The following is a 69216-nucleotide window of genomic DNA, read 5'->3' as shown; positions in this document are numbered from 1 at the left end:
GTATGTATATATATATATATATATATATATATATATATATATATTGGTTGATTGATCTCAGAGAGGAAGGGAGAGAGAGAGAGAGAGAGAGAGAGAGAGAGAGAGAGGGAGAGAGAGAAACATCCATGATGAGAGAGAATCACGGATCGGCTGCCTCCTGCACGCCCCACACTGGGGATGCAGCCCACAACCCGGACCTGTGCCCTGACCGGGAATCGAACCCTGACCTCCTGGTTCCTAGGTCACCGCTCAGCCACTGAGTCACGCCGACCGGGCTGTTTATTTTTTTATGGAGGAAAATTATTGGGTGTTTTTTGTTGTTATTGCTCTTATTGTATTTATTTGTTTAATCTCTTAAAGTCTTTTTTACTGCTGATAGTATTACAGATATCTCCCACCCCCACCCCCCCAAGTATTAGCGCCACTCGCTATGGGAACCGGCAGAAAAAGCACCCAAAGCCGACGGCAGGGGCAGTTTCTCCGAGACGACGGCGACGCCTACAGGCACCACCCGCTCCCAAGAGTGGGGAGATCGGATGGGGAACCAGGCCTGTGTGAGTACGGAGCACGAGGGTCCCCAGGAGACCCCGGGCGGCCGTGGACAGCCCAGCCCGGACCAGGAACGTCCGTCCTGAGAGCGGGCGACATTCCCCCGACGCCCGCCTTCCGTGGCTGAGCCGTCCCCGCTCCCTGCGGTTAGCAGTGAAGGCCTGAGACAACAGGGGCTTGGGAGCTTTTGTTCAGCAGGAGCAGAGAGAAGGAAGTGGAGGGAGCCCAGCTGTCATTCAAAGCTGCCGGGACGTGTCCCGAGGGGATGGGGTGGTGTCCCCGCAGCAGGAAGGTCTCGGACCAGGAAGAACACGCTGGGCCACGGGCCACCTCCACCAGGTGAGCCCTTCGCCGCCTGGGCCCCCCTGTCCCGGGAGCTCGGTGAGGGTCACAGACCCTGTACAGACAGGTCTTCCTCTTGTGGGGAGAGGGGGGGCTCTGGGGGACCCCCAGCAGAACAGCTCCCTCCCAGGAGGCCCCTTCTCCCGGCCCACTGGCCAGAGCGTCGTCAACGGCGCGGCCGGGGGGAAAGCGGGGTCACCCAGCGCCGCGGACCAAAACGGCCGCCAAGAACGGGGCGCTGTGCTGGGCTTCTCCCCAAGACGTTTGAAAACTTACTTGCAGAGACACGCACCCCCACGCTCCCTGCGCCTTCTCCACGCGGCCGGACATGGAGACAGCCAACGTGCCCTTCGATGGGGTGGATGCAGAGGGGAACGTGAACGCTGGGAACACCCATCGCCCCACCGAGAGCACGGGGCGGGGGGACAGTGCCGCTCGTGACAACGTGGGTGGCGGTAGAGCGAACGTCAAGCAAAAGGCGTCCGACAGGAAAAGTCCAGGACCACGTGTTCACTCGCACGTGGGATACAAACCGAGACTCGGACAGACAGACCGCCGCGGGGTGGTTACCGGGACGGGCGGGGCGGTGGCAAAGGGGAAAGGCCATGCTTATGGTGACAGGGGCGTGGCGGTGCCGGTGGCACATGGTGCGTCTACAGACACGCGTCGTCGAGCTGCGCACGCGAAGCTGGTGTGACTTTATTAATCCGTGTCCCCCCAACACGTAACTGTCAACAAAGAGCAACAGGGAGAAGGGACTCACACAGGCTGCATAGTTTCCTTAGTGAAAATAAAAATAGCCCGGCCGCGTGGCTCCGTGGTTGAGCGTCGACCTAGGAACCAGGAGGTCAGGGTTCGATTCCCGGTCAGGGCACAGGCCCGGGCTGCGGGCTCCATCCCCAGGGTGGGGCGTGCAGGAGGCAGCCGGTCCACGATGCTCTCTCCTCATGGATGTTTCTCTCTCTCCCCCTCTCCCTTCCTCTCTGACATCAATACAAATATATTTTAAAAAGGGGTCACAGGTCGCGCCCCCCCCCCCGCCCGCCCCCCACGCTGAGGGCCGGCTGTGCTCCGAGCGCTCAGGTGGCAGGGGTGGCCGGGGACCGGGAAGCTGTCACCTGGGGCGCGGGCAGCCGTCAGACCCACCGCTGTTCCCCTGCGGCCCTGCCAGCCTCGCCGCGGCCGTGACGAGTGGTGTCGAAACCACAACAGGCACTGGAATCCCAGGAAGCGGGAACGAGGAGGGGCTCTGCGGACGCGGGCAGCGACGCGGCTCTCGGCCAAACCCGGGGAACAAAAGTGCGCGGGGTCAGCGAGCCCAGGGCCGCGGCCAGAATGGGCCCCTTGTGCGCGGCCGGAGGAGGAGGAAGCAGGCTGGCGGCCTTCGCTCAGGTCAGTTCCTTATGAGAAAGGTTCCTTCATATTTCCTTCTTCCTGCTTCAACACGAGGCCCCGGAGCCAGCGTGTGAGTGCGTGCACGCATGTACATGTGTGTGCGGTGCCTGTGTGCGCCCGTGTGTGTGAGTGCGTGCATGAGTTTGTGTGTGTGTGTGCACGTGTGTATGCATGAGTTTGTGTGTGTGAGTGCATGTGCATGCATGCACTGTGTATGTGTGTGCATGTATGTGTGGTGCCTGTTTGTGTGCGTGCACATGTACATGTGTGTATGTTGCCTGTGTGCATGTGTTTGTGTGTGCATGCATGAGTTTGTGCATGTGTGTGTGCGTGCATGAGTTTGTGCGTGTGCGTGTGTGTGTGCACACACATGCATTCCCCAGAAGACACATGACTGACCACTTCAGCGGGTGGAAAGGGGTGGAACTGGGTGAATGGCTTTTCCACCCCTTTGCGGGGGGCCTCTCCGCAGGCTCAGAGACGAGCAGCGGGGGGTCCAGCCAGGGGGAGGCCCCGCCGGGAGAGCCAGCCCTGGGGGAGCCGCTCTTACCCGAGGCTGGGGCAGCGGCCGTGCCCTCCACCACCCCTGGGTCACTCCCGAGACAGCGTGCTGGGCCCTGCGGGGCCCCCACCGGACGCCCGCCAGTGGCCGCTCCGTTCCTCCTGCAAAAGCGCCTCTGTGGCCTCAGGAACAGAACCGCGGGGGACAAACAAGATGGTGCAATCGGGGACCTTCACGCCCTTCTTTCGGGAACAGATAAGGGCAGATCGATGCCAGCGGGAGGTTTGTGAGACGGTGCCTGGCAGTGCCTACATGCTTACAGGTTCAAATCTTTTCTTTCAAACGGACTTTTATTGATCTCAGAGAGGAAGGGAGAGGGAGAGAGATGGTAGAAACACCCATGATGAGAGAGAATCCTGGATCGGCTGCCTCCTGCACGCCCCCCACTGGGGATGGAGCCCACAACCTGGGACTGTGCCCTTGACCGGAATTGAACCTGGGACCCTTCAGTCCGCAGGCTGACGCTCTATCCACGGAGCCAAACCAGCTAGGGCAGTTCAAATCTTTATTACACTACACAGCACTGTTTTGTTTTATTTTTTTAAATGTACTTTTACTGATTTCAAAGAGGGAGAGAAAGAAACATCAATGATGAGAGAGTCATGGATCGGCGGCCTCCTGCACGGCCCCCACTGAGCATGGGCCCTGACCGGGAATTTAGCTGTGACCTCCTGATTCACAGGTCGACGCTCAACCGCTGAGCCACGCCCATCATGTTTTAGAACTAGAACGTCACTGGCGGTTTTGAGTTATATTTGTATAAATATTTGTATTTAAGACGCAAACATGAAATCACTCCAGTACACGGGCTGCCCACGCCGGGCCTGGTGGGAGGCTGCTCTGGGGGACTCCCTGGTTCTGGGGGGCCTCGCAGAGGCTGTGAAGGGTCCTTGATATTTCTGGGTGTGAGGTCCCCAGATCTCGTAAGAGTCTGATCACACCCACGTTAGAAAAGTCTAGCGTTTGACAGAACAGCAGCCAGACCTCCAAGGCCCGCAGCCAACAGGCACAGCCTCGTCTTTCCTCTCCTTCCCCCCATTTCACAGATGAGAGCACCGAGCTTCAAGAAGTCAAACTGTAACCGGGCAACCAAGGGGTCCCGGCCGCCTGTCCCCACCGCAGCCAGCCAAGCAGAGACAGGGCTGAACCCCACACGAGCGTTTATTCCAGTCCTGTGCCAGCACGGGGAGCCGCGGGCCATCCACAGACATCTGCTCCGCACCCCCCCCCACCAGCCGCTGCTTATAGTGGGGAGGAGGACAGAGGTCACAGGGGGAGGAGGACAGAGGTCACATGGGGAGGAGGCAAAAGGCACGCCAGACGGGCAGTTCACAGGACATGTGGGCTGGGGATTTGCAAAGGCTTGTGGGTATGCAAGGGGCTGGGGATTTGCAAAGGCCTGTGGGTATGCAAGGGGCTGGGGATTTGCAAAGGCCTGTGGGTATGCAAGGGGCTGGGGATTTGCAAAGGCCTGTGGGTATGCAAAGGGCTGGGGATTTGCAAAGGCCTGTGGGTATGCAAGGGGCTGGGGATTTGCAAAGGCCTGTGGGTATGCAAGGGGCTGGGGATTTGCAAAGGCCTGTGGGTATACAAGGGCTGGGCTCTGGTCTCTGCAACGAGACAGGCAGCTCCCTGGTGGGGAGGACGGGCCGTGCCCAGCTGAGCCCCCAGGTCCCAGCTGAGCCCCCAGGTCCCTCGTGCGCCGCCCAGCCGGGTGAGCGTGTGCATCTCTCACCAGAACACCACGAGGCGAAGAGACCAGGACGAGCGTCTCACCACTAGAGCCGGTCCCCAGCACTCTGTGTCTGCCCCCGTCGGGCCACCCGCCCCGTTCAAAGGAGAGGGCCCAGCACCTCCTGCCTCTGCCCGCGGTCACGGCCTCCGAACGGCCTCGGGGGGGGAGGGCAGGGGGGCAGTGAGCCGCTGGGCCGCCCGCAGGTCCCGGAGGACGGCGATGGGACGGGAGGCACCTCAGGTTAGTTCCAGGGAAGGGCTGGGCAAACTCTCCATGAATGAGTACCCGCCCCCCACCCCCCCGCCCGAGGGCACAGGGGCACCTTCTCTTAGCCTCTTTGTGTGCCAGCCACTGGGGCCGAGGCCTCGAGGGGCCACTTCCTGTTCACGCTGCCAACACCGATTGCCCAAGAACCCCATCCCCGGGCCCGTCACCTGGCCGGCCCGGTGCCCACGCCTGCTCCTCCTTGCTGTGGGGCTCGGTCTTTTCTGGGGCGGCCTCCCTCTCTTTCTGGGGAGCCCCCTGGAGCCCGAGCGGGGGCTCCGAGCCTCCCGGCTGCCTGGCTGCCCCAGGCCGCCTTCCTCAGCTCCCGGGGAGCTCCTCGTCTGGGCCGCCCCGTCTTGAAGTCAGACGTGGTCCCGCCAGGGAGCCCCGGGCCTCCAGCCGGCCGCCCCCCTCAACACGCCCCTCCCCGCGTTGGTCCCTGCCCGCCTCCTCCCGAGGACTTGCAAGGTGGCAGGTGCGGGGTGGCCAGCTCCTCGTCCGGCATCGGGAGCTTGTGAATGAGCACCGAGGCCCCCGGTGAGCCCTCAGCGGCCCTCTGTTAGGGCGTCCGGCCGGGCCTGCTGGGCGCCGTGTCCATCACAGACACGTATGTGTCATACCTGCGGGTCCTGGACAAGAAGGGACTCGCCGAGAAGCCACCCGCCCCTCGGCGTCCGGGTCAGAATGTGTCTCCGAGCCGCCCCGAGGGTGAGGGCTACCAGGTCCCGGCGCTGAGGCACCGCTCGGGGGGGGGGGGGGGGGACGGGAAGCACAGGAGTCGGGGGACCCAGGTCGTTCGCCTCGGCCCCAAATAGGACAGAAAAGCACCGGCTCGCTCTGTCCCGCTGGGGGGCCGGCTCCCGCCGCTCCCCTCCGACCTGCGGGGCCAGGGCCTCCACCCCTCACCGCGGGACGCGCCCTCTGCCCGTGACAGTGAGCACGTGCGGGCACGGACACGCACGGGGATGAAAGCGATGCGGTGGGAGCGGATAGTAGCACGTGGAGGCGCCGTTCGGTATTTTTCCAAAACGTGTTCGGAACGGTCTCTCTCAGACCGCGCCGCCTCGGGGTTCACCTGCTGCGTGAACTCACCTCCTGCCGTCGGACCTGCCTCACGGCTCCTTCCCTTGTCCTAATCGGGGGTGGGAGCGTCCGGCCCGCGGGGGGTGAGGTCCAGGAAAGCATTGGGCCCGGCCCCGCCAAGGCATCGGGGTGAGTCCACCAGAGGTCTGGCCAAAGCGAGGCGCTCGTGCTCAGGGGGATCGTTTGGTGCGGCCTGAGGACGACGCCACCAACATCCGGGGCCTCGGCGGGAACCAGGTGCCCACCGGGACAGGGACCGGTCCCTGGGCGTGGACGGGTACTGTCCTCTCGTTTCGCCCTTCCCCATTTCGTCAGCGTCCCTCCCGCCTCCCCCTGGCTTCTCTCTCCATCCGTTCCTCCTGCCGTCTCTCTGCTCACGGGGCGCGTCTGTGTGAGGGACACCTTGTCCTGCCCACGCCCGTCCCCCTGAGAGGAGCGGACACCTTGTCCTGCCCACGCCCGACCCCTGAGAGGAGCGGACACCTTGTCCTGCCCACGCCCGACCCCCGAGAGGAGCGGACACCTTGTCCTGCCCACGCCCGACCCCTGAGAGGAGCGGACACCTTGTCCTGCCCACGCCCGACCCCTGAGAGGAGCGGACACCTTGTCCTGCCCACGCCCGACCCCTGAGAGGAGCGGACACCTTGTCCTGCCCACGCCCGACCCCCGAGAGGAGCGGACACCTTGTCCTGCCCACGCCCGTCCCCCGAGAGGAGCGGACACCTTGTCCTGCCCACGCCCGTCCCCCTGAGAGGAGCGGACACCTTGTCCTGCCCACGCCCGACCCCCGAGAGGAGCGGACACCTTGTCCTGCCCACGCCCGTCCCCCGAGAGGAGCGGACACCTTGTCCTGCCCACGCCCGTCCCCCCGAGAGGAGCGGACACCTTGTCCTGCCCACGCCCGTCCCCCCGAGAGGAGCGGACACCTTGTCCTGCCCACGCCCGTCCCCCCGAGAGGAGCTGAGCAGGAGCTGAGCAGGAGCGCTTCCCGCCTCGCCCCCAGCGCCCCCAGCTCCTGCTGCAAACCCTTCGCTCTCCCGTCACGGCTTACACGCTTGGTCTTCCGAGAGGCGTGTTCAACGTGGTAACCTTGGACGTCTAGTGTCATTTCCGATCCGGGCACCACGCCCTCGGGAGGTCAAGCTAAATGCTGACCTTCCTTTCCAAGCTCGAGGTCGGTGTTTGGACGCCCACCTTCACCGAGTTTCCTTCACTTTATCCTGAGCAGCTCACGCCTTCAGCCGCAAGCCCCAGGGGGGGCGGGGGGGTGCTCCTCGAGCCCCACCTCCCGGGAGCCGCCCGCACCCGCGGACCGAGCCGGTTTCCTTTGTAGGAAATGAACCTGCGGCCCGTCCCAGCCCCTGACACCGGCGGCCGGCCCATCACCCCGTATCCGTCTCCACCTGGTGGACCACTGACCAGTGGTCGGCAAACTCATCAGTCCACAGAGCCAAATACCAACAGGACAACGACGGACATTTCTTTGGAGAGCCACATTTTTTAAACTTAAACTTCTTCTAACGCCACTTCTTCAAACTAGACTCGCCCAGGCCGTGGTATTTTGTGGAAGAGCCACACTCAAGGGGCCAAAGAGCCGCACGTGGCTCGCGAGCCGCAGTTTGCCGACCACTGCCTTCGGGATTTCCCGCGGCCCCGGCAGTGCCTGGAACCGACAGCACCGCATGGTCACAGGAGGGTCAGCGCTCACTGCTCCGCGGCCATCCATCGCCCTAACCAGCCGTGGGCAAACGACGGCCCGCGGGCCGGATCCGGCTGTTCTATCCGGTTCTCTCGCTCTCCCCTCCGCTCCTTTACTCTGAATGTATATTAGTTCACACAAACACTCCATCCATGCTTTTGTTCCGGCCCTCCGGTCCAGTTGAAGAACCCATGGTGGCCCTCGAGTCAGAAAGTTTGCCCACCCCTGGCCCTAACGCTGGCATGTGGGTGACCCCACGCTCGGATGGCGGGAAACGGCCTTCCGAGTGGCTTTATCATCAGGGGTGACTCTGATTCCCGAAAGTCTCCAACGTCCACCAGCCCCTCCTTTGCCAACGCCGGGGGCTCCTGGGACCACGCCCGCACTATCAGGGGCACCCCGACCCGCGGAGACGTGCGGAACGGGGGGCCATAATAAACTTCCACTTAGCGAAGCCGGTGTTTGCTGGAGACGCCATAAACCACGGGCTGTGGCCCCTAATAATTGTTAATAGGGGGCAATTACGAGCTACCTTGTACCCAGGCCGTTCTGTCCTCCACCGAAATGGGAAAGAAAATCAATCTCGAGAAGCAGTTGGCCCAACCCCCGTGTTCTGAGGACCCACACTTCCTGCTCGTTCAGTTCATGAAGCCGCTCAGATGGTTAGTGTTTTGAGCAACGTTGGTTGCAATAAATAGAAAAGTCGCAGATGTTCTCAAATCTTAGGTCACAGCATCGGGGGGGGTTGGGAGGAGCTGGGAATCCGGCCAGGGGCTCTGGTCATTCTGAGGCAGCTGGTGGAGGAGGGTGGTCGACCTGTCTGGGTTCAGGGCCATCCCCGCCCATGGGCGATGCCACACCTGGTGTAGGGACACCTGGGGCCAGGCTTACCCGTTGCAGCCCCTCCTCCATGATCTTCCCAGGGGAGGGCAGAGATAAGGTGACTGTGACCTTGGGAGAGGTGCCTAATTGGATCAGTTAGGAATGCAAAGGCGGGGTACGCGGCTGTAAGCCACCCAGGCAGGTCTGATTAGAGCCCTTTCCCAGGCCCCTCCCGTTCCAGAACCTCCCGCCTGGGCCTCCACCGACATCCCCTCCCCCTCCCTCCAGCCCTTCACCCAGGTGCCCTCCTGCAGCCCCTGGACTCGACTGCTGCTGCCACTTCTCCTTCCTCATGTAGAGCTAAATTATTGAAAGAAATGTCCGTTTTTACTGTTGTTCACTTACAGATCAGAGGACCCCAATTTCTAGATTCATCCATGAAAGCTTACTAAAGTTATCTGATTTTCCTTGTAGGTAGGATCATATATATTTTTAAAAATACATTTTTATGGATGTCAGAGAGGAAGGGAGAGGGAGAGAGACAGAGAAACATCCATGAGGAGAGAGAATCATGGATCGGCTGCCTCCTGCACGCCCCCCACTGCGGATGGAGCCCGAAACCCGGGCGTGTGCCCTGACCGGGAATTGAACCCTGACCTCCTGGATCCTAAGTTGATGCTCAGCCCCGGAGCCACGCCGGCCGGGCCCTAGGATCATATTTTCCCTTTGTATGGCGGGGACCCTCGTTGCTCCCTAATTACTACTCATCGCTTCTGTGTGAGATTGTGAGTCGGAACCTCTGTGAACACAAAGGTGTTGGAGGTCGTGCCCCCGGGGACGGAGGGCGCTGCGGGGGAAGAGACCGCCAGGCCTGCGGGGCGGAAGTCCAAAAGGGTCTTAAAGACTGACGTCAAGGAGAGAAACAGAGAGAGGAGGAGAGACACAGGGAAACATCGAACTATCTCACACCGATATCCCGCGTGCACTGTGATACAGCCGGAAAATATGGCTCGGGAGACTAGCCAGACCCCAGGGCCCCTGCTTTGTAGCACAGGATGTGGCTTTTATGGGAATCCTAGGACAAATGGCATGTGTCCCGTTTGCTACAAAGAGCGTCTTCAGAGGCAGCAGAATAGCGGCAGAATGAGCCCAACGGGGACAGCTAGTGGTTCCCTCAGATTCTGCATCTGTGCAACGAGCAGGCGCTGGTTTACACAACGGTGAAGGGGCTGCCGGCAGCACATCTGAAAAAAATCAAGAAATGTGCCTGTGGCTGCCTTGCCTGTAAACTCAGCAAATGACAGAAATGAGCATTTCGAGAGAGGACAAAATACCCCGAAAACAGAGGTGTCAGAGCCAGTTCCAGTTGTCACTCAGCCCAGTTCATCCGTTTCTCAAAGGGAAGGAAAAGCTCCCGAGGTACCCAACCCAAAGAAGAAGAGATGTTTCACGTGCAGAAAGGACGTTGGCCTTACCAGGGTTTGACTGCCGACGTGGAAATTCGTTTTGTGGGCCTCCCCGTTCCTCTGACAAGCACAACTGTCCGTATGATTACAAAGCGGAAGCTGCAGAAAAAATCAGAAAAGAGGATCCGGTGGTGGTGGTGGTGGCTGAAAAAATCCGGAGAATATAAATTACCACTCGTGAAGAGACTGAAACTTTGTTTTTATTTCAATATGTCGTAGGAAAACATGAAAGAGCAGGTGCACGGCCGTTTTCCTTTGATGTTCTCCGGAGTTTTACTTTATACTACTTGTCTGTCTTATAATTGATCTTTTAGGATGTTTGGGTGTTTGTTACGGGCAGAATGGGACAGATACAGCCCTACGAAATGTATATGCCCTCCCTTGAATAAAACTGGATGAAAATCTGCATTAAAAAAAAAAAAAGACTGAAGTCAAGGCCGGCCGGCGTGGCTCAGTGATTGGGTGTCGACCTAGGAACCAGGAGGCCAGGGTTCCATCCCCGGTCAGGGCACCACCCCCACTGTGGGGCGCGCAGGAGGCAGCCGATCCACGGTTCTCTCTCATCATGGATGTTTCTCTCTCTCTCTCCCCCTCTCCCTTCTTCTCTGACATCAATAAAAATATATTTTTAAAAAAGAAAGAAAGAAAGTGTCCAGCACATGGTGAGCATGCCCGTGACCAATGTGTGGCAGACAGACAGACAGACAGACAGACGAGGACTTCAGGAACATCAGCGAGGACGTCCACCTTAATGGCCTCCAGGTGAGAGGACCCAGCGAGGGAGGCTGCCATGGAAACCGAGGCCTCCTGAGTGACAGGAAGGCAGCCCGCCCCCTCCTTCCCAGGAGGCACGGCTCCACGGCCAGCGGTCAGGTCTCCCGCCACATCGCTGGGTTAGATCCATCCGGACTGGGAAGGGAGGGGGGCTGCGGTCAAGCCAAAGGAAATGCCCTTGGCCGCCATCAGGAAGCCGTTTCCAAGGCAACCCAGCTCCCCGGCAGCGGGCGGAAGCGTAGGGCTGTGCCCGGTGCTGCCCATTGTCCTCGCCCGGGGCTGGTTTCCTCCGCCAGGCTCTCTGGGCCGGGCTGGGGAGCACAGGAGTCTGGCCGGATGCGGGCGGAGAGGCGGGCGGCGGCGGGGGCCTCTGCGGTGCTTGGCGGCTGAATGTACAGCGCCCTGAGCTCCGTGTGGGCGCCGACCGGCAGGGCACGGGGACCGGCCCCTCCCTCTGCGTGCAGGCCCGGCCCCGCAGGGAGGAGACCGCGGGGACCAGAGAGTCACGGAGGGTCCGGCCACGTGGCTCAGGGGCTGAGCGTCGACCTAGGAACCAGGAGGTCACGGCTCGATCCCCACTCAGGGCACAGGCCCAGGTTGCGGGCTCGAGCCCCAGGAGGGGGCGTGCAGGAGGCAGCCGGTCCATGATTCTCTCATTATTGATGTTTCTCTCTCCTTCTCCCTCTCCCTTCCTCTCTGACATCAATAAAAACATATTTTTTTTAAAAGAAGAAAGTCACAAATGGATGCCCGGGTCCTTGGATGTGCTGTGAAGGGGACACGGGAGCTGTGGGGGGGACACAGGAGCTGGGGGGGAGACATGGGAGCTGGGGGGGGGACACGGGAGCTGGGGGGGGACACAGGAGCTTGGGGGGGACACAGGAGCTGGGGGGGGTACATGGGAGCTGGGGGGGAACACAGGAGCTTGGGGGGGACACAGGAGCTGGGGGGACATGGGAGCTCGGGAGGGGACATGGGAGCTCGGGGGGGACACGGGAGCTGGGGGGGACACGGGAGCTGTGGGGGACACGGGAGCTGGGGGGGACACGGGAGCTGGGGGGACACGGGAGCTGGGGGGGACACGGGAGCTGGGGGGACACGGGAGCTGGGGGGGACACGGGAGCTGGGGGGGGACACGGGAGCTGGGGGGGGACACGGGAGCTGGGGGGGACACGGGAGCTGGGGGGACCCGGGAGCTGGGGGGGACCCGGGAGCTGGGAGGGACACGGGAGCTGGGGGGGACCCGGGAGCTGGGGGGGACCCGGGAGCTGGGGGGGACACGGGAGCTGGGGGGGGACACGGGAGCTGGGGGGGACACGGGAGCTGGGGGGGGACAGGGGAGCTGGGGGGACACGGGAACTGGGGGGGACACAGGAGCTGCGGGGGGGACACGGGAGCTGGGAGGAGAGGGGACACAGGAGCTCGGGGGGGGGACACGGAGCTGGGGGGGACAGGGGAGCTGGGGGGGACATGGGAGCTGCAGGGGGAGGAGACACGGGAGCTGGGGGGGTACACAGGAGCTGGGGGGGGACACTGGAGCTGGGGGGGACACGGGAGCTGGGGGGGACACGGGAGCTGGGGGGGACCCGGGAGCTGGGGGGGACACGGGAACTGGGGGGACACGGGAGCTGGGGGGGACACGGGAGCTGGGGAGGTTCTGGGAGCTGGGGGGGACACTGGAGCTGGGGGGGACACGGGAGCTGGGAGGGACCCGGGAGCTGTGGGGGGGACCCGGGAGCTGTGGGGACACGGGAGCTGTGGGGGGGACACGGGAACTGGGGGGACACGGGAGCTGGGGGGGACCCGGGAGCTGGGGGGGACACGGGAGCGCGGCGGGACTGGGGAGCAGAGGCGCCTCCCAGGGCTGAGAAACCGGGGGTCAGGGTGTGCGCCTCCTCCAGCTGGACCGTCGCCCTGGTCTCCATGTTTAAATATAAAGCCCCCCCACTCCCACGCCACCTCCAGGGCCGTCGCACAGCCCCCCGACTCTGTCACCCCCGCTTCCTCCGCCCACTGGGCGCGGGGCTCACGGGCCTGGCCGCCTCCGTTGGCTCCTCGCGGCCGAGCACAGACCTGACGTCTCCTCAGCGGCTCCCGACCCCTCCACACCCCGTCCCCCTCCCTCGGCTGCCCTGGGCCTGACCCCCTCCCTCGGGTGCGCCCCGGAAAAGGCCAGCTCCTCTCCTCTTCTTGGACTCAGCAGTCGGCCACCTCCTCCTCGTCCTCCTTGAGACCAGGATTCTCTGGAGCTGGGGCCTCCCCCTTTCCACCCCAGAGCCCCCCAGCCCAGCCCCACAGGCTGTACACAGAGACGCAAACGGGGCCACGTCAACGTGGAGCCAGAACGGCCACCGGAGGGGCGCCCGGCACGTCTCGGACTCACAGCCCAAGGCTCCGGAGGCCCCGGCTGCGCGCTCGCTCCGTGTCCCTGAAGGAGTGCCTCGCGCTGAGCCGAGAAGGCAGCTGGCGGCGAGAGTCGGGGGGCTTGGGGGGGGGGGGGTCCCGGAATTCCCTGCTGGGGGACAAGGGCCGGGCACGCAGGCCCTGGGCTCCGCTGGGGTGGCCTGTGGGGTCAGGAATCACAGCGAAGGGACCCCAGGCCGGTGTCCCGTGTTGTGTGTCCCGTGTTGTGTATCCCGTGTTGTGTGCCCTGTGCTGTGTGCCCCATGTTGTGTGCCCCGTGTTGTGTGCCCCGTGTTATATGTCCCGTGTTGTGTGTCCCGTGTTGTGTGCCCTGTATTGTCTCCCGTGTTGTGTGCCCCGTGTTGTGTGCCCCGTGTTGTATGTCCCGTGTTGTGTGCCCCGTGTTGTGTGTCCCGTGCTGTGTGCCCCGTGTTGTGTGCCCCGTGCTGTGTGTCCCGTGCTGTGTGTCCCGTGCTGTGTGCCCCGTGCTGTGTGCCCCGTGCTGTGTGTCCTGTGTTGTGTGTCCCGTGTTGTTAGCAAACACGCAGCAGGTCCAGCCCCGGGGACCGCGCCTCCTGATCGTCAGGAAATGGGGGAGGAAAGGGGAGACGCTGGCAGCGAAGAGGACTGACCAGCGAGCGAAGCCGCAGGGCAGCCACGGGCACCACACAGAGACCCGATGGGCTCCTGTCCTCAGTGGGGCTCCCGCCCCGGGGCCCTGGAATCGCCCCAAATGTCCGAGCGCAGGGAGCCAGGGCCGCGGGCTGCTTCCCGCACGGGCGGGCGGGCGGGCGGGCCACTCCGGAGGCCGAGGCTGCTGCAGACATCCCGACAGCCGCCCATATCCATTCATTTCCCCACGGCCACCTCCTGCAACGCACCCCCCATGGCCCCCGACCCCAGACCCCCGGCCCCCGTGGTAAAGGGCGCTGGACAGTCTGTGCCGAAGCCCCAGCAATCCTGGGCTTCTATTTCAGCAAAAGGAAGAAGCCACAGACAAGCAAATAGTGGAGGGGCTGGCGCCTAAGAGAAGGGCCGCGGAGGCCAGAGGGGAGAGGGGACGGGGAGGCGTGGCCAGCGGTCCCGTCCTCCTGTGCGGGGTGGCGGCAGCGGCAGCTGCCCCTCCGCCCGCCCGCGCTCCGCTCTCCCCGGTCTGGCTCTCACATCCAGGTCCCCTGACACCTCCTCAGTGTTCCCCGAGGTCAGCTCACCCCCTAGTGGCCACGCCTCCGCGTCCTCGCAGCCACAGGGTTTCCCGGAGCTCTGCTCTCCCAGCCCAGCCGGACAGCGGGGCTGCCTGGACACCGGGCCCAGGAGGGAGGTGGCGGCGGCTCGATGAGGAGAGGCAGCCCTGGCCCCCAAAAGCCCCTCGATCCGGTTGGGGCTCTGAGGGACCATCTCCAGGTCAGGGCACTGCCCCCGCCCACACCAAGGTGGGCCGCCTGGAGAGCCACACCGAGCCCCAGCCCATCACGCAGCGCCCCAGGCCTCGTTACTCCAGAACACATTCCCCGCCCGGCCGGTGTGGCTCAGCGGTTGAGGGCTGAGCGGTGACCTAGGCACCAGGAGGTCGGGGTTCAATTCCCGGTCGGGGCACAGGCCCGGGTTGTGGGCTCGGTCCCCAGTGTGGGGCGTGCAGGAGGCAGCCGATCGATGGTTCTCTCTCATCACTGATGTTTCTCTCTCTCTCTCTCTCTCTCCCTCTCCCTTCCTCTCTGAAAGCAATAAAAACATATTTAAAAAGAACAGATTTCCTTCCATGAGAACGTGCGTTTCTGTCGGTGGGAGGGGCGGGTCAGGAAGCTGGCGGGCGGGTCGCGGGAAGCAGGGCGGGAGCCACATGGGAGCCTCGAGGGGGCAGCGGCCATCCTCCCAGCGGCTGCGCCTGGGTTGTGTTTTCATCGCTGGGCGGGGGGGAGGGGGGACTCTGCACGCCGGGGCCCCCGGGGCGCCTCTCCTTGGAAAGTACTCTCTAGAGTCTAGACCACACTCCCGCTCCCCTCTGCCCAGGACGCGTGCCTCGGGGCCGCAGGCCGGGCCAGAGCAGCAGAAGGAGGCCATTCGGGGGAGCAGCAGAAGGAGGCCATTCGGGGAGCAGCAGAAGGAGGCCATTCGGGGGAGCAGCAGAAGGAGGCCGTTCGGGGGAGCAGCAGAAGGAGGCCATTCGGGGGAGCAGCAGAAGGAGGCCATTCGGGGGAGCAGCAGAAGGAGGCCGTTCGGGGGAGCAGCAGAAGGAGGCCATTCGGGGGAGCAGCAGAAGGAGGCCATTCGGGGGAGCAGCAGAAGGAGGCCATTCGGGGAGCAGCAGAAGGAGGCCATTCGGGGGAGCAGCAGAAGGAGGCCATTCGGGGGAGCAGCAGAAGGAGGCCATTCGGGGGAGCAGCAGAAGGAGGCCATTCGGGGAGCAGCAGAAGGAGGCCATTCGGGGGAGCAGCAGAAGGAGGCCGTTCGGGGGAGCAGCAGAAGGAGGCCATTCGGGGGAGCAGCAGAAGGAGGCCATTCGGGGGAGCAGCACCCAGAGTCCGTTCCTGGTGGGACAGGTGCTGCCTGGGGCTCTCGGCGTGTTTGTGAGCCTCCTTTGTTCAGAAATTTGTTTGTTTCTTATGTTAATTAACAGACTTTCGTTTTGGGGGCAGGTTTAGGTTCACAGCAAAACTGAGCAGAAAGTAGAATTCCCAGACTCCCCTAGGCCTGTCCACACAGCCCCCCCCTCACCAGCACCCCTGCAGCGCGCACATTCATCACAGCAGGGGTCCTCAAACTCTTTAAACAGGGGGCCAGTACACTGTCCCTCAGACCGTGGGAGGGCCGGACTATAGTTTAAAAAAAAAAAACTATGAACAAATTCCTATGCGCACTGCGGGCCCGGGACGCGTCGGCTGCTAAGCAGGACAGGCAGCGGCCCCCAGCGGGCCGGATCCATGTCCTCGGCGGGCCGCCTGTGGCCCGCGGGCCGTCGTTTGAGGACGCCTGCATCACAGCGATGAACCCCAACGTGTCATCACCACCAGAGCCGGGCTCATGAGGCCTCCTTCCTCCTGATGTGCGTTCCACGGGCTGGAGAAAATCCACCCTGCCTGAAGAACCCTCTGTGCCGGCGGCCGGGGGCGCAGGGGCTGAGCGTCCGACCCAGGAGCCAGGAGGTCACGGTTTGTTCCCAGTCGGGGCACCGGCCCGGGTGCAGCTCGATCCCCAGTGGGGGGCGTGCAGGAGGCAGCCGGTCCGTGGTCCTCCCTCACCGTGATGTGTCTCTCCCTCGCCCTTCCTCTCGGAGATCAATACAGAATATTTGTAAGAAAAGAATCGGAACCACTTTTCCTCTCACACAACATGTGTTCGCAGCGTTTCCTGCATTTGCTCTTTGCTGATCCTTGGCGGGCTCGACACTGAGGCCGCTGCTTTTTATTTATTTATTTTTATTTTTTTTAAAATATATTTTATTGCTTTTTCACAGAGAGGAAGGGAGAGGGACAGAGCGTTAGAAACATCGATGAGAGAGAAACATCAATCAGCTGCCTCCTGCACACCCCCCACTGGGGATGTGCCCGCAACCAAGGTACATGCCCTTGACCGGAATCGAACCTGGGACCCTTCAGTCTGCAGGCTGACGCTCTATCCACTGAGCCACACCGGTTAGGGCGAGGCCGCTGCTTTTAAACGTTCTGAACACAACAGCGCCTGGTGGCAGGCAGGCCTGCCCCACCCACGTGAGGAAGCCCCGGGTCCGCGTCTGAGTGGGAGCCAGCCCAGCGGGGCCCAGACACGGGACAGATGGGGTCGGAGGCCCCGCAGAACCAGGCCCCGCAGAACCAGGCCCCGCAGAACCGGGTCCAGCGGGGCCCAGACACAGGACAGATGGGGTCGGAGGCCCCGCAGGCTCCCACAGAACCAGGCCCAGCGAGGACCTTCCCGTGTGTGCTTCCAAGGTGCGGGCAGACTTTGATTCCGAGAACCGGCCTCCGGCCCGGCAGGACTCCCTGTGACACAGAACATGGGCCTCCACACAGCACCGGCCACGCGTGCTGCTGCTGCTGCTGCTGCTGCTGCCTTTGGTTTGTGCTGTTCATCCCCCCGCCCCGCCCCGGGGTATTTTCCCATCGATTTTGAGAGAGAGTGAAAGGGAGGGGGAGAGGCAGAGAGAGGAACATCCATGTGAGAAAGACACATGGATGGGTTGCCTCCTGCACACGCCCCAACCAGGGCCGGGGGTCAGACCTGCAACCAAGGTACATGCCCTTGACAGGAATCAAACCCGGGACCCTTCGGTCCGCAGGCCGACGCTCTATCCACTGAGCCACACCAGCCAGGACCAACACCACTGGTTTCAAAACAGGCACAGCTGTCCGAGCAAGCACCCAACCGTCCTCTCAGATGCCAGCGTCAGAGGGCAAGACGCCACGTGGAGGGGGAGACGCCACGTGGAGGGGGAGACGCCACGTGGAGGGGGAGACGCCACGCAGACCGGCTCTGTGGGGAAGGAGGGACCCTCAGCTCCAGCCTGCTGTCAAGGGCACCATCCAAGTGGCGGAGAGCGGGGTCCACAGCCTGCTCCCCAGTGCCCCGGGCAGTCCTGCCCGCTGACCGCCTGCCGGCCACAGGGCAGCCACCTGCTAAGCCACCTGATGCTGCCACACGTCTGCCTCGCCCATCACCACTTCCCGGGAGCCTGGAGCCCACGCTGGCCCCTTCGCCCATCCGTCCCCCCACACACACACCCTCAGGAGCGCCCTGGCCGCGGTGGCACTTGCCCACATGCGGCAGCGCCCACGCGGGGCCGAGGCGGGAGAGGATGCTGGCTCCGGGCGGCGGTTACTTCCCGCGTCAGAGGACAAGCACGGCGCCCACCTCGGCTGATGGGAGCGGAATGGCCGTCGGTCGCCTGGCGGCTCCGGCAGGTGCTGCTGCCGGGACCGTCCTCAGGGCCCAGCTCAGGGGCAGCTCATGGCAACCGCGGCTCCGCCTCGTGGCCGTGCCGTCAGGGTAACCTCCCCCGCCAGGGCGGCGGCACCCGTGACTCCGTTTCAACAGGGGGAGCTGAGGCTCCAGGACATGCGTGTAGCGTCTGCGTTGCTGGGCCTTTATTGCTCACCGGGTGCCGCGTATCGACTCATTTAATCCCCGTGGGGGTGGTCCACGGTTCTCCCCTTTTACAGGCGGGAAAGGCAAAGAGAGGCTGTCCCTGGCTCAGAGGCCACACAGCCAACAACACGCAGGCAGTGGTTAACTCACGTCCACTGGCTCCAAAGCTGTGCTCTTAAAGGAGGGGGGGAGGGGGAGGAGGAGCAGGAGGAGGGGGAGGGGAAGAAGGAGGGGGAAGGGAAGAAGGAGGGGGAGGGGAAGGAGGGGGAGGGGAAGAAGGAGGAGGAAGGGGAAAAGGAGGGGGAGAGGGAGAGGGAGAAGGAGGGGGAGAGGGAGGAGGGGGAGAGAAGGGGGAGGGGAGGAGAAGCGGGAGGAGGGGGAGGGGAAGAAGGAGGGGGAGGGGAAGAAGGAGGGGGAGGGGAAGGAGGGGGAGGGGATGAAGGAGGGGGAGGGGGTGAAGGAGGGGGAGGGGAAGAGAAGGGGAGAGTAGGAGGAGGGGGGTGAGGAGAAGCGGGAGGAGGGGGAGGGGAAGGAGGAGGGGGAGGTGATGAAGGAGGGGGAGGGATGAAGGAGGGGGAGGGGAAGAGAAGGGGAGAGGAGGAGGGGGGAGGGGAGGAGGGGGGAGGGGAGGGGGAGGGAGAGAGAAAGGGGAGAGGGAGGGGGAGGGAGAGGGGAAGGAGAAGGAGGGAGGGGGAGAGAAGGGGGAAGGGGAGGGGGAGGGGGAGAGGGAGGAGGGAGAAGGGGAGGGGGGAGAGGGGGAGGAGAGAAGGGGGAGGGAAAAGGTGAGGGGGAGGGGGAGGGGGAGGGGGAGGGGAAGGAGGAGGAGGGAGGGGGAGAGAAGGGGGAGGGGGAGGGGGAGAAGGCACACATGTCCCGGGAGGGAGGGCCTGTGAAAGCCGCGAGGATGGGTGTGGGGAGCCCCATCCCAGTGCAGCCCCACAAGGCCCAGGGCCCCGGGTCAGCACAGCCGCGTAACCAAGTACATCACGTGCCACCCAGGGTGCGGGGCTGCGTGTCTGAGGCCGTGGACGTCACCGCACACGCAGACAGGCCTCTGGCCCCACCCAGGAGCCCTGGACGCCGGACGTTGTTGCCGAGTGTTTACAGGGACCCAGGCCAGCCGCCCGCCAGCCGGCTCCTTCCAGACCAACCGTCTGCAGCCTCGGAGCCACGACAGGCGGAGAGAGGCTTGGCCGGCTGGCTGACCCCCTCACCCCCCGTGAGCCCCCCCGGACCACCCAGGGAGCAGGCCACGGGCAGAACGGCTGTGGGTGCAGCCCGACGCCACAGGCCACGCTCTGAGTCACCCCCTTTCACGCAGCGAGGGAACGCCAACCCCACGCAGGAGGACTTCCGGCTCCTTCCGGCTCTCGGTCAGCTGAGCGCGGCGTGAGGGCGAGCCGGCCAGCTGCCTCGGGTCAGCACTGACGAGGCCGCTGCCCAATGGTCGCTCCCGCTTTCCCTCCGGACTGGGCCTCCGAGCCTCCCGGGCTCCGAGCCGCCCCGAGCTCCGAGCCGCCCTGGGCGGGAAGGACTACGCTCTCGGCCCAGAGAACTGAGCCTCCACCCAGCCCGAGCCCCTCTGACCCCGACTCCCTGGGACCCGGTCCCTCTGCTCTGGGCGGACCCTGCTCCCAGCCGCGGGGACTCGGGCCTGGGCACACTTCCAAACTCAAATGGTTTCTGTTTTTGATTTTTAATATGTTTTATTGATCTCAGAGAGGAAGGGAGAGAGAAACATCCATGATGAGAGAGACTCATGGATCGGCTGCCTCCTGCACGCCCCCTGCTGGGGATGGAGCCCGCACCCCGGGGAATGTGCCCTGACCGGGAATCGAACCCTGACCTCCGGGTTCACAGGTCGATGCTCAGCCCCCTGAGCCCCGCCAGTGGGTCAAGCTCAAGCTTTGCAACAGGCTTCCGGGCCCAGCTTCCCGACCTCCTGCAGCCTCAGGGCGACAGCGGTGCCTGGAGCTGCCCGAGGCCGGGCCCCTCCAGGGCACTTTGTGGGGAGCCCCGCTCTGCACCCCCAGGCTGACGGTCTGCTTTCTAGTCCAGAGCCCCCGACAACTAGAACCGGCGTCACCCTGCCCGCCCTGGGACGTAGGCAGGGCCGTTCGGGGCCGCGTCCCCGTCTCCTAAGCGTCCGCCTTTCGAAGCAGCCGCTGGCCTGGTCCCGGCCGTGTGGCTCGGCGGCTGGAGCCCTGGCCTGTGCCACTGAACAGACGCGGGTTCGGTTCTGGGCCAAGGGCACAAACCTGGGCACGTGCAAGGAGGCAACCCATGGCTGTCTCTCTCGCATTGATGTTCTCTCTCTCTCTCTCTCCCTCCCCCCCACTTTCCACTGTCTGAAAAGCAACGGGGAAAATATCCTCAGGTGAGGATTAACCAAAAAAATAAAAAAGGAAAGAGTCCTGGCTTCCTGAGCTCGGGGGCGAGGGCCGGGCCAGCCCGCGCTGCATCCCCGCACGCTGAGCCAACCGCGCCTGGCGCAGAGCAGGCCCGGAGCCTCCGCTGACCGGTGGCCGGCGCGCGAGGCCCACAGGCTCTTTGTAGCTTGAGAAGCTCTGATGCGAGCACAGCCGTCCTCACGTCGGATCCCGCGGGCCAGGGCGGCCGAGGGCAGTGGTTCGTGCAGCAGCGAGCCCCCCGGGGGGACTTGGGAATCCTTCTAAGACAGGGGTGGGCAAACTTTTTGACTCGAGGGCCACAACGGGTTCTTAAACTGGACCGGAGGGCCGGAACAAAAGCATGGATGGAGTGTTTGTGTGAACTCATATACATTCAAAGGAAAGGAGCGGAGGGGAGAGTAAGAGAACCGGATAGAACAGCCGGATCCGGCCGGCGGGCCGTCGTTTGCCCACGGCTGCTCTAAGACTTCCGGGCCACCCCGTGTGGACGGTGCGGTTTCGGGAGGAGCCCCTGACGCGGCAATCGCCTCCCCACCCCTCCGCCCGCGGCCGGGAGGGAAGGAAGAGACGCACGCCGGAGGGCAGAGCATGAAGAAGAACTTTAATAGCTGCGTCGGTCACTCCCCTGGGTTCCCGGGTTCCGGGGAGGCGAGTTTGCTCCTGGAGCCACGGCCACCCGCCCGCGGTCCCGGCCGCTCCCTCCTCCTCTGGGTGCCGACTCGGAGGACAGCACGCACGCCCGGTGCCGCGCGGCTCCCGGGCCGCCCTCCCATCCACGCGGCACAAGACGGCCTTCCTGGCACCAGGACGCCGAGCAGGTAGAGAGGCGAGGCCGTCGACGCTCGAGGCAGGAACGGTCCAAGCGGCGAGAGGAAGGGCACTGCGTGCACACGGGCGGGAGGCGGGCCCCTCGCGGGCATCGGTGTGGCCTGCAACCACCCAGGAGGCGGCGGCCGCCCGTGTTCCGGCCGAGCCAGCCGCAGGGCGGCCGACAGCCCTGGGCGGCCCCGGCCCGGCGTCGGGCGCGGAGGGTCTGTGAGGAGCACGCGCCGCTCCCGCTCCCGCCGGCTACGGGTCGATTTCCTCGGGGACCACCGTGAGCATGACGTCCTCGTTGCCCCTGCGGACGACCATGTGGAGGGTGCCCTCCTTACGGATGAGGTCGCTGACGTCGCTGGCGGAGGCCACGGACTGCCCGTTGATGCTGATGATGACGTCCTGCTCCTTGAGGCCGCCGCTGCAACGGGGGACAGCGTGAGGGTCCCGCAGGCCCGCCGCTCCGCCACGGGGCCGGGACGGGTCCCCACACAGCCCTCAGCTCTGCTGCCCCGGCCCGGACGCGCCACAGCCCGTTCCCTCTAGCAGGCCCGGCCGGGTCCCAGCCATCCTCACTGCGGACGCCGACGTTCGACTCGCACGTCCCTTTCATGCATCTTTTCATCTTTAAAATGTTTTCCAACATTTAAAAGTGCAAAACCAACGTTAACCTGCGGGTGGCACAGGAGCAGGCGGCCCCGAAGCCCCGGGCAGCGTGCTGGCCCGTCCGCGCCTCCCTCCCTCTGCACCCGGTCGGTAAGGTGACCCCCGCCTGCTGCCGGCTGAGCTGTTTCCTCGGCAGGACCCCTGCCCGGGGCCTCAGGACCCACCCGCCCGGGGCTCCTAGCGAGTGGACAGCCCTCTCCATCCCGACCCCCCGCCGCCACCCGTGAGGCCAGGGCTCCCGACGGCAGGACGCCCCCTTTTACGGCCGAGTCCTGAGCCGCTCCAGGTCGGACGGCCCGACCGGCAGGACAGACCAGGGACGGCCCACCATCCTGCCCGGGACCCTCACGGTCGCCTGAGCGGACAGGGCCCGGAACCGCAGGAAGTCAGGGAGAGGGAGGACGCTCAGACTCACGCTTCCGCGGGCGTGTCGGGAATGACTTCGATGATGTACGCCCCCGAGACCGCGTCCGGGAAGTCTCGGTGATGGTCCCGCAGCTCCTTGGCCTTGCTGCTTTGGGCGGGGCGGGGGAGGCACCTCGTGAGCTCCGAGCAACACCGCCCTCCTCCTCACAGCCCCCCAAAACCCCCAGCCCCGGCTTCTCCTCCGTCCCTGGTTCTAACATGAAACTCCGGGAGTTCTGGCTCTGCTTCAAGTCGCCAAGACGCAAAGGTTTACTGGGCAACAGCGAGAGGGTTCATCAGTCCATCGGTTGTATTTACTTTACTTATTTTATTTTATTTTACTTTATTATTATGGATGCCAGAGAGGAAGGGAGAGGGAGAGAGAGAGAGAAACATCACTGATGAGAATCACGGACCGGCTGCCTCCTGCACGCCCCACACTGGGGATGGAGCCCACCACCCGGGCCTGTGCGCTGACCGGGCATCGAACCGGGACCTCCTGGTTCCTAGGTCGACCCTCAAGCACGGAGCCCCGCCGGCCGGGCTGCATTGATTTTAGGATGAAGTAGTAGCAGTAGCTGCTCCCCGGGAGGAGGCAGTCCAGGGAGCGGTCGGCTGGCTGGGACCCTCGCCTGCCGCTTGCTCACTGTGTGATCCGGGGCAGCGGCTTCACCTGTCTGGGCCTCACTCTGCTCCAAGGCAGAACAGGGACGGTGCCGTGGCCCGGGACACGCTGGTCCGGAGGGCCGATGGGATCCTCTGGCGGCGGCACGAGGCGTGCCTGGCGCAGCGCGGGCAGGTGGCACACGGCGGCCGGATCCGTCCGGCCCACGTCCCAGCCTCGACACCCACCGGGTCCCCCGGGCCTCACTGCTCGCCCGGTGCGTGCGGCCGCCTCATGCCGACAGCAGGAAACCGGGCCTTCCGAGGCCAGCTCGTCCCAAAGCCACACGCCGGGCGGGAGGCAGCAGAGCTCGGCCAGACCCCCAGAGGCGGCGGCTCACGCCTGCTCCCCGCGGGCCAGGCCGGACGGAGCTGAGAAAGGGACCGGCCTCCGAACACGGATCTAACCTGCACCGTGGGCTCACAACCAACGGAACATACGAACGTCCACACGCGTTCACCAGTGTCGGCCACACCCCTGGTTACGGGGACTCACGCGGTTACGTCAGACTTGGTCACCGAGGGAGGCAAACACCGGCATGTTACGGGCCTGGCGGCCACATGCCTGTCCACCCGCTCCGGGAAAACAAGCCTCACGCGTGGGCCCGCCCGCATTCCAGAGCCACAGCCCACGGGCAGCTGGCGGAGGGCACCCGGGCACTCCCGGAATGTGGGTGGAGGCCCGGCCTGTGGGAGGGACCGGCACCCCCGCCATCTAGGCCTGCCTGCAAAACAAGGCAGAACTTTCTAGAAGGAAGGACCTGCTCGGACGCAGGAACAAACGGAAAGGTGAAAGAAGGGGTCATCCGGCCGGCGGGGCTCAGGGGTTGGGTGTCGACCTGGGAGCCAGGAGGTCAGGGTTCATTCCCGGTCAGGGCCCAGGCCCGGGTGGTGGGCTCCATCCCCGGTGGGGGGCGTGCAGGAGGCAGCTGATCCGTGATTCTCTCTCATCATGGATGTTTCTCTCACTCCCTCTCCCTTCCTCTCTGACATCAACAAGACACATTTTTAAAAAATAAAAATAAAAAGAGGGGCCCGGGATAATGGCCCCTCCTCTCCCTAAAGCGACATACCCCCCCCACCAGAAGCGGGGTCTCCTGGGGCCGCGTGAGGCCCGCCCGTGGGGGCGCCAGCGAGCAGGTTCCTTACATGCAAGACACACGCCTCCCGGGACCCACCTGGACGTGAGCGACAGCATCCGGATGCCGATGTACTTCTTCTTGGTGACGGCTTTGCCTGCGGACGGCAGGGGACGGCAAGTTGGCCCGGGGAACCGGGGGGCGTGCGGCTCCATCAGCCCTCCTCCCCCGCCCCCCCCGCCCCCCCCCCCCCCCGCCTGCAGGTCTCAGCTAAGGGGACATTCCGGCCTCAGGGTCCCCCGGCTGCCCCTCCCCTCACTCCCAGCCTGGCTCGGCCTCGTTTCCCCGGAAGCGCCGCTCCATCCGAAATCACCTGGTTGGTTAGTTTCCTGTCTGCCCCCCCCCACCCGCCCCAGGTAGGAGGTAAACATCACACCTTCAAGGGACCCCCCGCTGGACCCGAGCAGATGGGCCCCGCCCCCCACATTTGGGGCATGAATGACCCCCAATCTCAGCTTCTCAGCAGTGAAGTGGGACTAAATCCCACCTGGCCGGGCCAAGGCCTCATAGGACACATGTGAGGGAGGGGCTGAAGGAGGGAGGGGTCCCCCGAAATCCGGCCGGCACCCATCACCCTGCACGGACGCTCACGGGCCTCAGGCCGCGACTGCAAATCTTTGCGATTGAATCTCGGGGCTCACGACGCGCGCCCCTTCCCGTCCCTGCCGGGTCCCGGATCCCAGGGAGCGGCGCCTCAGGCCTGCACCCGCGCCCCCCTCGCCCCCCGCGTCCCCCCATCACCCCAACCCCCGCCCCGCGGCCGGCCGCTCGCCTTACCTTTGGCCTGTCGGTCGTGCGACTCCGTGAGGAACTTTTTAATCTTATCCGAAGGGATCGCAAAGGCGATGCCGGCGGTCACTTTCAGGGTGTTGATGCCGATCACTTCGCCGTCCTGAAAGGCAAGACGGAATGGCTCACGGACCCACAGGTTTCCCTGAAGATGCTCACAGGGCGGGAGGGGGGTCATGGAAGACGTGGGGGGCTGGCAGGAGGGGCTCCGGGCCGTGGGGGGGGCAGGCGTCATCAGGCAGCTGAGTCTTGCTCAGCAAGGGGACCCGCACACTCGGGCCCCCTCGGGGATCACCGGCCGTGACACCCGCCTCAGGTGCACCGTTTGAAGACACACGTTTGCTCTTCCCAACCCTCCGAGTGTCAGGTGCAGCCGCACCCCTGCTTCTCCATGGCCGGGCCCCTCGGGTTCCCGCTGACGGGAGGGTGGGCTGGCCCCTCATTTCCAGAAAATGCAGCTCAGGCAGCAGCCTTGGGGCGGACGGGGACGGAGGCGGGGGGGGGGGGGGGGGCGGTGAGGGGGCCCATGGCCTCACTTCCGGGGCCGGTCCCCACTCGGTTTCGGTCATGGGGGGGGCTGTTACAGGGCGCGCTCTGACTCCACGTGAATCCAGTCGGGCCAAGGCCGCTCAGGGGCATGGCCTGGACGAACAGGCCGGCCTCCCGCCGGGCACCCGTCATTCCCGCACCATCGCTGGGGGTTTGTTCACCGCGGGCTGGAACGGGGAGCCGGCCAAGGGCGCACACACCCCTCCTTGCCCTCTTCCCGCAGCCAGAGAGGTCAGCCCCCAACCCCGGGCCCTCGCCTGTGAGTGCGGGGTGAGCGGTGACCCCTGGAGTGAGGGGTGAGCCGTGACCCCTGGAGTGAGGGGTGAGCCATGACCCCTGAAGTGAGGGGTGAGCAGTGACCCCTGGAGTGAGGGGTGAGCCGTGACCCCTCTTAGTGAGGGGTGAGCGGTGACCCCTCTTAGTGAGGGGTGAGCCGTGACCCCTCTTAGTGAGGGGTGAGCCGTGACCCCTCTTAGTGAGGGGTGAGCGGTGACCCCTCTTAGTGAGGGGTGAGCCGTGACCCCTGGAGTGAGGGGTGAACCGTGACCCCTGGAGTGAGGGGTGAACCGTGACCCCTGGAGTGTGGGGTGAGTGGTGACCCCTCTTACTGCGGGGTGAGCCATGACCCCTCTTAGTGAGGGGTGAGCCGTGACCCCTGGAGTGAGGGGTGAGTGGTGACCCCTGGAGTGCAGGGTGAGCGGTGACCCCTCTTAGTGAGGGGTGAGCGGTGAATGCGGGGGGGACCGTGTCGGGAAAGAAGGCGCAAACCACAACCCCGCGAAGCGGAAGGCCTTACCAGGTTGACGAGGGGGCCGCCCGAGTTTCCGTACTGAAAGCAAACACAAGGAGGGTCAGGGGTCCCCCTGCGAGGCTCCCCCTCCCTCCCTCCCTCCCTGCCTCCCGCAGGCGCCTGTCCCTGTGCCGGCACCCTGACACCCTGATATTCTGCGGGAACGAAGGGCCTTCACCATTTCCAGGAAGTTTTAGATCCGCCATGAATGGGATTTTTCTCTCCAAACTCTGAACTCCCTGAAACACCCCACACAACCTTCCCTTACAGCAGCCGCTGCCCGCCTGCTGCGCCCCGGGGTCTCAGCCTGCACCCCCCACCCCCAGTCTGTGGACCCCTACTTCAAGGCTGGGTCTGGAAACCGGCACGAACAGAGAGTTCTAGACCCGTTGCTTCGTGCAGAGCGACGGGGGTGGGGGGTGGGGGGGAGGTGGGGGGGAAGCTGAGGGGCAGCCAGGCCGGGAACATGCTGTGGTCCTTATTCACACACAGATGTGGGGTCCTTATTCACACACGGACGGGGGGTCCTTATTCACACACAGACGGGGGGTCCTTATTCACACCCAGACGGGGGGTCCTTATTCACACACAGACGGGGGGTCCTTATTCACACACGGACGGGGGGTCCTTATTCACACACGGACGGGGGTCCTTATTCACACACAGACGGGGGACAGCGGGGGGTCCTTATTCACACACGGACGGGGGGGGTCCTTATTCACACCCAGATGGGGGGTCCTTATTCACACCCAGACGGGGGTCCTTATTCACACCCAGACGGGGGGTCCTTACTCACACACAGACGGGGGGTCCTTATTCACACCCAGACGGGGGGTCCTTATTCACACCCAGACGGGGGGGTCCTTATTCACACACAGACGGGGAGTCCATATACACACCCAGACGGGGGGGTCCTTATTCACACCCAGACAGGGGGTCCTTATTCACACACGGACGGGGGGTCCTTATTCACACACGGACGGGGGGTCCTTATTCACACACAGACGGGGGGTCCTTATTCAAACCCAGACGGGGGGTCCTTATTCACACACAGACAGGGGGTCCTTATTCACACCCAGACGGGGTCCTTATTCACACCCAGACGGGGGGGGGTCCTCATTCACACACAGACAGGGGGGTCCTCATTCACACACAGACGGGGGGGTCCTCATTCACACACAGACGGGGGGTCCTCATTCACACACAGACGGGGGGTCCTTATTCACACACAGACGGGGGGGTCCTTACTCACACACAGATGTGGGGGTCCTTACTCACACACAGATGGGGGGGTCCTTACTCACACACAGACGGGGGGTCCTTACTCACACACAGACGGGGGGTCCTTATTCACACACAGACGGGGGGTCCTTATTCACACACAGATGGGGGGGTCCTTATTCACACACAGATGGGGGGGTCCTTATTCACACACAGATGGGGGGGTCCTTATTCACACACGGACGGGGGGTCCTTATTCACACACGGACGGGGGGTCCTTATTCACACACGGACGGGGGGTCCTTATTCACACACGGACGGGGGGTCCTTATTCACACACAGACGGGGGGGTCCTTATTCACACACAAATGTGGGGGTCCTTACTCACACACAGATGGGGGGGTCCTTACTCACACACAGACGGGGGGTCCTTACTCACACACAGACGGGGGGTCCTTATTCACACACAGACGGGGGGTCCTTATTCACACACAGATGGGGGGGTCCTTATTCACACACAGATGGGGGGGTCCTTATTCACACACAGATGGGGGGGGTCCTTATTCACACACGGACGGGGGGTCCTTATTCACACACGGACGGGGGGTCCTTATTCACACACGGACGGGGGGTCCTTATTCACACACGGACGGGGGTCCTTATTCACACACGGACGGGGGGTCCTTATTCACACACAGACGGGGGGTCCTTATTCACACCCAGACGGGGGGTCCTTATTCACACCCAGGTGGGGGTCCTTATTCACACACGGACGGGGGTCCTTATTCACACACAGACGGGGGACAGCGGGGGGTCCTTATTCACACACGGACGGGGGGGTCCTTATTCACACCCAGATGGGGGGTCCTTATTCACACCCAGACGGGGGTCCTTATTCACACCCAGACGGGGGGTCCTTACTCACACACAGATGGGGGGTCCTTACTCACACACAGACGGGGGGTCCTTATTCACACAGACGGGGGGTCCTTATTCACACCCAGACGGGGGGTCCTTATTCACACCCAGACGGGGGGTCCTTATTCACACCCAGACGGGGGGTCCTTATTCACACACAGACAGGGGGGTCCTTATTCACACACAGATAGGGGGGTCCTTATTCACACCCAGACGGGCGGTCCTTATTCACACACAGACGTGGGGGGACATGGCTTCTACAAACGTCAACCCTTCGGGGAGACACGTGACGCGGGGAATGTGATTTAGAGAAGATCCCACACGTGCAAGTGGGGCGACCCGGCCTCATCAGACACCAACCAGGGCAGGGGTGCCGCTCAGGTGCACCCCAAGGCACAGCAAACCCCTCCTGGGCACTGCAGGGTCTGTGCCGGGGGGGAGGGGGTCTCCCGGCTGCAGCGCTTGGCCCATCTAAAGTCCCCTGCAGCCCAGCCGGCCTGGCTCAGTGGTCGGGTGTCGACCTATGAACCAGGAGGTCAGGGTTCGATTCCCGGTCAGGGCACAGGCCCGTGTTGCGGGCTCGATCCCCAGTGGGGGGCATGCAGGAGGCAGCCGATCCGTGATTCTCTCTCATCATTGATGTTTCTCTCTCTCCCTCCCCCTTCCTCTCTGAGTTCAATTAAAATATATTTAAAAAAAATAAAGTCTCCTTCCCAACAGTCCCTGCAGGCGGCTAAGGGGCCGAGCCTCCTGCTCCCGGGAACCCCTTTGCACGCATCTTGGGGATCAGACCGCACCCTGGTTCCCAAGCCTGTCTCCCCGAGACCTGCCGGGCCCCGATGACCCCCCAGGACCCCGATGACCCCCCAGGACCCCGATGACCCCCCAGGACCCCGATGACCCCACAGGACCCCGATGACCCCACAGGAGCCCGATGACCCCCCAGGACCCCGATGACCCCACAGGACCCCGATGACCCCACAGGACCCCGATGACCCCACAGGAGCCCAATGACCCCCCAGGACCCCGATGACCCCCCAGGACCCCGATGACCCCCCAGGACCCCCAGGCGGCCGCCGGCCGGGCTCACGTTGATGATGGCGTCCGTCTGGATGTAGTCCATGTCGGAGTTCCGCAGCCCCAGCTCCTTGCCGCCGCGCTGCGTGGTGCTGACGATGCCGGTGGTGACCGTGTTCTGCAGGGAGAACGGGCTCCCGATGGCGACCACGAACTCGCCCGGCCGCAGCTCCGAGGAGCGGCCCAGCAGCAGCACCGGCAGCTTCCCCTGGAACACACGGGCACGGCGGGCCCTCCCGTCTGTGGCTTGCCAACCGGCTCAGTCCCGTCCCTCCCGGGCCCGGCCCCTCTGCCCTGCCCGCCCACGGCGCTCCACGCGCTGCCCAGGTGGTGCGCGCCCAGGCCGCACCAGGGAGAGCCTGGCAGGGCGCTGGCGGCGGCACCTGGGGTCTCGGCACACCGTGGAGCCATCGGCGCGGACCTGCCTGAAACCCTGGGACCGGGAGGCGGAGGGAGACGCACTCCAGAGGTGGGGTCACACTGCCTGGGGTTCCCCGAGAGCGCACACCCAGGGGGAGGGACAGGCCGGGGCTGCCCCTCCGCACCCCCTCCGAGCCCCGGGCCGTCGGAGCAGCGAGGGCCAGGCCGCACCGACCCAGTGTGGCACATCCTGTGTGAAGTTCGTGCCCCTGTGAGCGGCGGGGCGGGGCGGGGCAGCCAGGACCCCCCGACGCCAAGGCCAAGGGTGGACTCCCTCCGGGTCTGAAAAGGCCCCGACCCCCTCTGGTCCTGGCCGGGCAGGCTGAGCCAAGCCGATCCGGATGCCCCGTGAAGGCGGCAGAGCCGGAGCCCCCACCAGCTCCACACGGACAGAGTGAAGGCAGCTCAGGGCGCCGGCGGAAGAGAGCCCGGCTCCCGGGAGGGGGCCCTGGGCCCCCACCCCCGCCCTCCCCAGGGCCGAGGAGTCCTTTTCGCCTCTGTCCTCTGAGGGCACACGAGCAGCGGCCCCCAAACCGCGTGGGCCAGGCCCAGGAAGCCCCGTCCGGCCCAGGCCGCGTGCGAGTCACCATTCGGGTCCTCACCGTTCTGTCCACCCCCAGAAAGAAAGAAGCGAGGGGGTCCCGAGGGTGGGCTGGGGGAACCAGCCGTGATTCAATGTGTCCTCTGCCGGGGACGGAGCAGACACTGGCCGACGGGCCCATTGAACAGACGGAGAAACTGAGGCTCTGGGCAACTGGATGACGTGAGACAAAGGAGGACGGGACCCTGGGCTGTGGCCTGGCCCCAGACCCTCACCCTCCACACACAAGCACCTCGCCACCCAGACCTCCCCACCCAGCAAGGAAGGCGATGCCCGGGAGCTGCTGGGCCAGCAGGTCCGGGAGGAGGAGGGGAATGTGGGAGGGAGGACCCAAGGCCTAACCCTGAGCCCTGGCCCGTGTGGCTCAGTGGATAGAGCGTCCACCTGGGGACTGACGGGCCCGGTTTCGATTCCGCTCAAGGGCAGGTACCTCGACGGCAGCTCGATCCACATCCACTGGGGCCTCCGTGTTCTCATCTGGCAAACGGGACGATGCCGTATGCCCACCGCCCCAGGCAGTCTGAGCACCCAGCGGCCTCAGGCTGAGCAGCTCTTTGGAGGGGGCCTGGCTCGTTTTAAGCATCGCTCTGGGCCAGGGAAAGCCTCACGTGGCTGTGGGGCCTTGTGGTCCGTCCCGGGGTCTGTGCAGACCCAATGGGGGAACCTCACCAGCTGAATCCCCCCCCACAACACCCGGCCAGCCGGGCCACCCCGCCGTGCATGCACGGGAGAAGCCGGGTGGGGTCGCCTGAGGCCAGAGCGCATGGCACTGCCGGGAGGGGCAGGCTGCAGTGCACTCCCCGGCTCGGCTCCCCCGCGCCAGGCACAGCCGCCAGCTCAGCGGCCTGTTTGCCCTGGGCCCTCGCCAGCCATCCCTGCCAGCAGTGACCTCATCCACAGTCGCAGTGCGGCGGCGGGCGGGAGTCGGGTCGGTGCTGGGAGGCCCGCGGGGACACTCCTGCTCCTTCAGGGCCTGCGACAGCCTCGGGGCGGGGCGTGAGGGGGAGCAAGGGGGGGAGGCTGGGTCTGCCCGGCTGCCCACGGTGACGGTTGCTTCTCGACAACGCAGTGCACGCGATCAGTGCACGCCTTCAAGCTCAGGTGCAGAAAGGAGGCTGGGGTCCCCTCGGAAAGTGACGGGCCACCCCCCCCCGGCCTCCCCCCGGCCGGGTCTCGGGTGTGTAGGCGGCAGAGGGGCCTGAAGACAGCGCTCTGCTCAGTCTGAGCTCAGGCCCAGAGCCAGCGAAGGAGGCACACCCTGGAGGGAAGGGGGTGCAGCAGCGGTGAGGGCACGGAGGGGAGACCCCAGGGGCCTGCGTGCTGCTCAGGGGACCCCCCTGGGGCCCCGAGGGCATCGTGGCGCCAGTGCAGTGAGGCCATGCTCACGCGGGTGACCACGCGGCTTGGACGAGGGGGCATCAGCCATGCAGCCCACGGACTCCCAGAGGCCCGTCCCCCTGAACAGAGGAAACACAGGGCACGCGGGCACAGCCTGTGGGCAGGACTGAGGGCACGCGGGCACAGCCTGTGGGCAGGACTGAGGGCACGCGGGCACAGCCGGGTCTGTGGGCAGGACTGAGGGCACGCGGGCACAGCCTGTGGGCAGGACTGAGGGCACGCGGGCACAGCCGGGTCCGTGGGCAGGACTGAGGGCACGCGGGCATAGCCGGCCTGTGGGCAGGACTGAGGGAACGCGGGCACAGCCGGGTCCGTGGGCAGGACTGAGGGCATGCGGGCACAGCCGGCCAGTGGGCAGGACTGAGGGCACGCGGGCACAGCCGGGTCCGTGGGCAGGACTGAGGGAACGCGGGCACAGCCAGGTCCGTGGGCAGGACTGAGGGCACGTGGGCACAGCCGGCCTGTGGGCAGGACTGAGGGCACACGGGCACAGCCAGTGGGCAGGACTGAGGGAACGCGGGCACAGCCGGCCTGTGGGCAGGACTGAGGGCACGCGGGCACAGCCGGCCTGTGGGCAGGACTGAGGGCACGCGGGCACAGCCAGTGGGCAGGACTGAGGGAACGCGGGCACAGCCGGCCTGTGGGCAGGACTGAGGGCACGCGGGCACAGCCGGCCTGTGGGCAGGACTGAGGGCACGCAGGCACAGCTGGCCTGTGGGCAGGACTGAGGGCACGCGGGCACAGCCAGTGGGCAGGACTGAGGGCACGCGGGCACAGCCGGCCTGTGGGCAGGACTGAGGGCACGCGGGCACAGCCAGGTCCGTGGGCAGGACTGAGGGCACACGGGCACGGCCAGTGGGCAGGACTGAGGGAACGCGGGCACAGCCGGCCTGTGGGCAGGACTGAGGGCACGCGGGCACAGCCGGCCTGTGGGCAGGACTGAGGGCACACGGGCACAGCCAGTGGGCAGGACTGAGGGAACGCGGGCACAGCCGGCCTGTGGGCAGGACTGAGGGCACGCGGGCACAGCCGGCCTGTGGGCAGGACTGAGGGCACGCGGGCACAGCTGGCCTGTGGGCAGGACTGAGGGCACGCGGGCACAGCCAGTGGGCAGGACTGAGGGCACGCGGGCACAGCCGGCCTGTGGGCAGGACTGAGGGCACGCGGGCACAGCCAGGTCCGTGGGCAGGACTGAGGGAACGCGGGCACAGCTGGCCTGTGGGCAGGACTGAGGGCACGCGGGCACAGCCAGTGGGCAGGACTGAGGGCACGTGGGCACAGCCGGGTCCGTGGGCAGGACTGAGGGCACGCGGGCACAGCCGAGTCCGTGGGCAGGACTGAGGGCACGCGGGCACAGCCGGGTCCATGGGCAGGACTGAGGGCACGCGGGCACAGCCGGGTCCATGGGCAGGACTGAGGGAACGCGGGCACAGCCGGGTCCATGGGCAGGACTGAGGGCACGCGGGCACAGCCGGGTCCATGGGCAGGACTGAGGGCACGCGGGCACAGCCGGGTCCGTGGGCAGGACTGAGGGCACGCGGGCACAGCCGGGTCCGTGGGCAGGACTGAGGGCACGCGGGCACAGCCGGGTCCGTGGGCAGCACTGATTCCCACCTGTGCAAGCTTTGCTCACGCACACACTTCACAGACCCCGAAGGACCAGCGTCAGAAAAAGCGAGCCGAGCCCTGACCTGTGTGGCTCAGTGGATAGAGCGTCGGCCTGCGGACTGAAGGGTCCCGGGTTCGATTCCCGTCAAGGGCATGTACCTTGGTTGCGGGCACATCCCCAGTGGGAGGTGTGCAGGAGGCAGCTGATCGATGTTTCTCTCTCATCGATGTTTCTAACTCTCTATCCCTCTCCCTTCCTCTCTGTAAAAAATCAATAAAATATATTTTTAAAAAAAGAAAAAAAAGAAAAAGCGAGCCGACAGACACACAATGGGGGGGCGGGTCTGACATGAAGCTTGAATTCAGATGACAAAGCACTTCCATGACCACCTGGGGCGTGAGAGCCTGCTTCCCCCCATTTTACAGACGTGAAAACTGAGGCTCGCGGGAGTGGCTTCTCAGCTCATGAGCAGCTCGGCTGAGCGAGAGAGCAGGCTTCCCAGCTGAGACCTGCTCTCCCGCTCTCACCTGGGCGGGAAGCTCTGCACGGCGTGACGGGGCCCAAGAGGTGGCGGGTGCCTGGGGCCAGTTTGGGGGACCGGCTGGCCCCGCAGCATCCGGCTCCCGTCCGTTCCAGACCCCAGCGCAGCCCCTTCTGCACCTCCCCGCCCCTGCGGCCCGTCGGCGCAGCGCGGCCATCCGTGTGCTGGCCAAATGCCCGCGCAGTCAGCGAGCGTCTGCTTCCATGGCCGTCCAGACAGACGCTCCGCAGGGGACTTGGGGAGAGGAAGCGCAGATATGGTGGGACGCGCCAGGCCACGCCCGGCCTTGACCTGCCGACAGGAAACACCCGCTCATACAGGTCTCACCCTGCGCTCTGTCCCCGGGCTGGTTCCCGCGCCCCCACATCAAAGCGCCCCAAGGCTCCCGGCTGCAGACACGATCTGATCTCCTCTGAGACAGCCCAGCCACAGGCCAGCCCTTCCCTAATAGCCATTCCCACATCTCCCCATCTCGCCAGCTCGCCAGCTCACCATCTCCCCATCTCCCCAGCTCGCTATCTCCCCATCTCCCCATCTCCCCATCTCGCCATCTCCCCATCTCCCCATCTCGCCATCTCCCCATCTCGCCATCTCCCCATCTCGCCATCTCCCCATCTCCCCATCTCGCCATCTCCCCATCTCCCCATCTCCCCATCTCCCCATCTCGCCAGCTCGCCATCTCCCCACCTCCCTATCTTCCCAGAGCCTCTCCAAGGCACACAGCCCCCCTGCCACCCCAGCTTGGCAGATGGAGAGCAGGGGGTGGGGGGGATTGAGGCCCGTGTTCCTCCCTCACTGCCCCAGCCACTACGGGGATGAAGATGCGATTCCTGCACGAGGCAGGGAGGCGGGCGAGCGCCGAGGCTCCGTGTCCGAGATGGAGCCCTCAGCCCCACCCAGAGAGCCGGCCGCTCAAGCTCAGCCCAAGTCCTTCTAGAACCAGGGACATCCCAGCCCCCAAAGTCATGTCCAGCTCGTGAGCGGGGAAGCCAGCAGGCCAGGGCGTTGACATGCCTGCCGCCCGCCGTCCGCACACTCCCCGCTCACGAATGCTCAACGGCACCCTCACACCCGGACCAAGGAGGGTGAGTTTAAGAAAACACGAACCTGCCTGGCTGGCCTGGCTCCGTGGTTGGCGTCGACCTATGAACCCAGAGGTCACGGTGTAATTCCCGGTCAGGGCCCAGGCCCAGGTGGTGGGCTCGATCCCCAGTGGGGGGGCGGGGGGGGCGTGCAGGAGGCAGCCGGTCCGTGATTCTCCCTCATCATGGATGTTTCTCTCTCTCTCTCCCTCTCCCTTCCTCTCTGACATCAATAAAACGCGTTAAAAAAAAGAAAGCACGTATCCCTACGACCGCTACCCTCCTGCCAGCGGGCTGATGGCGAAGAAGCCGGGAGGGTGTCAGGTCTGGGGGTGGGCTCGGGGCTCCCCGCGTGGGCGTGCAACTACCTGCGGGCGGGGTGCTAATGGTGTGGCCGGGGAAGAGGCTGGTGCCTGGTGCATTACGGCTCTGACGGCAGCCGGACAGCCGGCCGGCGGCACCATTCCCAGGAACACTGCCGACAGGAGAGAACCTTCTCCACCCCCTTCGCCGGCATCTCCAAAGTGACCGGCACAGTGAGGAGAGGGTGACGGCCCCCGTGCCCTCCAGGCTTCCTGTCCGACGGGTGGAGAGCCACAGCCTCCGGCACCCACAGCGAAGAGACAAATCCCAGCCCGGCCGGCCGGCGGGGCCCAGGGGCTGAGCGTCGGCCAGGATCCAGGAGGTCAGGGTTCGATTCCCGGTCAGGGCACAGGGCTGGGTTGCGGGCTCCATCCCCAGGAGGGGGCGTGCAGGAGGCAGCCCCTAATGCCTCCTCTCTGAAATCAATCTTCATCATGGATGTTTCTCTCTCTCCCTCTCCCTTCCTCTCTGAAACCAATAAAAATATATTTTTTTAAAAAATAGAGCAGAGGACCCCGAGGGCCCAGCACATCCCTCCTCGTGGTCACTGGCCAGCACGGCTGTGAGGTTGCCCTCAGAACCCACTGGCGAGGGGAGCGTGGCCCCGTGACCTCCTTCGCCGGCTCGGGAGCGGCCTCCCTAGGAATGGGGTGCACGGAGGGAACCTAAAACCAGCTCAGGGCTCTGCCTGCAGGGAGAAGGAGTCGGCGGAGCGGAGACCTGGTGGTACCTAACTGTGTTCAGAAAGGGCTCCAGTGCGAGTGCTCTCTCAGGCAGGTTTGGGGGGGCGGGGGGGGGGCAAGAGGGGACGTCTGCTTCAGAGGAAAGCCGCAGCCTCCACATCTCCGCCAGGTCAGCAAGACGCAAGGGGTCCGTCCGTGCAGAGCCACGGGCGACCCCGGCCCCGCGTGGCCCCTGCCTGGGGCGCTGACATTCCCTCGGCCCTTACAGCCAGCCCCTCCGGGGGACAGAGGGTTGAGCGTCGTGCCTGGGTCCCTCACCAGGGGACTAGGGGTCCCCCAGCTCGGCGGTGGCGTCCCCGGGACTAGAATCCTCTGCGCCTCCGAGATGCCGGGTGCTCTCGCCCCAGCCCGCGCCGCCCACGGCCCAGTGCTCAGCACAGCTGGCCGGCTGGCCAGAGCCACTCGGTGCCCGACCGGTCCACCGGGCAGGTGAGGGGGCAGAGACGCCCTACCGCAGGGCGACGGGGACGCGAGGAAAACAGCCGAGAGGCCGGACGGAGGGAGCCGTTCCCGCCCCCAGGCCAGGCACTCCTCCAGGGGTGGGCGAGCCCGGGCAGGGGTGGGGGCGGCAGGCCTGGGCGCACCACCTGCTGTGGGGCCCTGCGGGCGGGGCGCTGAGTGAATCACGGCCGTGCAATCTCCCGGGAAGAGGCTGTGCTGAGCTGAGCAATGTCCCAGCCGAGGCTGATTCTGGCTGCTCCCCAAAACCAGCAAGGGGGGTGCAGATGAAGACTTAGACAAAGTAGGCACACACCGAGGCATGTGTGCACACACACGGAGGCATGCACGCGCACACATGGACACACAGAGGCACGCACATGCACACACATGCATACAAAGGCACATGCACACACATGCATACAAAGGCACATGCACACACAGAGAGATGTGCACACTCACACAGAGACACACATGCACAGAGGCACACACACTCACAAAGAGGCACATGCACAAGCACAGAGGCGTGCAAACACACACAGAGGTGCACACACACACAGAGGCACACACACGGAGACATGCACCCACACACACATGCACAGAGGCACGCACATGCACACACATGCACACAAAGGCACATGCACACACAGAGAGATGTGCACACTCACACAGAGACACACATGCACAGAGGCACACACACTCACAAAGAGGCACATGCACAAGCACAGAGGCGTGCAAACACACACAGAGGTGCACACACACACAGAGGCACACACACGGAGACATGCACCCACACACACATGCACAGAGGCACGCACATGCACACACATGCACACAAAGGCACATGCACACACAGAGAGATGTGCACACTCACACAGAGACACACATGCACAGAGGCACACACACTCACAAAGAGGCACATGCACAAGCACAGAGGCGTGCAAACACACACAGAGGTGCACACACACACAGAGGCACACACACGGAGACATGCACCCACACACACATGCACAGAGGCACGCACATGCACACACATGCACACAAAGACACATGTACACACAGAGAGATGTGCACACTCACACAGAGACACACATGCACACACAGAGGTGCACGCACACACATGCAGAGGAACACGCACTCACAAAGAGGCACATGCACACGCACAGAGGCATGCAAACATACATAGAGGTGCACACACACACAGAGGCATGCACTCACACACAAGCACACAGGCACACACACTCACAAAGAGGCACATGCACAGAGGCGTGCACGCACACATAGAGGTGCACGCACACACAGAGGCACGCACTCACACACACAGAGGCGTGCAAACACACACAGAGGTGCACGCACACACAGAGGCACACACCGAGGCATGCACCCACACACACATGCACAGAGGCACGCATATGCACACACATGCACACAAAGGCACATGCACACACAGAGAGATGTGCACACTCACATAGAGACACACACGCACTCACACACACAGAGGCGTGCAAACATACACAGAGGTGCACACACACACAGAGGCATGCACTCACACACACACTGACACCCCAGCCTCCTCACTCCGGGGAGCACCCTGCCCCGGGCAGCAGCATCTCTGGACTTGACCTTGGTCCTGTGCTAACTCGCCCCTGACCTTGGGCCCTCGGGCTGCTCCTGCCTCGGTCCCAGCACTTCCAACAGAAGGCAGCCGAGCTGGTGCCGTCCACGGGCATCCGGCCTGAGCGTCAGGGCTCTTTCCAGGAGACCTGGTTCATTTCCAGAAAGCCCTCTTAGCCGACAGCAGTGGGGCGGTCAGATCAAACCCGGCGCCAGCACCCTACGTCAATCCTTCCTACCCCTCCCGGGGGCCGCCGGGCCCCGCGCGCCCACAGCCGCCACTCCCGGTGCCAGCGCAGCTGGACGCGGCCCGGGGGGACCTGAGGGCAGCGCCCGCCCGCCCCACTCAGCCTCCGGCCACGCCACGACCTCCTCCCGGCTCTGGGAGACAGGAGCCGATGACACTGGGGAAAACGCTGGCACCGCTTTTTGTAACCGAGGGAGGCACGTCCCCTGCCTTTCTCGCCTTGAAAGGGAGCGCTCCTGTTACAGACAGGTCGTGCTGCTGAGTCTGCAGGAGCCGCGCACCGCCAGCCGCCGCGCACCGGTCCAGGGCGGCTTCCGGGCGCCTGAGTGCCAGGCGGCTTCAAAGGCGGAGGCGGCAGCCCCCCCCACCCCCACCCGCCCGCCCCCCCCCCAGTGAGTCAGCGCCTTCTGGGAACAGTTAGGCGAACCTTTCATTTTCTAGAAAAAATACGCAGTGCCCTCGCCCACACCCAGCAGGAGGCAGTGCCCCGAAAAGCAGACGGGGCGCAGGGGCGTGGAGGGGGTCAGCGCTGAGACGCGTGGGAGAGCAGGTGGCCCGGCCGGGAGGGGAGTGAGCCCACGAGCGGGAAAGCCGAGCACGTGGGCGGCCGGTGGTCCAGGTGAAGCGAGATCACCGGGACCTGAGCCGCGGGGGCGGGACCAGCCACATGATTGACGGGGCTCAGGGCAAACTAAAAACACGGATGCCTTAAGCACATACCAGGTGCCAAGTCAGGGACTAACATATAAGCTTTTGCCCGGCCGGGGTGGCTCAGAGGCTGAGCGTCGACCCATGAACCAGGAGGTCAGGGTTCCATTCCGGGTCGGGGCGCAGGCCCGGGTTGCGGGCTCGATCCCCAGTGCGGGGCGTGCAGGAGGCAGCTGGCCAATGATTCTCTCTCATCACGGATGTTTCTGTCTTTCTCTCCCTCTCCCTTCCTCTCTAAAATCAATAAAAATATATTTAAAAAAAAAAAAAAAAAAAAAAGGACAGCCGAAACCGGTTTGGCTCAGTGGATAGAGCGTCGGCCTGCGGACTGAAGGGTCCCGGGTTCGATTCCGGTCAAGAGCATGTACCTTGGTTGCGGGCACATCCCCAGTGGGAGGTGTGCAGGAGGCAGCTGATCGATGTTTCTCTCTCATCGATGTTTCTAGCTCTCTATCCCTGTCTCTTCCTCTCTGTAAAAAAATCAATAAAATATATTTTTTTTAAAAAAGAAGGACGAACAGAGGGTGGTTACCCAAAAATACAAAAGCGAGAAAGAGCAAATAAGAAGGAAAGAGCCGCGCCCTGACCAGTGTGGCTCAGTGGATAGAGCGTCGGCCTGCGGACTGAAGGGTCCCGGGTTCGATTCCGGTCAAGGGCATGTGCCTTGGTTGCGGGCACATCCCCAGTGGGGGGGGAGGGGTGCAGGAGGCAGCTGATCAATGTTTCTCTCTCATCGATGTTTCTAGCTATCTATCCCTCTCCCTTCCTCTCTGTAAGAAATCAATAAAATATTTTTTTTAAAAAAAGGAAAGAGCCATCCCAGCCGCCCGTGGACAGCACCACCCCGCTTAGCCTCCTGTGAGCCACGGCGGGACACGTCAGCGTTTCTAATGTTGCTCCAACCACAGAATGCCAACCACTGAACGTCGGAGCCCGTGCCAGGGAGTGTGTATACCGGGCGGCGGCCCGAGAGGAACCGCTGTCTGCAGCGCGAGTGACTCTGTCTCCCCGTGTCAGCCCCCGCGGCCCCACGGGACCTGCTGGCTTCATCCTGGCTTCGCTGCCACGACAGCGCGTGGCCAATAAATATTTACCTAAAACAAAAACCAGCCCGGCCGGCGTGGCTCAGGGGTGGAGCCTTGACCTATGAACCAGGAGGTCACGGTTCCATTCCTGGTCAAGGGCACAGGCCCGGGTGGCAGGCTCGAACCCCAGTGTGGGGCGTGCAGGAGGCAGCCGATCCGTGATTCTCTCTCTTCGTTGATGTTTCTCTCTCTCTCTCTCTTCCTCTCCCTTTCTCCCTGAAATCAATAAAAACATTAAAATATAATAATAACGAAAATTTGAAAATCAATGAAAGGGAAAGTGACGAAATAAAAGAATGAACAAACTAGGTCTCAACAGAGCCATCGGGATCTCAAAAGTGGGGTTTGCCCCGGAGGTCAGGGTTGGCCGAGTCTGGTGCCCGGTCAGGGTCACTGGTTCTGGGTGCGGCCTGGTTCCCTGACGTCGGGGAAGGTGGGCTTCAGGGCTCAGGGAGCACAGGGGACAGGTGACAGTGCCCAGGCCCCCAGGGAGGGCTGTGGTCTCACTCGGCTCGGCGCTCGACACGCAGCCGCCGCTCGGCGTCCACTGTGGCCACGCAGATGCTCGGTTAATCCTGGGAGAACCCGTGAGTGAAAGAATGAACAGGCCAGACCTCAGAAGAGCATCAAGATTTTTAAAAAAATGTTGGGGGGGGGGTGTTAATCTTCACTTTAGAGAGGGTGGGAGGGAGTGGGAGGGACATAGAGAGAGGAACATCGACGTGAGAGAGACACAACTGGTTGCCTCCCGCACGTGCCCTGACCGAGGTACGTGCCCTTTACCTTAATCAAACCCAGGGCCCTTCGGTCCACGGGCTGAGCCAAACTGGGCAGGGCTAGGATGTAAAACTGGGTAATAATTTGCAAAACATCTTTGAATTCACGTTTTGACAGAGAAATGGGTGAGATTAAGGCCTCTCTCTCTCTGCTTCACCAACAAAACAAAAGCAGCGGCTGCAGCGAAGAAACATCCCCCCCCCACCGCCCTCCGCCCCGGGAGAAAGGGCTTCTCCCTCCAGGGCCATGCGGTCTCCATCCTAGCAGCTCAACTCTGCTGTACGCCTGTGTTTCAATAAAACTTTATTTACAAAAACGGACGGAGGGCCGGGTAAGGGCTGCAAATGCCCGCGGGGGCTCTGGCACACTGCTGCTCACTCACCAGGCTGTCAGGTGGCACCGAACGCACGCCCCCCTCCGTGAGGCCGGGAGACACTCCCCGGGGCCACCTGCAAACTCGGACCCGAGACCTGCCCCCGCTCGCCAGCGCCTTTATTTAATAACAGCGTCAGGCCGGGGCCCTGGGGAGCACGTGCCCCGGGGAAGAGGCAGGACCAAATTAAGAGAAAAACGCAGCCAAAGGAATTTCCTTCAATCAACTGAGTTCTTGAACAGGAGCCAGAGCACACACACCAGGGAGGGCCCTGGCCTGGTGGCTGGGAGCTGAGACGGTGCACATTCCAAAGGGCCAGGCATCGGAGGGCCGTCCTCCCCTCCCCTCCCCCGCCATCGCGCTGACCTTGCCTCAGGAAACACCGATTCCCAGCCCCAAAGACGGTAGAAACGAATGCGGGATGGAACCCAGAACGGCCCCGGGAGCGGCATCTTCAGCCCCGTGAGGCCAGGGAGAGAGAGAGGGGAGGCCGGGTGAGCCCAGCGCCCAGGGAGGGGACCAGGCAGGGGAGAACCACGGTGACGGGGGCTGTGCCCCGCAGTCCACAGGCCCAGGCCCAGGGGCTGCAGGAGGGTGGAGGGTGGGAGGCAGACCCCAGACTGACTGCGGGGCAGGACCTGTGTTATCTGAGTCCCTGAGGCCGAGCGGCGGCTTAGTCAGCGCCTTCTGACGCGAAGGCTGCCCGGGGCGCTGGCGGGAGGCCCACGTGAGTCATGCCACTCCCTGTCCCGGCATCGTGGGTGGGGGGGCTCCCCCCTGGGAGAACTCAGGCATATTCCCACACACAGGAGCGGAACCCCCCCCCCCCCCGCTGCCCCGGTGCCCGGGCCTGCACCTGCATGTGAAGGGCCCCGCCCCAGCCCCGCTCCCCTCCCCCTCCCCCACCCCACCCCCCCGCAGTGAACACAGCCCTGCCCCCACGTCTCCCTCCTCTGCCACTTGAAGCAAGTCTGGAGGTAGCATCTGGCCCAAAGGTGGCCAGGGACTGGCTGGGGCCGGGGGTGAGGGGAGAAACCCCCACAGCCTCCACAGGCTGCTTCCAATATCCCCCGGCTGCTGGCGGGCGGCAGGGACGGGCGCCCAGGGAAACCCCCCCTCGCCAGGGCCTGGCTACCCACCGCACAGCCACGTGCCATCCACCCCCCAGGCAGCCCCGAGCAGAGAGCCGGCTGGGACGTCGGCAGGGAAGTGGGGCGGGGGGCCTGGGGCCCCTTCACCCCACCTGAGAATCCACAGGAGCCGGTGGCCTGCCCCTGCACCCGCTCCCCGCCCCCGAGCAGCGGGCTCTCCCAGGGCACCTTCCACCTGACAGGCGTGTCCCTGGCGTGAGCGGCGGCGGAGATGAACTTACGGCAGCCAATACCTGAGCCAGCAACAACGGGGTGAGAGGAGGCGGGATAACGGGACAGTGAGGTGTGACTGTCCCCAGAGGGGTGCTGGCGGGGGGAGGCCTGGAGGAGGGGGTGGTAAGCAGAGGGTGACGGGCTTCTCCAGGCCGGACCTCAGGGCCCTGCAGGAGTGAAGCTCTCTGGGAAGAACAGGGAGGCGTGTGGGGGCTGTGTACAGACAGACACCGCCATCTGAACCTGCCGTCATGGGGGGGGGGGGGTGTGGGGGCTGTGTGCAGACAGACACCGCCATCTGAACCTGCCGTCATGGTGGGGTGCGGGGGGGAGTGGGGTGCCTTCCTCCTGTGTGTCGGCTAATCAACACAGCTGTCACAGTAACTTCCCCTCTTCTCTTTTTTTAAAAAAAATTTGTATTGATGTCAGAGAGGACGGGAGAGGGAGAGAGAGAAACATCCATGACGAGAGAGAGTCACGGATCGGCTGCCGCCTGCACGCCCCACACTGGGGATGGAGCCTGCAACCCGGGCCTGTGCCCCGACCGGGAATCGAACCCTGACCTCCTGGTTCCTGGGTCGATGCTCAACCCCTGAGCCAACCGGCTGGGCTCCCTTCTTATCCTCTTAGCACAGTGGTCGGCAAACTGCGGCTCGCTCTGTTGACTCATGAGTTTGCCGACCACTGACCTAGACTCTCTTTTTTTTTTAAATATATTTTTATTGATTTTTTTTTACAGAGAGGAAGGGAGAGGGGTAGAGAGTTAGAAACATCGATGAGAGAGAAACATCGATCAGCTGCCTCCTGCACACCCCCCACTGGGGATGTGCCCACAACCAAGGTACATGCCCTTGACCGGAATCGAACCCGGGACCCTTCAGTCCGCAGGCCGACGCTCTACCCACTGAGCCACACCGGTTTCGGCACTGACCTAGACTCTCGATTCCAATAATTACAGGCTGTTGTTGTTCCTTGTGATTGAGCCCCTGTCCCAGGGGTCGGCAAACTCATTGGTCAACAGAGCGGCAAACCGCGGCTCGCGAGCCACAGTTTGCCGACCACTGTCTTAGTGCGTCCCCAGTCTTTCTGCCTGGTCTCTGGCCCAAAGCAAATGCCTCTCTTTTCTCTCCCCGCCCTTCTCTCTGTCTGTCTCTCTCTGTCTCCCTCCCTCCCGCCCCGCTCCCAGCTGCACAGGAAACGCACAGCCGAGCTGCCCTTGGACGGACGTAACCGTCTGCACTCACGGCCGTGGGCGCTGAGCACATGTGGGAATACTTTGCTCTGAGGCTGAACTGGTTTGCCCTCCAGCTGCTTCCTATTACAGCGCTTGCAGGCCCGTCCTTCCCTCCCGGGCCGCATGGCCCCACCCGGGAAAGGGGGTCCCAGACCCCGGCACCGAGGGGAGCCTGCGGGGGACCCTCCTCTGACGCTGGGGGGCCGGGGAGCCTCTCCCAGCAGCGAGTCCTCACGCTCAGCACTCCGCAGGGAGAAGCCAGAGGAGAGGCCTGTGGTCCGAGGCCAGAATGCCGCTGGCCACCTCAGGCCCAGGGTGGAGTGGGGGGGCGCGGAGGGGGGCGCGGAGGGCTGGAGGTGGGAGGGGAGCTCCAAGAATGGGAGGAAAAGCTGGCAAACCGGCTCGCAGACAGTGGGAGCGGGGGTCTGGGTGCGGAGGGGAGAGCCAGCTGCAGCCCCAGGGGCGGGTCTGCTTGGTCTGCGGGGCAGGGGGGCCGGCGGTGGGGGTGGGGGTTGGGGGTGGGGGTGGGGAGGAGCCAGCTGGAGGGCAAGGCTGGCCGGGAGGATGCTAAGGACAAGCGGCAGTGACAGCCACGTCCAGGTCATTCCCGTCCCCCACACATGGCGGGAACACCCCTTCAGCCACAGGGGGGGGGGGGGCGGCCCAGGTGAGGAGCCCACACACAGCTCAGCGCTGTGGGAGGCACGGTCTCCTCCCGGGTGACCTATCAGCAAAGGGCCGGGGTGGGGGGGGTAGGGGGGGGCTGGGCTGTTTGGAACCGAGTGCAACCCTCGGCCCAGGGGGTGCTGCCTCTGTCCTGCCTCCTCGGAGTCTCCCTGCCCCGGGGGGGGGGGGGGGGGCCTGCCTGGGAGGGCGGCCAGCTCCCATCCTCCCGCCTGCTCGCTTCGAACGGCGCACTCGCCAAGGTGCCCGCCGCCCCTAAATAAACCCCCACCCGCACAGCACGGACAGGGAAGGAGCTGGGAGCCACTCTGCTTCTCCCCCTCCTGCTCCTACAGGACCAACGCAGCCCGCCCGTCCGTCCGTCCGTCCGTCCGTCCGTCCGTGGGACGCGCCTGCGTTTAATGCCCCTGCGTCTCCGAGTCCATTGCGAAAGCCTCGCTTCAGCTGCAGCCCCTCTCCCCGGGCGCGGGCACAGCTCACCTGGGGCGCGGGCACAGCTCAGTGGTAGAGCACCTGACTGCTGGGGACAGGAGAGGGGCCAGGGGCAGGAGGGGGGCCAGGGGGCAGGAGGGGGAACAGGGGGCAGGAGGGGGAACAGGGGGCAGGAGGGGGGCCAGGGGGCAGGAGGGGGGCCAGGGGGCAGGAGGGGGAACAGGGGGCAGGAGGGGGGCCGGGGGCAGGAGGGGGGCCGGGGACAGGAAGGGGAACAGGGGGCAGGAGGGGGGCCAGGGGGCAGGAGGGGGAACAGGGGGCAGGAGGAGCGGGACTGGGGGCAGGAGCCAGTCGCTCTGCCAAGCTGGTCTGCCGGCTCTCCACCTGCCCAGACAGGCCAGGATGCCCCCTGCAAACACCCCACTTGGCTCCAAATCTGAGAGACCGTCCCCAGCGGAGGGAGCAGGGACGTGGCCCCCCCGCCCCGTGTCCCCCGCGGGAGCTGCTCAGTGGGGGCAGCGCCCAGGCCGCACCCTGCTGCGGGGAGCCCCACGGCTGGCGGCCCCACGGGCTCGGTGGAGCTGAGAGTCCGGGTGCGGGGCCGCAGGTGCGCTATTCTGGGCGGCGAGACTCCCACCTCTGGGACCCCTTTCTACCAGCGGTGCCCCCTACCCCGGGCGCCCAGCCTTCCCGCCGGCCGTTTAAAATCCAGCGGACCCGCTGGCCGGCAGGGCTCAGGAGTTGAGCGTCACCCTAGGAACCAGGAGGTCAGGGTTCGAGTCCTGCCAGGGCACAGGCCTGGGGTGCAGGCTCAGTCCCCAGTGGGGGGCGTGCAGGAGGCGGCCGATCCGTGATTCTCTCTCGTCATGGATGTTTCTCTCTCTCTCCCGCTCCCTTCCTCCCTGACACCAATAAAAATGTACATACACACGCATTTTAAAAACAAACCAAAACCTCTCGGATCGCATCGCCTGCTAAAGCCTCCACGAACCCCCCTCCGCCCCCCAGGGCTGCACTCAGCGTCCCCCACACGCTGCCCTTGGCCCCGATCTGACGGCTCCGCCCAGCCATGCGGCTCTCGGGGGGGAGCTCGGGGCCCCTGGCCTCCCCAGACGTGACGCCGGCCCGGGGCCCTGGGGCTGCAGGCGGGAGACTGACCTCGTGGTCGACCTTGATGAGCGCGATGTCGGCCTTCTCGTCCACGTCCTTGATCTTGGCCTCGTAGGTGGCGCCGTCCTTCAGCTCCACCTTGACCCGGTGCTTGTTGGTCACCACGTGGGCGTTGGTCACAATCAGCCCGTCCTCCGACACGATGAACCCAGAGCCGCTGGCCACCGGCACCTCCCGCTTAGAGAAGGGCAGCCTGGAAGCCAGGGCATCCGTGAGCCAGAGGCACCGGGGCACCCCCTGCACCCCCGCACGGCAGGGGGGGGCCCTCCCTGCGCATCGGGGGTCCACGGAGCGTTAGGAACGTGCGTCCTGCCAGCGTGCTCAGGGGTGAGAGCCTCGGCCGGAGCACCAAGGGCCATGGGTCCGACTCCTGGCCCGGGGTGCAGGCTCCTCCCTGGCCCCAGTCGGGGTGTGTGTGTGCGGGAGGCAACCATCCCAGGTGTCTCTCTTCCACATCAACGTCTCCATGTTTCTCTCTCCCTCCTGCCTCCCTTCCCGCCACTCTCTCTAAAAATCAATGAGAAAAACACCCTCCATGAGGATTAGAAAAAGGGAGGGAGGGAGGGAGGGACGGAGGGCGGGAGGGGATGGGACGATAGGCTTTTACATGCAACTAAACAATTCCACTCGCCCTGGCTGGTGTGGCTCAGTGGGTAGAGCACCAGCCAGGGGACTGAAGGGTCCTGGGTTCCATTCCGGTCGAGGGCACGTATCTTGGTTGCAGGTTCCTCCCCGGCCGGACCCTGGTCAGGGCGCGGGCAGGAGGCAGCCCGTGGATGTGTTTCTCTCACATCGGTGTTTCTCTCTTTCCCTCTCCCCTGCACTCTCTCTGAAACTCCATGGGTGAGGATTAACCAAACAGAAATTCCACGCAGGGGTCCTCCAACTTTTTAAACAGGGGGCCAGTTCCCTGTCCCTCAGACGGTGGGAGGGCCGGACTATAGTTTAAAAAAAAAACTATGAACAAATTCCTATGCGCACTGCGAGCCGGGACGCATCGGCTGCTAAGCAGGACAGGCAGCGGCCCCCGGCGGGCCGGATCCATGTCCTCGGCGGGCCGCATGTGGCCCGCGGGCCGTCGTTTGAGGACCCCTGATTAGAGCATCCCGTCGGAAATCTTTCAGAGCCAGAGTTTCTTAAACCGTCCAGAGGGTCGGGGATGTGGAGGCGGCAGGTCCGGGGGTATAGGGGCGGGGAGGGGGGGGCTCGGGCCGCAGGAACGGGGGCTCTTACTTGCGGAACAGCTCGATGTGGACCACGGCGGGGGCGATCTTCTCCACCACGTCGGCGATGAAGTTGTACTTGTGGCGCAAACTGTTGGGGTCTTCCTGCCCTGGGGACGGGGCGGAGGGAAGGCCCGTAAACGTGGGGCCGGGAACGCAGCTCAGCACCCGACGGGCCTCCGGGACCAGCGCCTCCCGGGCCTTCGGGTTGGTGAGAGGCCCGACGAGGTGAGGGCCCGGCCACAGGCTCTGAGCCCCTTTATCTGAGGGGGGACCTCCCTTCGCGGCCACGGGCTCTGAGCCCCTTTATCTGAGGGGGGCCCTCCCTTCGTGGCCACGGGCTCTGGGCCCCTTCACCTGAGGGGGGGACCTCCCTTCGCGGCCACGGGCTCTGGGCCCCTTCACCTGAGGGGGGCCCTCCCTTCGCGGCCACGGGCTCTGAGCCCCTTTATCTGAGGGGGGCCCCTCCCTTCGCGGCCACGGGCTCTGGGCCCTTTTATCTGAGGGGGGCCCTCCCTTCGCGGCCACGGGCTCTGAGCCCCTTTATCTGAGGGGGGCCCCTCCCTTCGCGGCCACGGGCTCTGGGCCCTTTTATCTGAGGGGGGCCCTCCCTTCGTGGCCACGGGCTCTGAGCCCCTTCACCTGAGCGGAGCCGCTCTCTGCGGAGCGAGGCTTCCTAAGATGCAGAAAATCCCTGCACCCCCCCCCCTGCAGGACAGAGCACCCCGCAGGCCCTGCCGGCACCGCCTCCCAGCGCCCCTTCCCGCAGCCCGTCCTGTGCCACCCGGCGCCTCGGTCCCGCCTGCCCGGGGGGGGGGGGGGGGGGGGCGCTGTGCACTCAGGCGTCGGCCCAGGTTGCGCTCGGGGAAGCGAGGGCTGCCAGGCGACGCCCCCGTGGACACGCGGCGCCCTTCACGGTGAGAACCAGTCACGGGGCATCGTGTGCCCCCCGCTGAGCACCACCTCCGCCCTCCCCGGGGTCCCGGTGGCTGTGGCTAAGGGGTGCGTCTCCCCGAGTCCTCCGGTGGGAGAAATCCATCAGGGGAGACATTCCTCCCCGGCCCGGGCCCCGGCCCCGGCACGGCTGTGAGCAGGCCTGTGGGTGTCCTCGGCTCCTTCTCCTGGGAGATGGTCTCCCCCCAGCCAGACCAGCGCCCCCGGGAAGGCCCTCGGAGCCCCTCGAAGACGGGCGATCGCTGAGGACCGCGAACTCGCTTCCTCTTTCCATGAGGGCGCGGGAGCACGGAGACGGGGGTTTCCAGCTGAAAGGAGAACTCGCCGCTTTCTCACACCAACCGGAGGGAGCGCTCGGGGCCTGTCCACCCGGGGCTGCGGCACAGGAGGGGAGGACGGGGGCCTGGACGCCGGGGGCCCCGGTTCCATCCAGCCTCGGTCAGCCGGGGGCCTCCAGTGCCCCGTCTGTAAAACGGGCCACCGGCCTCCAACGTGAGCTCCCGGTCTGTCCCAGCTCCAGCGTCCCACGGGAGAACTAACCCCTCTCCCCGCTCTGACCCCAACCTGGGCAGCCAGGTAGGAGCAGGTGGCCTCCGAGACGGGGCCCGGGACCCCCCAAATTCTGCAGATGAGTCAACAGAGAGGAGCGGCCGTGAGCGCACGGGGCCCCCCGAAAAGCCCAGCAGACAGGCCTCTGGGGTGCAGCTCAGGAGGGAGCGCCGACCGAGGATCCAGGAGGTCAGGGTTCGATTCCCGCTCAGGGCTCAGGCCCAGGTTGGGGGCTGGATCCCCGGTGCGGGGCGTGCAGGAGGCAGCCGATCCGTGATTCCCTCTCATCACTGGTGTGTCTCTCTCTCCCTCTCCCTCTCCCTTCCTCTCTGACATCCATAAAAAAATATGTAAAAAGAAAAAATAAAGAAAGCAACCGTGACCTCACGGCGTCACGAGGAGGAGCCGGGACAACGGGAAAGCAAGCAGAGCGGAGGCAACGGAGCGTAAGGCACAGCACCTCCCTGCTCCCCGACGGGCAAACCGGCCGCCCGGCTACCCGCGCGGCTGCGGGATGAGGACCGGCTCAGTGTGGGCCCTGCTCCGGGACCGCCCGAGGCTGCCCGTCGAACTGGAGGGAGGGAGCGGCCGTGGCCCGTGGCCTTGGAAACGCTGGCGACCCCCCCGCTCCCCGCTGACCTCCACTGCCCGTCAGCGTCCTCCTCCCAGTGGTCAGCCGAGGGAAGAACGCCCAACACTGACCCTCCGGCGCCCAGGGAACGCGCCGGGGCTTCTGGAAGGCGAGGCGCTGTTTGTCAACGGCACGTGGACAGCGGAGAAGCAAGGGCGCCCGAGACGGTTCTCGGGGAGAGAAAACGGGCGGGGGGGCAGGCGACCCGGCTGCATCGTCAGCGGAAAGAAGCCGGAAGAGCCGGGACGTGTGGGGCGGTGAGCCACGGCACCCGCCCACCAATAACAGTCATCGCCGCTGGTTTCAAACAGCCGGCGACCCCGTCCCTTCACGAGCTGCGACACGGGCGGGGTCCCAGCCCACGAGGATGAGCGGCCCCCCTTCCCCCTCTAGGAGCGGCCAGTCCAGCACCAGCCCCACACGTCGCCTCCCTGGAGGCCTCGCCCTGGGACCTCCGAGAGAAAACTTCCCAACGGCTTTCAACAACGTCCTCACAGGAGGAAACACACACGCGCAGCGTTGATATGTTTCCACGATCATTGCCCGGGCCGGCGGCGTGGCTCAGGGGCTGAGCGTCCACCTGTGAACCAGGAGGTCAGGGTTCGATTCCCGGTCAGGGCACAGGCCGGGCTGCGGGCTCCATCCCCCGTGGGGGGCCTGCAGGAGGCAGCCGGTCCATGATTCTCTCTCATTATTGATGTTTCTCTCTCTCTCTCTCTCCCTCTCCCTTCCTCTCTGAAATCAATAAAAACGTAGTTGTTTTTTTTTTAATTAAAATATTATTGGCAGAGCCCTAACCGGTTTGGCTCAGTGGATAGAGCGTCGGCCTGCAGACTGAAGGGTCCCGGGTTCGATTCCGGTCAAGGGCATGGACCTTGGTTGCGGGCACATCCCCAGTAGGAGGTGTACAGGAGGCAGCTGATCGATGTTTCTCTCTCATCGATGTTTCTAACTCTCTATCCCTCTCCCTTCCTCTCTGTAAAATATCAATAAAATATATTTTTAAAAAAATATTATTGGCAGAATTAGAATCACAGACACCTCCACGATTAGAGGAGCAGAGGGGGGACCCTGTGTGTCCAGCTGCCCAGCGGGTGCTCTGCTCGGCCTCCGGGGCCTCCCTTCCAGGTGGCGGCCCAGCCTCCAGCCCCTGCAGCCCGCACGGTGGAGGGGGCGGCTCCCCACGTCCGGGCCTGAGAGCGCAGGGCCGGGACTCCCATCAACAAGCCAACCCTCTCCCACGGCGAGAACAATCGCGCAACCCAATTTCTCGCCGGAGCTGGTGGAGAGAGAGGACTTGGAAAACAGGACGCCGTGTGTTCGAGGGGAAAGGAGATGAATCCTCCTTTATTCAGAGGGAACTGCATGTTCCCAACATTCAAATCAGCCTGCAGGGCCGACGGACCGACAACCCGCGGCCCTTCAATGCACTGTCCCAGGTCACAGAGCCGGGCGCACAACGGGAACGCGGGCCCCTGGTTCCAAAGTCCATTAGGAATTCCACGATGGTCCCAGCAGCGGGTCAGGCGTGGGGCCCGGGGGGGGGGGGGGGGGGAGGGGCCACACCAGCGTTGCACCCCAGGATGCCGGCCCTGCCTACGGTCCTAGCTCATTTGATCTAAAACCCAGAGCAGCCGAAACCGGTGTGGCTCAGTGGAGAGAGTGTCGGCCTGCGGACTGAAGGGTCCCGGGTTCGATTCCGGTCAAGGGCATGTACCTTGGTTGCGGGCACATCCCCAGGAGGGGGTGTGCAGGAGGCAGCTGATCGATGTTTCTCTCTCACATCGATATTTCTCTCTCCCTTCCTTCCTCTCCCTCCCTTTCTCTCTAAAATCAATTTAAAAAAAAACATACTAAAAACAAAACAAAAATAAGACACAGCTCTAGCCATTGGGGCTCCGTGGATAGAGCGTCGGCCTGCAGACCGAAGGGTCCCGGGTTCGATTCCGATCAAAGGCAGGTACCTTGGTTGCAGGCTCCTCCCCGGCCTGGGCTCTGCAGGAAGCAGCTAATCCAGCCGTGGGCAAACTACGGCCCGCAGGCCGGATCCGGCCCATTCGGCTGTTCTATCCGGTTCTCTTGCTCTCCCCTCCACTCCTTTACTTTGAATTTATATTAGTTCACACAAACACTCCATCCATGCTTTTGTTCCGGCCCTCCGGTCCGGTTTAAGAACCCATGGTGGCCCTCGCGTCAAAAAGTTTGCCCACCCCTGAACTAATCCATGTTTCTCTCGGTCTCTCCCTCCGTCTTCCACACTCTCTAAAATCAATGGAAACGTACCCTCGGGTGAGGATTGAAAACAGACAAACACTAAAAGCCAGTTTAGGTTAAGTACTGAGAAGACGGCTCTTGGTCAAGAGCTGATGGAGGCGCTGCCGGCAGCTGGCCGAGCCCACGGCCCTGGGCAGCCTCCAGGGCGGACAGAGCGCCCGCAGACAGGGAGGCAGGTGCCCATCTCCCATGGGCACGGAGGGGCCTGGCAGCTGGGTCCCTGCAGCTGCGGAGAAAAGCACAGGACGGAGCGGCGCCCCCGGCAGGCAGACAGGGAACACGCAGCTTCGGTGTCAAACAGCCCAAGCCCCAGGCCAGGGACCGAGTCTCGTTCAAATAAACTGGAGTCGCAAGGACCAATTGTCATTATTTCTAAGGCGCCACATTGAACGGGACGACTGTCCTCGCTGCCTTTGCACAGAAATAAATAACAATCGGAGGGCTGGGGGAGTGGGGGACCCCTTTCTCTCCTCTTCATGAATCATCGAGGAGGAGGGGCTGAGCCTGGAGGCCGCCTGGAGGCCCAGCCACGCCCCTGGATGCCCAGGCCCCACCTTCTGGGCCGCCTCCCCATGTGGGCACTCTGAGTGGGAAGAGCTCGCCTACACCAGGCCTCAGGCTACGGCTCCCCCTGTCCCCCACCCCACCCCACCCCACCCCACCCCACCCATGTGCCCCAGCCAGTGGTGTTTGCAGGGCTGGGCCAGGGCAGCGGGTGGTGTGGGAACATCCCGGCAGGTGAGGCCCAGAGGCAGAGACCGACCCAACGAGGCCGAGGCGTTAGTCTGACCCGATAAGCAACCAGCTGGCGGGGGCCCGGCGTCCTGTCAGTGCACCCCCTGCTGAGCACTGCCCCCCCCCAGAGCCCGCGGCCTGCGCTCCAGGGGGCCGAGCTGAGCCTCACCTGTCGTCTCCTCGGCCACGCGTTAAACAGAGGCCTGCGTGGTGCCACCCACACGGCGCTGACCTACTTGGGGTGTCGGGAAGTTTCCACTCGGTTCCGCCACACGCTTCTGCCCAGAGGCTCCCGGAGGCCGGCGTGTGGCTGGGACGGTCCTGAGGGAGCCGCTGGCTGCTCAGGTGGCAAACACGCTGCTCACTTTCCTCCCGATAAGCATCTGGCCCGGCCCGACCTCCCGGCCCCCCCCCACCCCCCCGCGGCTCGCCTCCTGCCCGCCCTCCCGTCTGCGAGGCCCGGGCCGGCAGGAGCGAGGGCTCCCTTAGGAAGGGGTCTGGACGTGGTGCCCCACCGTCCTCGGTCACCCCCACAGGCCCCTGGTGGAGGGGGACAGCCGGGGGCTGGGGGCCCAGGGGGCGAGAAGGCAGAGGGGCATGACCGGCCTGTGAAGCCGCCCTCCCTCCGGGAAGCACCCGAGCCCCTGCGGCACCCCAGGCTGAGACGCGGGACGGGAGGGAGCCCGTGGAGCGGACAGGCCACAGGGCTCTGGCTCCGGGAGGAAGTGAAAAGCGAGCCCCGAGCCCCAGGTGAGCCATTCCCGCCAGGCTTCATCTCCATCTCCATCTCCGGCTCCATCTCCATCCCCGGCTCCATCCCCAGCTCCATCTCCGGCTCCATCCCCGTCTCCATCCCAGTTTCCATCTCTGTCTCCCTCCCCGGCTCCATCTCCGTCTCCATCTCCATCTTCGTCCCCATCCCCGGCTCCATCTCCATCTCCATCTCCATCTCCATCTCCATCTCCATCCCCGGCTCCATCTCCATCCCCATCAGCGAGGGGAGGGGAGGGGACCATCTCCCACATCCTTTCCCACTCCCCCGAGGCCGCATGACCTCAGACCCCTGACAGGCGCTTCCTGGCCTTTTCCTGACCGCGAATCCCATCAGGACAGACTCTTCCCGCATCCAGCCCCGCGTCCAGCCCCGCTTCCTGCGTCACAGGCTCGATTTCTCCCGGGGACGGAGTCGGAGTCGCCGCGGCCGCTTCAACGCCAGAGCGCCTCTGGGGCCGGGCTTTCGAGTCCCGTCGGGGCAGGAGGAGAGCCGGGCCTGCCTGCGTCACGGCAGAGGGCACGCGGCCGCCGAGTGGCCTGGGCGGCGCACCTGCTATCACACACATGAACCTCAGAGCGCCGCGCAGCCTGAACCCAGCCGATACCAAGGCCCTCGCGTCCGGACTCCGGGAAGGTCTGGGCACGGGCGGTCCAGCCGAGGCAGACAGACAGACAGACAGACAGGCAGCGGTCAGTGGTCGCCTCAGGCTGGCAGAGGGAGGGCGGGTGACTGCTCACAGGAGTGGGTCTCTTTCGGGAGGGGAATGTTCTAGACCAGTGGTCAGCAAACCGCGGCTCGCGAGCCACATGCGGCTCTTTGGCCCCTTGAGTGTTCTAACGCCACTTCTTCAACATAGACCCGCCCCGGCCGAAAACCGACGTCCGCGCACGGGCCACGGAGTGTCCATCGCACTGTACGTGCGCGCCCGCCCGTGGCATTTTGTGGAAGATCCACACTCAAGGGGCCAAAGAGCCGCATGTGGCTCGCGAGCCGCGGTTTGCCGACCCCTGTTCTGGAATGAGGGTGTGATGGCAGCGGCACAGCCCGCCTAGGACTAGAAACAAGCTCCGAACGGCACGCTCCCGGCTGGCCAAGCACTTCCACACCCAGGCGCCCCCCCAGAGTCCTTCGGGGGGGTCCGGGGCAGCGCCATCACCCCATGTCGCGGATGGGAAAACTGAGGCTGGAAGCAGCGGTAACTCACCCCAAAGGCACAGGGGGGCCAGGACCCAGGCTTTCTAACGCCCTGAGCCGTGCAGGAGACTCCGCTCGGGGCTTCCTGACAGACCTGGGGGACCTAGACACCCCTCCCTGGGACGGACAGGCCCCGCGGGCAGGACAGCGCGAGGACCCCGCTGGCCGGAGGGGACTGGGAAGCCACTGGCCTGCTCGCCTGAAGGAACAGTCCCCCCGACACAGCGGCCCTTCCTGTTCCCACGGTCCGCTCACCGAGAGCGACCCGTCCCAGGTCCCAGACCAGAAAACCGCTGTCAGACCAGAAACCAGACGAAGGCTCCCCTGGGGCCACAGGGGGCGGAGCCGGGAATCGGGGACAGATGGCCGGACACCGGGACAGAGGAGGCTAAGCCACAGCCTCCAGGTGACACTGGTCCGGGCTAAGCCACAGCCTCCAGGTGACACTGGTCCGGGCTAAGCCACAGCCTCCAGGTGACACTGGTCCGGGCTAAGCCACAGCCTCCAGGTGACACTGGCGTGAAGGAAGCCCCCCCGGGGAGTTTGAGGGGAGCCGCCTCCTGCTGGGGCCTTGGGCTGTGTCGCTTCTCAGAGCTTCACCTGCTTCCTCAGCTGGGACATGGGGAGACGGCGCCCCACCCCCGTCCAGGAGGGTGAGGGGAGAGAACAGGGCGGCCCGGCCGGCGAGGCTCAGGGGTTGAGCGTGGACCTAGGAACCAGGAGGTCAGGGTTCGATTCCCGGTCAGGAGCCCGGGGTGCGGGCTCCATCCCCAGTGGGGGGCGTGCAGGAGGTGGCCGATTGATGTTTCTATCTCTCTGTCCCTTTCCCTTTCTCTCTCTAAAAAAAAATAAAAAAATAATAATAATAAAATAAAATAATAAAAATAAATAAAATAAAATAAAATAAAATAAAATAAAATAAAATAAAATAAAATAAAATAAAATAAAATAGAACTGAGATTCCTGACTTACACAGCCAGTTTTCATTTCAGGTCACCTTGTAGAAATACTGGCAATCTAATAAAGCAATTTTTGAAGATATTTATGCCAAATTTTGATCATTTTTAGTGATTACATATTAAAAAGTACTGATTAATATTAATTACTACCGCTATGGATGACTTCATGAGACTCACATAATTTCCACTGTAAGAAAGAGATGCCATTCACAATTGCTAAAAGAATAAAAATAAGACAAAGAATTTTAAAAAAAATCAATAAAAAATATATTAAAAAAAAAAAAAAAAGAACAAGGCAGGCCCGTGACACAGCCAGCACCGGGCGCGCCTCCCAGAAGCACCCAAGGGAGGCAGCTCCTCAGCCTCCGTCCTGTGCAAGGCTGTCCTGGCGGCCCAGAGCCCTGAGCCCGGAGCCCGGCCCCCTGCGGCCCCCGGCGGCCCCGGCCAGCGGAGCCTGTGCCAGGGAAAGGCCTGTGGCTGCCCAATGCGGAGCCTCCCTCCTCGGCACCCAGCTGGCAGCCGCCTGCCAGGGCAGCCTGGACCGGCAGAGCCCCCTGTGCCCCAGGCCCCCCGCACGGCGCCCGCCCCTCGGAATGCTGGCACTGAAGAGGGGGCTCCCCTAGTCACGGTGCGAGCGGACAGCTGCTGGACGACCTGCTGGCATGGTCCTGGGGCCACCTGGCAGGGAACTGGCGGGCAGGTCGCGCCAAACCCTTCGAAAAGACCAGCTCAGCACGCGCTCCAGACCGGATTGCACAACTGGTTACGACCAGCCCCCGAGGCCGGCTCTGCACGAGGCGCTGACTCACCCTTCGCCCTTGGAAACGCTCCCGTCCCGGCCACAGCCGAGCCCCCGGGGACCAGCAGGCGGTGGGGGACGTGACCGCCTCGGGGTGAGGGGCCGGCCGCTGCCAGACTCGGCGGCAGAGAAGTCTCTGCACAGAATATGCTTATTTGACAGCTTGTCCAGGAATCGAGCTCCTCGAGCTCTGTGGACGCCCAGCTGCCTCTCTTCCCTGGCGCGTGACAAACCGCTCCTCGGGGCGACGTCCCAACGCGGGGACGCCCCGCGGGCCTGGTTCCCACAGTCCCGGGACTCCTCGCGGACACCAGGGAGGGCGAACGGGGTGGCATTCGGGGCGCCCAGGCAGCCCAGACTCAGGGCCTCATTCAAGACGAGTCACGGCTCGGCCGGCGTGGCTCCGGGGCTGAGCGTCAACCTGGGAACCAGGAGGTCAGGGTTCGAGTCCCGGTCGGGGCACAGGCCTGGGCTGCGGGCTCCATCCCCTGTAGGGGGTGTGCAGGAGGCAGCCGGTCCGTGATTCTCTCTCATCACAGATGTTTCTATCTCCCTCTCCCTTCCTCTCTCTGACATCAATAAAAACATGTTTAAAAATATGTGTTTTCAAAAAGCAATTGAAATGGCTGCCCATCTCAGTTTCTCTTCCTTTTTTCCTTTTTCCCTTTCCAGCAGCAGGAAAGGAGACCGGTGACCAGTCAGGAGGGACCTCACTCCTGGGCCCCGGGCGGCAGCGAGGGGGCGGCAGCGAGGCCGGGGGCTCGCGGAGCTGGCACGTCACCCCTGTGCCCCTCACAGGGACCCCAGCAGCCACCACGATGCTGATCGAAGCCCCAGGCCACACGCACTGAATGACAAGCCTGGCTTTACCCATCCATCGTTTTAGAAAGGAAATGAGCTTTTCAAGAAGCCAGCCCGGCCTTCAGGAGGGATGGGTGACCACACGTCCTCAGAGACTGGGCTCCTCCGGCCCCACGGCCCGTCCTGCCCCGCGGGAAGGGGCCTCCGAGCGCATCCGGCCCACCCACCCTGCCGAGGCCTGAGAGGTCGGAGGCCGGTCACCTGGGCAGGGGACAGCCAGGCCCCGCCCAGTGGCCTTCCCAGGAACCCTCGGCCCTGCCCAGCCCGATGCCTTCTCCAAATCAAGCCGCCAGAGCTCTTCATTCGCTGAGGATACAAGCTCCCGGGAAGTCTGATTGCTCAGTCCCAGGCACGCACTGCGACCAGATCCCACGGCTCCGACCGGCTGGCTCTGCAGAGTCCGACCACAGTGAGCTCACGGCCCCCCACAATCGCTCCCTGAAGGCAGTTATTTTTTTTAATATGTTTTTAATGATTTCAGAGAGGAAAGGAGAGAGAGAAACGTCCATGATGAGAGAATCATGGATCGGCTGCCTCCTGCACGCCCCACACTGGGGATGGAGCCCACAACCCGGGCCTGTGCCCTGACCGGGAATCGAACGGTGACCTCCTGGCTCATAGGTTGCCGCTCAGCCACGGAGCCAGGCCAGCCAGGCAGCGTGCTCTCTTTTGAAGGGCGACGCAGTCCACCACCCAGAGACCCGCACGCCTCCCGCACGCCGCCCACCAGCCCCGGGACCTCCCTCCGGCACGCCCTGCCTCCCTGTCCTCACTCTCCGCTCCCGACAGCCCCCTCAGGATCCCGGAAACCCTGGGCCCCTCCCACCCCAAGCCTCTGTCCAGGGGCTCCTCCTCCAGAGCCCTCCCCCCCCCCCAAACACACACTCCGGCCTGAGCCTGAGCCAGAGCAGCAGCCAGCTCACCTCCTCTAAGGGACCGCAATGACCTGCTGGGGCCGGAACCTTGGCTCCGGGATCCTGCCCTCGGGGGCACCTCCGGGAAGCCGAGGGCCGCGTGTTAGCGTGTTAGCCCGCACACGGGTGGGAAGCCGAACCTCCCATTAGGGACCGACTGGATGGCTGCGTCTCTCAGGCACCTGTTTCCTCCTTCCTTCCTTCCTCCCTTTCCTTCCTTTCCTTCCTTCCTTCCTTCCTTCTTTCCTTCCTTCCTTTCTTCCTTCCTTCTTTCCTTCCTTCCTCCCTTCCTCCCTTCCTCCCTTCCTTCTTTCCTTCCTCCCTTCCTTCTTTCCTTCCTTCCTTCCTCCCTTCCTTCCTTCTTTCCTTCCTTCCTTCCTTCCTTCCTTCTTTCCTTCTTACCTTCCTTCCTTCCTTCTTTCCTTCCTTTCTTCTTTCCTTCCTTCCTTCCTTCCTCCTTCCTTCCTTCCTTCCTCCCTCCCTTTCCTTCTTTCCTTCCTTCCTTCCTTCCTTCTTTCCTTCCTTCCTTCCTTCCTTCTTTCCTTCCTTTCCTTCCTTCCTTCCTTCCTTCCTTCCTCCTTCCTTCCTTCTTTCCTTCCTTCCTTCCTCCCTCCCTCCCTCCCTCCCTCCCTCCCTCCTTCCTTCCTTCCTTCCTTCCTTCGTTCATCGTCCATGCATGGTGCCTCCTCTGAGCCAGGCGGACGGTCACACAGGGTGCAGGGCACACTGCATGCGGAGCTCCCCACACACGGGCCGCACCCTCTCCTCCTCCTCCTCTGGGCCGCGGGGCACCTTCCCTGGCGGGCCACTCACCTGCCCCTGGGAGCCTGCCGCGGCCTCAGGCCAGGGGGAGAGGGCCTGCCTCCCCAGCCCACACGCCGACTGTGGCACTGCCAGGCCTGAGCGGCCGACGGACTCCACCTCCCTGGCCATCAACCAGGTGCCTGCCGGGGCCCGTTACTCAGACCCGGCGCGGCGAGACCACCAGCCGTCACGGCCCCGCCGTGTTGACAAGAACAGGCCGCGTGCTTCCTAAGTCATCCCCTCACACCCGCTGCCACAGCAGCTCCACTCCACGCCCGGGGTGTGCGGCGCGTCCCCTGCCAGGAGGATCCCCTGCCAGGCTTCCTGTGAGCGGCTCCGGTCCCGGAACATCCGCGTACACAGCGCAGCCCGACCTCTCCGCCCGGGGCTCTGCGCCAGCCGCCTGGGTCCCTCCGGCCACCTCCTCAAACGTCCTGTCGCTGCACCACCCTGAGCAGGGTTCTGCTCCGGCTGTTGCCGGCTCCGGCTGGATGCACTTCCCAGCCTTCTGGAAACTTCCTCCATCCTGCCCGACGCTCCTCACCGCTCCGGGCTGAGCACCGGGCTGGCACGCTCTGCGGAAGGCTGTCTGGGTTCAAATCCAGGCCGGTGGCCTCGGGCAAGGAGTTCAACCTCAGTCCCCGTGCACCATGGGCACGCAGACTCGTGCGCCCGAGGCTGGGGGCCGCCTGAGGGCCCACGCGGGACACCCGGGCACAAGGACGGGGCACGGGGTGGGCACCGGCAGGCGTGCGTTCCCTGCCCATCCAGTCCCTGCAGGTCACGGCTCTGAGGGTGGGCACCAGGCCCCCCTGGGGGAAGAGACCCTCCCAGTCCTCCTGCACCCCCTGGCACCTTCCTCTCTGCCAGTTATATTCCCGAGGAAAACCCAGACAAGCCCTGGGGCCCCCCTGGCCCCCTCCCTGCACTGCCCGCGGCCGCAGCTGAACCCGCACTGCTTTCCACACGGTCTCTCCTCTGTCTGGAGGGAAGCCTCGCTCTGGAAGGTCCAGAGAGAGAGAGAGAGAGAAAGAGAAAGAGAGAGAGAGAGAGACTCTCTGCCCTCGCCCCCCCCCCCACCCCCAGGAGCCCCGCTTGTTGACACAGGAAGATGTGTGAGGGGACACTCTCCTCTCTGCCCCGCACATCGCCTCCCCTTCCGATTTCCTGCCTGGGAGGCCGGAGGCCGGGCGGGGCGGGGGGGCGGCTCCAGCAGCGCCAGGCAGGAACCCCCACGGGGCCAGAGCGCATCTGGGGAGACCTGGGCGCCAGTCGGGGACACGCTTCCTTCCAGATGAAAAGGCACAGCAGCTGTCCCGGCAGGACCGCGATACAGTGAATGGGGGGCTCATTTCGGAGGGGGGTTGGGGGGGGGCAGAGAAGTCGAAGGGAGGAGCGCCAGACACGAGCCCTCGTGGTCCCTGCACCCGGCTTCCTCCCACGCGGCGCGCACCTTCCCGTCCCAGGCCCCCGCCTGTCGGTGCCCCCTTCCTGCCTGTCCCGTCCGGTCCCTGGGGCCGTGTGGCTCCCCCGGGGGCACCCAGCAGCCGCCCTCCAGGAGGGGACCCTGTCACCAGGACTCAGGACCGAGCGCGCGGGGCGCCCACTGCGCACGGAACCCACACAGCCGGTTCAGACGGAGGGGGCGCCAGGCCCTTCTCCCCCCGAGGGGTGCCGTGGGCACCCGCCGCGCTCCCCTGCCTCTCGGGTGCCCGTCGGTCCGCGGGGCGGCAGGTACCTGGGCCGCAGGCGCCGCGCTGCAGGACGATGACGGGCGGCCGCTGCAGGCTCTCCGCGCGGCGGCTGGCGGCGCGCAGCTGGCACAGGTTGGCGTAGGTGTTGGCGTCGCTGCCGCACACGGGCTCGCCGCTGGCGCACACGCAGAGGCCGGGCTGCGCGCGCCGCCGCACCGTGGCCGAGGCGGGCACCCCGAAGGGCACCACGCACTGCAGCCCCTCGCCGCAAGGGCCCTCCTGCGGGCCGCACTCGGCGCCCTCGGGCGCGCCGCACACCTCGCAGCAGCCACAGGCGTCGCGGACGCGGCCGGCCTCGCAGGGTCCCGGCGGCCGGGCGCAGCGCTCGGGCTCGCAGCGCTCGGGGCAGCCGGCGGGGGCGGGCGGCGAGCGGCCGGCCCGGGGCAGCTGCGCCCAGACGGGCGCCGCGAGCAGCAGCAGCAGCAGCGGCGGCGGGAGCAGCGGGGCGCGCGCGGGCTGCATGGCGGCTCCGGCTCCGGCTCCGACGGCGGCGGGAGAGGCTGAGAGCGGCGCCTGCAGGACCGTGAGGGACTGCGAGGAGCGAGTGCGCGGCCCGGCCCACTGGTGCGCGGTGAGGGGCCGCCTGGGGACGGGCACGGCGCCCGGGGGCGGGGGGGGCGGGAGAGGGGCCGGCCGGAGGCGGGGGCTGGACGGGACCGCCCGCGGTGGGGGGGGCAGGCGGGCGCCGGGGCGGGGCGGGCGGCGCGCAGGCCTCTCTCGCGGGGCTGTTTCCTGGTCTGCGGGTCCCACTTACTCTCCTTTCGCGGGGTCGCCCATCGCGACTCGCCCCCTTAAACTAGAAGGAGACTCTGCCAAGGGCACCCTGCGGCGGCCCCGCGCGGAGCCTCGGGAAGTTCCCGCAATGGCCAGCCGGGACCCGCCCTGCTGCGGGGCGGGGCGGGGCGGGGCGGGGCGGGAGGTGGCGGCGCGGCAGGGGCGCAGAGCCGGGGCCCCGCGGCCCGGCGCGGCCCGGAGGAGGGCGGGCACCCTCTGGAGCTGAGTGACCGGCGCGCCCAGCACTCGCGGCCTGGGCCCCGCGCAGAGGGCGGCGCCCCGGGCCTGGCAGGGAGCTCCGGGCCCCTCCGGCCCCTCCGTTCCCGGGGCATCAGCCTGGAGAGGTGATTAGAATACAATCACGTGCGTCCGACTCCTCCTGGAGCAGAACCGCTCAGGAAGGAGGTGGGAGGAGCTGGCGGGGGGCCGGGGGCGGGGGGGCGGGCAGAGGGCTGGGCTGTGTGAATTCTCACCCTCTCAGGATGATTTATAAACATGGTTGTTTTTAAATAAAATGGCTCGCCTTGGCTCTTCCACTTGAGTATTTGGTGCATCTTTGGGGACAGACGTGAGTCACTGGGAGGGGCAGAGGTGACCCTGGAGGAGGGTCTCCAAACGGGGCCGCCCTCAGGCCGAGGCCCCCAGGCCACATGGGCAGGTGGGCTGAGCTCCAGGCGAGTCCCCATGAAGAAAACGGAGGAAATAGGAAATCAGTCGGGCGCTGCGCCCGCCTGTTGTCGATCTCTCTGCCCTCACATCTCCACACCTAGAAATAGTGCTGCTTGTTTTAAGAGATTTGTATGGATGTCAGAGAGGAAGGGAGAGGAAGGGAGAGAGAGAAACATCCCTGATGAGAGAGGATCACGGATCGGCTGCCTCCTGCTCGCCCCCCACTGGGGATGGAGCCCACAACCCGGGCCTGTGCCCTGAAGGGGAATGGACTGTGACCTCTGGGTTCCTAGGTCGGCACTCACCACTGAGCAACACCAGCCGGGCCCCACCCTGTCTCTGTGCAGCAGGCTGAGGTGAGGCCTGAGCGCTGGCAGCCCTCACACGGTCAGGTGCTGCTGAGCCGCCGGCCCCGAGACCCCTCTGGGTAACAAGGACTACGTCAGCGTGTCCCCAGTGGTCCCGTTCCTTCTCTGCTCTCCCTGGGTGGTGCATGGGGGTGAGGCCAGGCTCAGGGGCTTCTGCGGAGACCCCCAGGGCAGGTCTGGGGATGGGGTGGGAGCTGGGGGCCAGTGGGTGGGACAGAGAGACCCCCACTGCTCGCCTGTACTGAGCACGGAGGGACTCGGTGTTCATCGGGAAAGGGACGTGGTCAGACGCCGGCCGGTCCCTCCTGGGCCACAGCCGGTCCCGGATGGAGAAGGTGCCGTGCTGGGGGCAGGGGCCGTGACGCCGTGACGCAGGTGCTGCCATCGGCTCAGGCCGGGGGAGGAGTCATTTCTTAAGTCCCGCTGAGGTGCCCCGGGCTGGGACACCCCGAGAACTCTGCTCCCAAAGCCGATGACCTCAGGGAGGGCATTGTCTCCCGGTCCCTGCCTCCTCCGCAGGAAGAGGTGGCCGAGGTCCCTGCTGTCCCTGGGCCCCCCGGGAGCTTTGTGAACCCTGACGCCCCGGCGTGGGGCGAAACGTGATTCAGTTCCGTGAATGACAGATGGAGTGAGCGCCGCTGTTCCGATTTGGGTCACGGCACTGCGGTTGCGTGGGGAGTGGGTGGGGTGCTGCTGCTGCTGCTGCTGCTGTTTAAGGAAGATGCTGAAGAATTTAGAGGTGAAAGTCCTTCGTGTCTCGTTTTCTTCTTGAAACGCTCCCGAGGTTGAGCTTGAAGCCGGTGTGGTCGAGGTTAGGGGTAAATGAGGGTTTCTTACCGGCTGCGCAACTTTTCTCTAAACCTAAAGTGGTTTCAAAATTAAACATAAACAACTTCTAAAAAGGGAAAATCAGGCCTGGCCAGTGTGACTCATTGGCTGAGCGTTGTCCTTGCACCAAAATGTCGCCAATGCGAGTCCCGGTTGGGGCGTGTGCGGGAGGCAACTGATCATTGTTTCTCTCTCCCTCGCTCCCTCTCTCTCTAAAAAAGAAAACCAATTAAGAATGTTTTAATGATTATAGTATTTTTTAAAGGGAAAAATACCCTGTCGATGAATCAAAACCTTAGAGCAGGCCCCTGGGCCACGTGACCCCTCAGGGAGCAGGCCCGGCTCGGCCACGTGACCCGTCAACACAGCAGGACCACAACCAGACACCGCTCACACCAGCTCTCCGGCCAGAGCCGCCGATCGGGGAGGCAGAGATGACCAGACGGGGAGAGGGGGACATGGTGGGGCCACTTCGAACAACCGTCTGGCCCGTCCACAAATAAACAGTCACCGTGTGACCCAGCAGTCCACGCTCGGCACAGGCCCGACCACGCAGAACCGAGCTCAGAGGCTCAAAGCGGTGTTTCCCCCAAAGGCGGCGAAGACCCCACGGCCGGTGGCTGTGCTGTCTGTGCAGCAGCTGGTGCTCAGCCGGGAAAAGAGGGACGCGCCGATAACGCCCCGGCCTGGCCACCTCGGGAACATCACCCTCAGAGAAAGAGGCCAGGAACAAAGGCCACAGGGTACGTGACTCCGTTCACATGAGATGTCTGGAACAGGGACATTCACAGAGAGAGAGAGAGAGAGAGAGAGAAGAGGGGAGAGAGAGAGGGAGTGAGAGAGAGGGGGGGGAGGGAGGAATAGAGAGGGAGGGAGAGGGAGAGAAGGAAGGAGGGAGAGAGAGAGGGAGTGAGAGAGAGAGGGGGGAGGGAGGGATAGAGAGGGAGGGATAGAGAGGGAGGGAGAGGGAGAGAGGTCTAGTGGCTGCTTAGGGCTGGGGGTGAGGGCAGACGGACAATCGCTACCGGGCAGGGTTCTTTTAAAGGTGATGAAATGTTTTAAAACTGATTGTGGTGGTGGTTGCATGCATTTGTGAGCGCACTGAAAACCTCCGCCTGTGTACACTTTCACAGTGAATTGCATGGTATTTGAATTACATCTCAATTAAAAAAAAAAACACCCAGGGGGCGCAGCTGACCACCTGGTGCCAGGGTTTCAGGGACCCGGGGACCCCGGAGCCGCAGGCTGAGCCCACAGGCAGGCCGCTGCCTTGCAGTGACGTCGTGTGGATACACGCCTGTTTGTCCCTGGCCAGGGTGACTCCTGAGAGACCCAGCCCTTCACCCAGCCAGTCTGTCCCGATGAACTGCCCATCGCCGTCCCAGGGGCTGGGCGGGGCCTGGGGCCTGGAGCCTGACCAGCCCGCTGTGCCACCCCCGCCAGCCCCACGGTGGGCACGGGCCGCCTGTTGGTCCAGTTAGAAGCTCGCAGGGGGAGCAGGTACCGCTCTGAGCTTAATCCATGTTTATCCTGATTTTTATTTCCTTTCTTCCCTGAAATTGGTTCCATTTTTTAAAATATATTTTTATTGGTTTCAGGGAGGAAGGAAGAGGGAAAGAGAGTCAGAAACATCAATGATGAGAGAGAATCATGGATCGGCTGCCTCCTGCACATGCCCTACTGGGGATGGAGCCTGCAGCCCGGGCCTGTGCCCCTGACGGGAATCGAACCTGGAGCCCTTCAGTCTGCAGGCCAGCGCTCTATCCACTGAGCCACACCAGCCGGGGCTTGGTTCCATTTGTTACGTGACCTCCAGCTCTCAGCACTCCCAGCGGCACCGGCCCAGCCCGGCTTCTCCCTGAGGGGTCAGGGCGCCAGGCGGCATCCTCCCTCCCGGAGGAGAGGGTCAGGGTGCGGTCTCTGCCGCCTGCCCGCCCGCGGTGATGGCTCAGCGCTAGGGCTGGGAGGGCCTCTGGTCCTGAGCCAGCTGCCAGCGGGGGTCATGCGGGGCGGGGTCATGGGCCTGGGGCCTGGATGTTATCTCTAGTTTGACTGAAACTGTCTCTGTGACCCGCAGGCTTCCTCCTGAGATGACTGGGTGCTGAGTAGAACTGTGGCCCTGAGGCTGGACCCCTACGCAGCGGGGAGGGCGGTGGGTGAGTCAGGGTGCCGGGTGGGGCCAGGCTGAGTCACAGGAGAGGAGAAAAGGTCACGGTAGGATCGCTGGTCCGCGGGCAGCCCTTGGCCACGGCTGGCGACTGGATGCGGCCTTCCTCCTGCCGGGGGAGCCCTGGCCGGCCCCAGCGAGGCGTCCCGGCCGCGGCTAATGCCTGCTCCACCCCACGCCCAAGGACAGGATTGACCCAGGCCACGCTGTGGTGTCAGCACAAATCCCAGGACAAGAAGCTGGGCTGGAGGGGGTTCGAGTCAGCCCCACCAGGGGCCGGCTGCCCGAGCGGAGGGGAGCCGGACCCGAGGCCGGGGAGCAGACCAGGGAGGGAGCTAGCTACTGTGGGGAAACCTGTCTCAGGACTTGAGGGCAAAAGGGCCAACGTGCTCACCTGGCTAACTCGGGGGCCTGCGTGAGGCCTTGCAAAGCAGAGACCTAAGGTGGCTGCCAGGAGGGTCTGCGGTGGGCAGTCCCGACCCAGGCCCGTGTCCTCCCTGACAAGGTCGGTCTCACCTTCTGGAGCCTGCCGTCTTTTGCAGCTAAGATAACACCTCCAACGGGATGGCAGCATCCCGGTGCCTTCCTTTTCTGGACCCTCAGGGCACCACGGATGGCACCGGGGGGCGGGGGAGGGGGGGCACAGGGTCCCTCCTTGTTTAGTGATCTTGTTCAGTAAGTGCAGCCGGTTCACCATCCGCCCCCCCCCCCCCCCCCGTAAAAGAAGCCTGTGTCTAGCATTTCACCTTTTCACCCAGTCTCAGAGGTTCCCCGCTTTGCTCCTCCCGCCTCCCTCGTCTCTCACCAGTGGGTGTCACGACCCCCTTCCGTCTCCCCTTTAGACTGTGAGGTTAGAGGGGGAAACCCGCCATCCTCCGGAGCACGGTCTCGTCACGTGGGGATCCTGCTTCCCACAGCTGTCCACCGTGTGGCTCAGAGAAACGCACAGAATTCTTCACGGGTTTGAATGTCTCCTCCCTTCACAGAGCCCACTGGGGCTGGCACCCTGACGTTTTTAATGTGAGACACTGCATTTCTCCGGAGCACTATCCCAGTCCCCTGAGATCCTGCTTCCCGGCCTGTCCACCGTGTGGCTCAGAGAAACGCACAGAGTCGTCCAGGTCTGAATGGCTTATGCTCTATCGCCATCACGTGAACACGGTGTGGCTGCGCCCGCAGGAGCTGGCACGGAACGAGGGGCGGGCCCGTGACCATGCGAGAGCAGTAATTCCAATTCCTCTCCAAAAAGCTTTAAAAAATCTTCCAGCCCTAGCTGGTTTGGCTCGGTGGATAGAGCGTCGGCCTGTGGACTGAAGGGTCCCGGGTTCGATTCCAGCTCAGGGCACAGGCCCGGGTTGCGGGCTTGATCCCCGGTAGGGGGCGTGCAGGAGGCAGCCGATCCACGATGCTCTCTCATCATCGATGTTTCTCTCTCTCCCTCTCCCGTCCTCTCTGAAATCAATAAAAAATGTATTTTAGAGACAGCTGTTTGCCCGCACCCGTCCACCCCACCTGCTCCTACGAAGACCACCAATGGCCTCCTCATCGCCAACCCCCACGGCTGCCTCCCAGTCGGCCTTTCTTGATGGAGGAGCTGCAGGTGAGGCGTCTGATCCCCCTCCTCCTTGTCCCTCCTCTTCACGTGGCTCCACACCCCCCCACTCTCCCCACCCTGTGCACCCGGGGTGAGTGCCACAGGGACCCAGGCAGCAAGCAGGGTCTATGGAAGGTCACAGAGGAATGGACGTCCCTGGACCAAAGGACCCGATTGGAAAGCATAGTAGCCCTGGCCGGTGTGGCTCAGTGGACAGAGCGCCGGCCTGCAGACCACAGGGTCCCGGTTCCTCAGCTGCAGGTTCCTCCCGGCCCGGGCCCTGGTCACGGTGTGTGCGCGAGGCAACCAATCCATGTGTTTCTCTCACATCCATGTTTGTCTTTCCCTCTCTCTAAAATCAATGGGAAAATACCCTCGGGTGAGGACTGAAAAGAATCGTAAAAAAGGCTCCTCCGGGAACCCTGTGCATCGTGAAGTCCTGGCGCGTCCCCGCCCCCCCACGCCCTGCAGGAAATGCCAGCGGCCGTGTGTGTAAATGTCAGTTTGGAGGAGAAGGAAGCAATGAACCCTTCAAGTCCTAAAGGAACATTTTACAAACCTATTGTCGTGTCATGGTGTTTGCTCACCAGTCTGCCCAGCCTCGCCCTCGCCCTCTCCGTGTCACTTCCAGGCCGCTGTAGTTTTCCAGGCCTGATTCTATCACCTGTTGCACTTTGTTTAGCTCCTGCACTGAGCGTCTGCCCCCTGGTGGTCCGTGCGCATCATTGCAACCAGTCGTTGGGGCAAAACAGTGGCTTAGGCTTTTATATAGAGAGATTTCAGAGAGGAAGGGAGGAGAGAGAGAGAAACATCGAAGGTGAGAATCATGGATCGGCTGCCTCCTGCACGCCCCCTACTGGGGATGGAGCCCACAACCCAGGCATGTGCCCTGACTGAGAATCAAACCATGACCTCCTGGTTCCTAGGTCAACGCTCCACCACGGAGCCGCATCTCTGCAAACTCCTGGTTGGGTCTTCCTTGTCCGAGGTTCCCTGGGTGCTGTGCACTGTAACCTGAAGATGCAGGTTCGCCCCGGGGCCCCACCGGGTGGGAAAACACGGGGCGACGAGAACGGTCTCCACAGCCAGTTCCAGGGCAAGACTCCGGCGCCACGAGGCCGTTTCATCCGGTCCCCAGGTTGGCAGCCTTAACGTCCACGACGTCAAACGCCAGGGCGTACCCTCTCGGGGAGGCTGTGACTGCTTCTCCAATATTACACATAAATGCGTGTACAGAAGCCTATCCCTGTGAAATACAGGTACTGTTCTGGGAACCGCTGAAAGCAGAGTGAATGCAAACTCAACCCGTTTAGTCATCTGGGGATAATGCAAAGTAAACCAAGGGTCGTGTGCAGGACTTCCACCGAGGCGCTAACACCAGGATGGATCGGCGCCCAAGCTTTGGTATAAAACAGATAGGATTTTAAACCTAATTAGATTTGGGGCAAGTGACCCTGTTTATTCCCAAGGCTGTGGAACTGGCAGTGGGGGGCCATAGGAGGGCAGCAGTGGGGGACCCTGTGCTGACGGATGCCCGGGATCCTGACCGGATCCGTGTCAATGTGCTCGTTCTATTTTACTCCTTTTTCAATGTTATCCTTGGGGAAACTGACTACAGGGCACACAAGAGCTCAGGTTTCCTGTAACTATTGAATTGGGTACAATTATTTCAAAGAAGAACTTAAAAAGTCATTTGCGTATCTTCTCTAATCTATGAGCAAAATAAAGTGAGACTCCTCATTGCTTTATTTTTTTTTATTTCTTTAAAAATATTTTTATTGATTTCAGAGGGAGAGGGAAAGACAGAAACGTCAATGATGAGAATCATTGGTAGGGTGCCTCCTACACGCCCCCCCCCCCCCCCCCCCGCCACTGGGGGATCGACTTGGA

At 64.1% G+C, this 69216-nt stretch overlaps 1 protein-coding gene and 1 pseudogene across 3 annotated transcripts; one reads left to right on the top strand and one right to left on the bottom strand.

The window, feature by feature from the left end:
- Positions 1–9319: 9319 nt before the first annotated feature.
- LOC308234111 (AN1-type zinc finger protein 5-like) lies at positions 9320–10084 on the top strand (annotated as a pseudogene). The gene has a single exon. The product of its transcript is annotated as an AN1-type zinc finger protein 5-like (transcript).
- Positions 10085–21164: 11080 nt separating this feature from the next.
- HTRA1 (HtrA serine peptidase 1) lies at positions 21165–61548 on the bottom strand. 2 transcript variants are annotated; one of them, XM_080641982.1, is made up of 9 exons: positions 60911–61548; positions 47734–47833; positions 46489–46693; positions 29631–29825; positions 26408–26440; positions 25051–25165; positions 24313–24370; positions 22482–22580; positions 21165–21821 (listed from the first exon to the last, which is right to left on the bottom strand). In XM_080641982.1, the coding sequence occupies exons 1-9, from the start codon at positions 61386–61388 to the stop codon at positions 21653–21655; spliced, it is 1452 nt and encodes a 483-aa protein (XP_080498108.1). In that variant the 5' UTR covers positions 61389–61548; the 3' UTR covers positions 21165–21652. The 2 variants fall into 2 exon arrangements, with proteins under 2 accessions (XP_080498108.1, XP_080498109.1); XM_080641983.1 differs by having other exon boundaries at positions 22482–22577; positions 60911–61538.
- Positions 61549–69216: the final 7668 nt, after the last annotated feature.

The sequence above is a fragment of the Plecotus auritus genome (assembly GCF_963455305.1).
Source record: "Plecotus auritus genome assembly, chromosome: 9".
Taxonomy (NCBI): Eukaryota; Metazoa; Chordata; class Mammalia; order Chiroptera; family Vespertilionidae; genus Plecotus; species Plecotus auritus.
This window is presented reverse-complemented; position numbering and strand designations above follow the sequence as displayed.

Excerpts from the sequence above, each read along its gene's own strand:
- HTRA1 (XM_080641982.1), bottom strand. The coding sequence starts at position 61,388 with ATGCAGCCCGCGCGCGCCCCGCTGCTCCCGCCGCCGCTGCTGCTGCTG. Across the intron at positions 47,834-60,910 it reads GCGCGGCGCCTGCGGCCCAG|GGCAGGAAGACCCCAACAGT; the intron begins GTACCTGCCGCC and ends CCCCGTCCCCAG. Across the intron at positions 24,371-25,050 it reads GCACGACCGACAGGCCAAAG|GCAAAGCCGTCACCAAGAAG; the intron begins GTAAGGCGAGCG and ends TGCCGTCCGCAG.